Here is a 65,307-nt window from a genome sequence, read left to right on the forward strand (position 1 = left end):
CCTCGAATGACTGGCTCTGACACCTGTCCAAATCTCATTTCCCTCATGGCTCCATCCAACAGATAGCATGTGGTGTGTGTGTGTGTGTGTGTGTGTGTGTGGGAGACAGACAGAGAGAGAGAGAGAGAGAGAGAGAGATAGAGAGAGAGAGGGAGCTACATTGGTTTATTTAACTTGTCTGGTCGTGTGTTCTGCCCTCACATTGATCTTTCTCTCCGCATCCCCTCCCATCGCTTTCCATCACATCACATCTGGATTCCCACACCGGTCATGGAATTCCTGGAATATCATGGAATTGTAAGGGGTTGTTTTCCAAACGGGAAAGTCAGGGAACATCAGGGAGATGGGTCACTTTTTTTCACACATTTATTGCATTGCATGGAATGAAATGGATGGAATTAGATGGAAGCCAGACCGTTTTCATCCCGTTTGCCTTTGTCTGTCTGTCCAATTCAAAGTTAATTCATTGGCATGTCTGTCAACACAATGAACAATACCGCCTAAGGGGGTTGCAAAATTTGATAATACATATTGATCATGAGGAATAGTTTGATTCCCCAGAAACTGCCCCAGTTAGAGTTAAATCAACAACAAATATCTTCTCATATGGGTTCAGGAGACTAAATCTGAATAAATGGGGGTCTGTAGTTTAGTCTCTTTGGGGGTCCAAGACATGAAAGCGTTTGAGAAGCCCCGGTCTGGACTACTCATTTTGTTCTAATTAACAGTCATTTGTATGCCTCTCTGTGTGTCAGGTGGTGCGTGACCAGATAACCCACTGTACCATGAAGCTGCGCCAGACCACCGGCATGATGGAGTACTGTCTGGAGGTCATCAAAGAGAACGACCCCAGTGGATTCCTCCAGGTATCTGACTGTCTGCGTGTGTCTGTGTGTGTGTGTGTGGGGGTGTGTGTATGATATGTACGCTCACTGTTAATTTCATTGGGAGTGACATTGTTTTGGCGAGGGAAAGAGAAATCTGATTTTAAAGTGTATATCGATGATGCATTTTAATGTCATATCTAGACACACTCCAGATACAAGCCGCATGTTAATGGTTTTTACTCTGGTTATATTTCACATGTGAAGGTTTACTGAAGGTTACTTTACTGAGAACAACAGTCTTAAGGCAGTTTATAACAAGTTCTACCATTTTGTAAGAATAGGTACCACATCTTTTTTTTTCAAATAGTGTCAATTCCTTTCATTTTGGAATGAATCTCCTCATTATGGAAGCCCATTTCCACCAGTGTGATGAAAAAAACGGTCCTGTAAGTCATTATAATGAGAAACTTTCTCAAAATAATGAGAAACTTTCTCAAAATAATGAGAAACATTCTCAGTATTTTGACTTAGTATCTCAAAACAAACAAGTCATTATTTTGAGAAAGTTTCTCATTATGTTGAGAAAGTTTCTCATTATGTTGAGATACTAAGTCATTATTTTGAGATACAAAGTCATTATTTTGAGATACTAAGTCATTATTTTGAGATACAAAGTCATTATTTTGAGATACTAAGTCATTATTTTGAGATACAAAGTCATTATTTTGAGATACTAAGTCATTATTTTGAGAAAGTTTCTCATTATGTTGAGATACTAACTCATTATTTTGAGAAAGTTTCTCATTATGTTGAGATACTAAGTCATTATTTTGAGATACTAACTCATTATTTTGAGATACTAACTCATTATTTTGAGAAAGTTTCTCATTATTCTGAGATACTAAGTCATTATTTTGAGATACTAAGTCATTTTGAGATACTAAGTCATTATTTTGAGAAAGTTTCTCATTATTCTGAGATACTAACTCATTATTTTGAGATACTAACTCATTATTTTGAGAAAGTTTCTCATTATTCTGAGATCCTAACTCATTATTTTGAGATACTAACTCATTATTTTGAGAAAGTTTCTCATTATTTTGAGATACTAACTCATTATTTTGAGAAAGTTTCTCATTATTCTGAGATCCTAACTCATTATTTTGAGATACTAACTCATTATTTTGAGAAAGTTTCTCATTATTCTGAGATACTAACTCATTATTTTGAGATACTAACTCATTATTTTGAGGAAGTTTCTCATTATAATGACTTACAGGATCTTTTTTTTTCATCACACTGGCAGAAATGGGCTTCCATACCTCATAGAGAGAAAGTGCAGCGATGAAATGTGATCCTTTTGATTTGGACTGGAGAGGCAACACATGCTATCGCTGGAAAAAGTGTGAATTAGCAAGCTGATCATTACAGCTGTGACGCTTAAAATGTGGCTTTAATATATATATATATAGGTTTGATCCTATTAAGAGTTTTATGTTTCATTGTTTTATTTATCTTATGGTTCACGGTGGGGCAGTAAACCAAAATCCACTGGCTTTCACATCTCAACTTATCGATTGAACTAAAGGCTACCAATTTGTTAGACAAGACCCATATTTTATCTATTTAATTAGCTATTTTTTTTACACTGAAACTTCCATTTGACACACAACACTTTATTCAAGCATTGAAAATGAGCAAGTTATGATTTAAATATCTGGGATCGCATATGGGGGGGGGGGGGGCACGGTACAGTACGGGGTCTTAAAAAAAAATGAAAAAAATCAAACGGAACTTTTCTGAAGTATTTACAACCCAAAATGTAAATGTGGCAGTTGAAACGGAAGGAGGGGATGCGGAGAAATTAGCTCCTTTGAGCCTGAGAGGAGAAATAAGCTTTCCGGGGCGCCTCTGATGTTTCTAGAGCCAGCACAGTTGGAAATGCTGCACAGTCAATGGATGCAACCTCTACCACTGACATGTGTGAATAACAAGCTACACACACACACACACACACACACACACACATTCCCACCCACGCACACCAGCGCAGCATGTGGCCGATTTCGCTGTTACTAACTTTGGAGCTGATCTATTTTTTAATTGACCCGACATGTTTGGCTATCGGCAGCCTCAGATGATCAATAGAGGATCGATACGTATTGATCCGTGCGTGTTTAGGTCAAACAGAGAGAGGTCAAATCTGAAATGTGCATCCGCCGAGAAGACAAGAAACAAGAAACCGTAGGAAGGAATGGCAAAAGACGTAGAAATGTATTCTCATTAGAGAGAGAGTGGCTTTGTCTTCCTGATTCAAAAAGAAAGTAAAAAAAAAAAATCAAGAACATATGAAAAAAAAAAAATGTCTTTTCTACTCCGCCACCCCGTAACAAGTCCCCAGCTCTTTAGATTCACTCAGCTCATATCACCGTTTCTATTGAAGTCAATGGAAAAGCGGAGGAGATGATGATTCTCTGTCTGGGCTCTGGGAGAGAGAGAGAGAGAGAGAGAGAGAGAGTCTGAGAGAGAAAGGTGAGAGGGAGAGATGAAATACAGATCAAAGACGCTCCTGAGGGACACACACACACACACACACACACACACACACTCCTGCTCTTCCATTTCATCTGAATATTTTGTGATGTATTGATTAGGCGATTCTTTACGGTTGCCAACACCTAAATCCTACCTAAAGGCTAATAAGGAATCAAAGGTATATTTTACATCTGTAAATTCAGCCATTAATTTTGAACGAGTGCCTTAAAAGTGGGGAAGGATGAAGGATGAATTTTCAAAATCCCGGCCCTTCTCTCCCCTTGGAAAGGCAAAGATAGCGATCATATTTTTTTTTTTTTGCAGCCGACTGTAGTTGAATCTAATGCGTTCACTTAGCTTTTTTTTTTTTTTTTATTTTCCCGGGGCGTTGTAGCTCTTGCCAGCAGACGAAGGGTCTAAATCCTCTCCTTAAATATTTGAACTGCGCTAATGTGTGCCTCATTTCACTTGTCAGGCACAATGTAATGAAGCCGGGCTAATGGAACTGATCCAGGAGCAGACACTCCACTCTGTATGCGAGGGGAAGCAGCGGAGCCTAGCGAGCGTATTTGAATATAGATATTGGCCGCAGCTGCTCCCATTTCCCTTGTGTGTGTGTGTGTGTGTGTGTGTGTGTGTGTGTGAGAGAGAGTTTTCCTGCCTCTCTACATGTGTATGTGCTTTCCCTGTGTGCGTTGAACCTGCCCTACATGTGTATGTGTGTGTGTGTGTGTGTGTGTGTGTGTGTGCGTAGATCTCGGACGCCCTGATCAAGCGGGTGACATCGTCCCAGGACCAGTGGGTGAAAGGGGCCCTGGAGCCGAAGGTGGGCCCCGAGTTCGACCTCACCCTCAACACCGACTCCTTGCTCCAGACCATCCTGCAGCTGGACTTCACCCAGAGCAAAGGTGAACGCCCACACACACACACACACATTTGCACACACACACACACACGGCTGCCTATTGAGGCTTCTTCCACTTGTGTGTTACAGTATAAGAAGCTATTTTATTATTCATTGGTCGATTCTACCCAGCAACCAGTTAGCATGCATGGGTAAACAATGCCTCCATTGTATGTATATTCATTGAGATTACCCAGATGCATTGTTAATGTACACTAAATATGTAAGATGGTAATTAGCATTTTGCACGTCTTATTTCCATACCGCTCTACTGAGGCAGAAAAGATACTGCTGTTTCCTTTACAGATATGGATTCAGGCTGATTACTTTGAGAAAAAAAAAAAATATATATATAGATATTTATGTTTACATTTTCAGCAATCAATCAATTTTACACTACTTTACATAGGATATTTTGTTTGTTCAATGAATTGCAATGCAGTGTGATCTGCAATGGAAATGAAGAAACCAGCACAGGACCAGTCCACTGGGTTTATATTATAAACCCATTAAAAGCATAGATGCAGTACAATATACTGGTCAGACAATAATGGTATTCATTTTAATAGCATGTCATTAACTCTACAGTTACCCCATGAAATATTCAACCCCGTATTTTTTGCACATTGCGTTTATTTTATCATGCTTTAATTATATTTATCAAGCACTCACAATGTGCTTTTAACATGCTTATGATGCCATATGAGCACCTCTTCAAGTAAAGTGTCACACGTTCAAGAAATTTTCCCCTTCAAGACCACAGAATCCATCAAAAGTGTGGACCCGAAGCACTCAGAAACAAACTCAAGACTACAGTTAGATCTGATCCAGATCTGCAGGGCCATAGCTCAGGTTGTGTTGTGCAAGAAGGTTTCCTCTAATTTGAGCTCCAGTCAAGCAAATCCCCCCCCCCCCCCCCAAAAAAAAAAAAAAAAAGCTCAGAGACTCAGAAGAAGGCAAGAAGAGGCCTTTGATCGTCTTTACTTTGTTCTTTTGAGGCCGGGACAAGCGGCGGTGACATGGAAACTCGCTGTACGTTTCTCCACCTTCACATCTCGCTGAACATCCAGAACAAAGCGCCGAGAGTTAAAAGATAGGCCACTCGATTCTCATCTTTGAATTTAGACGCTGACATCCCGAGCAACGGCACAGTGTAGGAGGCGCCGCGGCTCGGAAGTAGCCCGACTTTATTCTTCTTCATTAAAACTTCTCATTCGCCATCAAAGCCTGAATGTGTTCCTCTGGTTTGAATTTTTTGAAAAGGGTTTCATGAATTTCTATTGTATCATTTTCAGCTTATTTGTGAAAATCGCAAAAGACAAATAACAGCAACCTTATGCAATTGTTCTTAGGGCTTGAAAAAGTATTTGCTGAATTCCTTTTGTTAGATGAAACTTGAGGAACATTACGAAACAGCTAGAGATATGCTTTTATTCTGATGGTGATGATGGCTATTCTGATGCTGATGTTTTGGGCCTCTAAAGATAACCTTGATAGCCTCCAAGAATGTTTTATAGATCTAGTTAGTGTAGCTTAACTTTCATTGTACACTCTTAGAAATCAGGGTTCCAGAAGAGTTCGGGGAGGGGTAAGGATCTGCCTTTTTGTTCAAAAGGTTCCTCAAGGGCTCTTTACTAGACAAATACTTATATAAAGAACTCTTTTATTTTTAAGAACCCTTTTTGGAAGAAGTAGTTGTTCAGGAATCCTTGGAGGGTGATCAGTAATCCAACAACAAGGCACTTGTTGAGGGACATACTGTATGTACCTTCTGACACTCTTGTGAATATCTACCACCAGCAAGCAAATAACCCCCTTCATCACCAATTGCTTTAGGTGTAACATTAGTCCACCAAGACTGGTACCTTTGCACCCTCAAGCCCCTTTATAATTGCAGCATTCTCTGATCTGACCTGAGATTTAGAGGATGGAAAACCCTCTCCTTTGCGTCCAGACATGGTGACAATGCTGTCTCTTGCAGCAACGACATCCAGAATGGCTAAACTCATTTTTCGCAAAGTCTTTAATCACCTTTGTCTTAGGATCTCTCCTCTTCAGATCTTAGGATCTTATATGGGGGGGGTTGGTATGCGAAGTCTTGGGCGCAATCTCGATTTGCATGATCTCACCTTCAAATAAATACTATGTGGGACGAGATTTACATGTAATTTACATACGTGTGATCCTGACACAGAGAGCACAAAGAGTCTTGCGTTTTTGACCAGCGCTATCAGGCAGCTTCCCACCCATCGCACACGGTTAGCGGATAGCGTAGCATTCCGATTTGGTCACTGCACTCACTAGTGAATCTTGAGTGTTTCCATCAAGTTTCTAATGTATTCATTCATCCAAATTCATCTCCTCTGGTCTCACCTGACGCGACGTCGTATTTCCAGATGTGCAGGAGACTCCATTATTGAAACAAGTGCAGGCAGCAGGTGGTGAGGCTGAGATCGAGGCAGAGGGGGAGAGTCCGGGAGGTATTTCAGAGACACTACTTCTCACAATAAACCTCTGTTTGTTTTTTTTTACCCTCCTTCAATTTATTTTGTCACTCCTTCCTCTTCCCTTGGTCCTCGTAGCCCTCACGGCCATTCCGGTTGGAAACTCACCGGTTCGAACAGTCTCTGCCCTGTGTGGTCTCTTTCCTTTGCATGGTTTACTCGGTTTTCCAGCTCCTCTCCAATGAATGGTACCTCCACACAATAGTGCCGCCTTCCAAATACCGTTAACGCAAAGTTCCCGAACTTCTACCGAACTAAAGACGTTTGTAGCCTAAAGTACTTCTCTGTTTCTCACAAATTTCTCAGATTGTTTAACTACTTTTTGTCTTGGCGATGTGCAGGAAACAAAGAGTACTTCGGCTACAAAGGTTGCGAGAAATCTATCGAAATCCTCAACTCTGATCCTACCATTCTGTTCCCTCTTTAGGTTCCTCTTGAATCCTTGTCCCTTAACTTCATCTCTCCACCTTCTTCCTGAAGCCCCCCCCCCCCCCCCCCACGACTGCTGCCTTTCCTCTTTCTATCCAGTACTCTTGTCTGTCTTTTTCACTCGAAAGATCAGATCTTTGTCAACATGATGGGTTGTGCTCAATCTGTGCTCAACAAAATCTCCCCCACTTTTTTGTGTTATGTGATGATTTTTGTCCTGTTTTTGTTGATTGTAAGTGTCTGTATTTGGAATGCAATTTTGTCCTATTTGTCTGTAAACGATTACCACGACAACCACTAGGGTTAGACCGATAGATTTGGTTTGCTGATGTATCAGGCCGATACTGGTATTATATATAAAAATATGAGCAAGTCCACCTAAACCAGCTTCTGGGGTGTCTGTAAAACCTGCAGTGAAACCTGCCTCAACCTGCCTCACCCTAAAGGAGCTGCGAACCCACCTGAAAAAACGTCATCAGTTTGGCTTTCAGTGGAGAGTTTTAGTGTCCCATGATGGTTTAAAGGCTTTTCCACCCTGACAAGAACACAATTCTGGGAGAAAACACTGAATACTTTAAATTTTGGGGATTTTTCGGGGCAAGAAATTGGTCAAATATCGCCAGCTTCAACCCAAACGCGTCCGTATCGGCCTTCAAAACCCCATATCGGTCTAGCCCTACCTCCGCCACTAGTGTGGGTATAATATCCTCACTTAAGCCTCCACTGATTCCCAGCTGTTGCCCTCCAAATGCACCCAGAGTTCTTTCACCTTTAAGGCTCTCCGCTCCTTTTTTTTTTTTTTTTTTTTTTTTGATCTCCCGCTAGATCCACATAAAAAACTCCTATTTATCTCCCTTTAGTCCGCTTTAAAGACCGCCAGCCCTGCTAACCGCATTCCTCTCTTGTCTTTCTCTGTTGCTCCATCTCTTCCCGCCCCATCCCCCCCCCCCCCCCCTTTCTCGATTTTCCTCTAATCTTTCTCTCTCTCGCTCTCCCCCCCCTCCTCCTTTCCGCTTTCTCCATCTCGACCTCGCCGTCTCTCTCCCCCCCGGCCGCCTCTCTTAATCTCTCCCCCCCCCCTCCTTCCATCCTTCCATCCTTCCATCCGTCACACAGTGGAGTCGGGCCCCTCGGTGCCGGCGGCCCCGCTCCTGCAGCTGGAGAAGTGCTGCACCAGGAACAACAGCGCCACCCTGGCCTGGAGGGTGACCGCGGCCCCCCCCGTCAGCCCCATCGAGGGCTACGTCCTGGAGCTGGACGACGGCAACGGAGGGCAGTACCGGGTCGGTGGCACACACACACACACACACACACACACACAGAGTCAGATTACATACCACATGTAAAACACACAAGGTTTGACACTAACATAACTGTAATCTAATCCTGTATGCGGTTAACTTTGTCATACGAGCTCTCCCACAGAGAAACACTGTAGCTCTCCCTATCCTTTTATTATTCATAATCCATATGCCGCACAACTCTAACTAACGCCAGATGGCCCTGTGTGTGTGTGTGTGTGTTACATGCGTGTAGGGACATATACGTGTCGAGTCCTTGACCCAAATTGTCTTCGTTAATGTCTTCGTTTAAATATACTACTTATGCGTTTTTAGCGGTGAACGTATAAGCACTTGACCTGCATTTGCCACGATGCTGCTTAAAAATGTATGTGTTCCTGTGTGTGTGTGTGTGTGTGTGCGTGTCCCAGGAGGTGTACGTGGGGAAGGAGACGGTGTGCACGGTGGACGGCCTCCATTTTAACAGCTCCTACAACGCCCGGGTGAAGGCCTACAACTCCCTCGGCGTGGGGCCGTACAGCAAGACCGTGGTGCTGAAGACCTCCGACGGTAGGCCTGTGTGTGTGTGTGTGTGTGTGAGAGAGAGAGAGAGAGAGAGAGAGAGAGAGAGGAGAGTATGAGCATAAGAAGATGCCATTGTATTGTAGTCGTATAGACGTTATAGAGGAGAAGCGGTGTGTGTGTGTGTGTGTGTGTGTGTGTGTGTGTGTGATCTGGCTTTGCCTCTAGCTTGCCAGATTGGTGCTCAGTGGCTCCAGCCAGAGAACACAGTCTGTCTTGCTTTGGAATTGCCTCTTTTGTCTTCATTTGCATAGATTTTAGGGATTGTTTTGGCTGTGATTAACTTTGTAAAAAAAAGCGTTTTATGCTGTAAATTAAATTGGACTAAATAGCATCGGATTGAGAGGCTTCTTAGAGAAGAGACAAGAGGCTTGTTTGATAAAAGGAAGGAGAATAGAAAGAAAATACATTCCCGGAGACAGACATGGAGGAGTGATGGATGGGAGGGAGGGAGGGAGGGGGGAACAGAGAAGAGAATGGATGCGAGGGGAAAGGAAAGGCAAGGAAAGCAAAGAGGAAGGAAGGGGAAGAAGGAGAGCAGAGGGAGAAGAAGAGAAGAGAATAGATGAGAGGAGAGGAAACAAGAGGAAAGGAAAGGAAAGGAAAGGAAAGGAAAGGTAAGGAAAGAAGGAGATCGGGGAGAAGAAGAAAAGAGAATAGATGAGAGGAAAGGAAACAAGAGGAAAGGAAAGGAAAGGAAAGGAAAGGAAAGGAAAGGAAAGGAAAGGTAAGGAAAGAAGGAGATCGGGGGAGATGAAGAGAAGAGAATAGATGAGAGGAGAGGAAACAAGAGGAAAGGAAAGGAAAGAAGGAGATCAGGGGGAGACGAAGAGAAGAGAATAGATGAGAGGAAAGGAAACAGGAAAGGAAAGGAAAGGAAAGAAAAGGAAAGGACAGGTAAGGAAAGAAGGAGATCGGGGAGAAGAAGAGAAGAGAATAGATGAGAGGAGAGGAAACAAGAGGAAAGGAAAGGAAAGGAAAGGAAAGGAAAGGTAAGGAAAGAAGGAGATCGGGGAGAAGAAGAGAAGAGAATAGATGAGAGGAAAGGAAACAAGAGGAAAGGAAAGGAAAAGAAAGAAGATCGGGGGAGAAAAAGAAGAGAATAGATGAGAGGAGAGGAAACAAGAGGAAAGGAAAAGAAAGGAAAGGAAAGGAAAGGAAAGGAAAGGAAAGAAGGACATCGGGGGAGAAGAAGAGAAGAGAATAGATGAGAGGAGAGGAAACAAGAGGAAAGGAAAAGAAAGGAAAGGAAAGAAGGAGACAGAGGCGGGGAAAGGAGGAGGAGAGGAGACAGAAGGACAATCACAAAATCTTCCGTAACAGCGGATGAGGGCGGAGAGTTTACCCTAAACCCATAGACGTGCACACACACACACACACACACACACACACACACACACACCCTCCCTCCCTCTCTCTCTCTCTCTCTCTCTTTGCCAGCTACAATAACAATGGGCAGCAGAGTCTGTTTTCTGACTGATAACTGTTCATCCCTCCCGCCCTCTCTCTGTTTCTCTCTTTCTTCCTCCCTTCCTCTCACCCCTCCTCCCCCTCTTTCCTTGAGGATTGCAGCGCTTTGCAGTCACACAGAGAAAGAAAGAAATTATGGGATGTGACTCTTGTCAGCGCTAGGTTGCTCGCCACAAATAATAAAAAAAAAAAAGCAAGCTACCAAAGCTGCAGCTGCAAAACAAACATTGCTTTTGACATACAGTTAGAACGTTATAGAAAGGATCAATAGACATTATTTACAGTATGGAAAGTAGATTATAGTAAATGCAAAAATAAAATGTGAATTAGGTGTGTTTCCATCAGCTGGGTTGAAGAGAATAAATCAGCAACACAACACATTCATTAGAAGAATGGAAAGAGTCTTTGATTGATTAGTAATGGGCAAGTTGTTCTTGTTCAGTGTCAGCTAATGTTGGTCATATTTCATGCTGTCAGAGGACGGAAACTAATAAATGTGCTTAGTGATATTCTAATGCAACAGCTAATGGGCATTTAACCACGAATGGAGACTTATAGATGGGGGAGATAGCAGCCAGGATGTTTCTGGGGGTTGTGGTGGACGGATACTTTACAGATGATTCAGAATAGTGATTTTTTTTCAACTGTTGTACACTGAGACTGAACCGTGACTTTGTTGGGCCGATCATGCCAAGCCTATGCCATTATTTATCTGACAAATGTGTGTCTATCGCTTTCTATCATTTGTATCGATTTCTTGATTGACCAAAAAATGTTTACACTTCAAAAAAAACAAAAAAAAACAATGCTTTGCTATATTGAGGAAAGTATTGAGTTGATGTTTGCTGTTTCTCTTTACCTTTTCTAATTCGATATATCATAATTTGCCTAAAGGTAATTGGATGGAAACCCAGCCCGTGACTGCATGGGTTCCAGCTCACACTTTTCCGTCTCACCTAATGATTCTCTGTCCAAAATAAATAATAAAATTATAAATCTGGGTTATCTGAAAGTAGAATAGAATATTGGCAGCCAGCCGGAACATCGTGATTGACTGTTGTGTCCTTCCTCCAGTGGCCTGGTTCACCTTTGACCCCACCTCTGCCCACCGGGACATCGTTCTGACCAATGAGAACCAGACGGTCAGCTGTAACAGCTACGATGACCGCGTGGTGCTGGGGACCGCCGCTTTCTCAAAGGTAAACACAACAACAAATGTGTGTGTGTGTGTTTTCCAGGTTTTCCAGTTTATGAAGAACTCAAGATAATTCAGTAAAGGAACCATGTAGCCTGTAGTTTTGTCGTCAGATTTATAGTTTTCTGCATTTGTAAGAATATCAAATCTGAGGTGTGATTTTTTTTTTTTTTTTGAAGAATCAGGCTTTTTAGACTCAAAACTGCCACTCATTTTATTGTAAATTAGTTTGATGGTCTTTTCTTTATTATTGTGCTGCTTCTCTCCTGCCTTATTCATATTCCAATTGTAGGTCTTGTTTGTGACTGTAGACAGCAGGCCTGCATCTGCATCTACTGGGTTCCCAAGCATTAGCACCTGTCCCCATTTTTCATGACTCAAAATATGATCCCAGACCTGAAAGAATTCCACTGTATTATCATGTAAATTTGCTATCATCAATTCAAAGGAAGCATGAGATTAATCCACTCAGTATAAACAGGCTTGGTTCGACTCTTCCAGGAACAGAGAATAATTCTAGCTCCACTAATGAAACTTGCTAACATCAGACTGAACTTTCTGGTGGTAATAAAGATTTATCACAATAGAGGGGATTCAGGTAAAGATTTTTCTAATCACGCTCCTAGTTTTACAGTAATTTCTCGACAGAAGGGGTGAATGGAACGGCAGTCCCACAACGCATGAAAGACCTCATTTATACCTGGTATTAAAATGCCATCCGGATATGCTATTTGGATAATGAACAATCTGATCACGGCCTTGCATTTACATGGTATTTATATGCGTTCTCATTGTCTGCACTTTGTGCCACCTACCCACGTTGATGATGTTGATGATCCACGTTGATGTTTCTATCCACGTTGATGATGTTTCTATCCACGTTGATGATGTTTCTACCTACGTTGATGATGTTTCTACCCACAATGATGTTTCTATCCACGTTGATGTTTCTACCTACGTTGATGATGTTTCTACCTACGTTGATGATGTTTCTACCCACAATGATGTTTCTATCCACGTTGATGTTTCTACCTACGTTGATGATGTTTCTACCTACGTTGATGATGTTTCTATCCACGTTGATGATGTTTCTATCCACGTTGATGTTTCTACCTACGTTGATGATGTTTCTACCTACGTTGATGATGTTTCTATCCACGTTGATGATGTTTCTACCTACGTTGATGATGTTTCTACCTACGTTGATGATGTTTCTACCTACGTTGATGATGTTTCTACCCACATTGATGTTTCTATCCACGTTGATGATGTTTCTAACCACATTGTTTCTATCCACATTGATGTTTCTACCCACATTGATGTTTCTATCCACGTTGATGATGTTTCTAACCACATTGTTTCTATCCACATTGATGATGTTTCTACCCACATTGATGTTTCTATCCATGTTGATCATGTTTCTACCTACGTTGATGATGTTTCTATCCACAGTGATGATGTTTCTATCCACAGTGATGATGTTACTATCATGAGTGTTCTCATGATAGTACTTTCTCACTATACTTACTCACTAACGCGATCACACTGTACAGATTACATTCCCACCTGGCTTACTCTGGCAGATCCTATCACATTCCCATTGCAATGTAGTGCATTTACACCTTGCATTTACATGTGTTTTTCCTCATCCAGATATCCAGATACAGATTTGTATTTTAATACCAGGTGTAAAAAATGTGAATGTAGGCCCTTGTTAATTTGGGCCTCTCCTGTGCGTCTCTCTTGAACCTCAGGGCATCCACTACTGGGAGGTCAGCATCGATCGCTATGACAACCACCCGGACCCGGCATTCGGCGTGGCAAGGATCAACACCATGAAGGACATGATGCTGGGGAAGGACGACAAGGCCTGGGCCATGTATGTGGACAACAACCGCTCCTGGTTCATGCACAACAACTCCCACACCAACCGGTAAGTAACACACATATACAGTACATTTATGCAGATGCAAAGATGCATGTGTGCATGCTAGATTTAAACTTATATGGGTTTTTGAAGGCCTTGGATTGAAACTGCCAATAGTTAATATTTTGTGCTGGTCACATGTATATGCACACACGCACACACACACACACTCACAGTCTCATTTGAGACTCATTTCCTTTGTGCATCACTTGAAGTAGTTCAGGAACAGCATTCGTATGTCAAAGGGCACAGCAAGCACTCTTCAGGAGACAGAGACTTTGTATAGCGGTACTCTTCATCCCCTCTCATCATTATGTCTTCGGCTTTAGATCTCCCACTGCAAAGGCATGCACACGCACATACACACACACACAGCATAATGACACGTACAGAGGGTGACAGAGGGACCCCCGGGGATCATACACTACCAAACTAACAAACTCACCAGGGAGCAGTAGAAGCTGCAGAAGACATCAAAACATCTCTCCCCGGCATCTCTCTCAATGTCACATTGCGGCAGGAGAAGCTATCAAACTCTCATTAAACATTTATTCACAAGAAAATGTCTATTCTTCACAGAAAAGGAGCCTATATACTCTCTACAGGAATACGCAAAGCATCTCGCTTTTCTCTCCACCTCAGCCCATCAGAATACAGATTTATTCCCAGTCACTCGCCGCGCCATTTGGTTTCATGTAGGTAATCATCCCATGTTTGTGTTTCATGTTGTTGTTTACCTCCATCTCGCTCAGATATGATAACGGAGCCACCCCTGTCTCTCTCGTTCAGCGCAGTCCTAAAAGGTATCGTGTGTTTGTTTGTGCACATAGGATAGAGAAACGTGCCCAGATGCAAGGTAGACTTGCAAACCCAAATGGGAGAAAAATACTTCTCAAACTGAGATGTTTAAAAAAGCAAAATCACTGATCATGAGAAAACTTGAAAACGTTTTACACTTTTTCACCTGAGCACATGACACTTTTGTTGTCACTTGTGTAATAAAATGGAAACTTTGCATTTAGACATTTGTTTTTTTTCTTCCATTTGTGAGCGTGAGTTCCATTTGCATCTCGTCTTCCCTGGATATTGGGCTGACGTGTTTTTACAGTACAATAGGCGTAAATTTAGCATCCCCGGACCACTTATAAACTCATAAAGATGCCGGTCTCCTGGTTTTATATCTTTTGACAGTTTTTTTCCACACACATTCCATTGTGTTGTCAGTGTTGGCATCCATTCTCCTCAGTTTGGACAGATGCAGAGGCTGAGCAAATGCTTCATGTGTATTTCACAGTGGGTTGGATAAAATGTTGCAATCTTTTTGCAACTGGTCCACTGACAACGGGACTTCATATTCATTTTAAAATCTCACTCAAAACCTCCTTTGCACTCAAAACCTGCTTCAATCTAGAGGTTTCCTGTGGGCTAGATGCCGTATAATAGACCCTGTCTCTCTCTCACTGTCAATATAGTGGACCACAAACTGACCTTCTTCATGCCCCTGTGTGTGTATGTGTGTGTGTGTGTGTGTGTGCGTAGGGCTGAGGGAGGCATCACTAAGGGCTCGACGGTGGGCGTCCTGCTGGATCTGACCAAACACACTCTGACCTTCTACATCAACAAGGAGCAGCATGGGCCGACCGCCTTCGAGAACCTGGACGGGGTCTTCATGCCCGCAGTCAGCCTCAACAGAAACGTACAGGTACCGAATCCGTTTTCTTATCATTTCTGACCAAAAGCACTCGAATGCAGCGACAGGCCCTATTTACGACTTCCGAACTCGGAGGTAGGCGTTTAGGAATTTAGAGGGAGCACTTGAAGGCAGCATCAATCCCCTCTCCAGCACTTAGCAATGACTTCACACCATAACTCAAGAAAGCAGCTGTTGGAAGTCCATTACATTTCTATGACCAGAGAAAAGATCTTCCAGAGCCAGTAATGTACAAGTGTTATCATTACAGCACCACTTTGCACCACTGCTGACAATCAGTTAGCTCAAGCAGCCGTTGAGAACCAGCATGCCGATGTGGTTTTGATGCAAAGAGCACATTATCTCTCCGTCTCTCTAAAGCCGGGGACACACCACGCGACTTTTAGGCGGATTATAACTGACTTTCAAGATTAGAATGAGTCGTACATATGATCCAGTGAGGACCATCCCCATTTGTTCAAACATGTTTGATTTTTGTTACTTGAATCGAGTCTTGATGTCCTCCTGTCGTGTGAGTTGGTCAGCGAATCAAATCCGAACAGAGATCAGCAATAGCCAATGAAAGTTGAGCACCAAAGAATGAAACAAATAAAGAAATATAGGAAGACAAATGCACAATCTCCATGATTGTACATTGGTTTTGTGTTGCAGCAGCACAACAGTTTGTGTTTTCAAAAGATTGTGGGATTGTATGGTGTTAGAACTTGTTTAATGAGAATCCAACTGGTCTTCAAGTGTGTGTTCCCTAAATCCAACTCATTGTCGAGTGTGTTCCCTAAATCCAGTTGATCGTCAAGTGCGTGTTCCTTAAATCCAACTGGTTGTCAAGTCTGTGTTCTCTAAATCCAACTGGTCGTTAAGTGTGTGTGACTCTGCAAATCTGCAAAAGCCAGTGGTTAAGTGTCTGATGTCCAATCTTTTCACCGTCTGTTCAGTGGTGTAGTGTGTCCTCAGCCTAAGTGATCTCATCTGTGCTCTGTTTGTCCACTGCAGGTCACCTTACTGACGGGCCTGGAGGTGCCAAAGAATATTAAGCAGTAGGAGCCCCTTCCTCCCTCCGAAGGTGCCCTGGACGCACACCAACAATGTCATATGGAGCCTCGCCTCACTCCCAAGATGGACCCGATCCAATAATGTCAGATGGGATCCCACTTCACCCCTCTCCCAGCCTCCTCAAGGTGCCCTTGGTCTTGGATACCCTTCAATGCGAAAACCGCGCTTGATCATTTGGGACGAAGGACGGATTGTTTTTAGCAGTAAATCTCAATGCGGAGCTTAATCTTGCAAGAGATCTAGGCTGTACATGCCATGATTGAAGCTTAAGATGTGGATGTCACTTCAGAAATGAATGGTATCCGTCTCGCTGTAGATTGCCAGAATTCGCTCACATCCCAAGCCCTTACTGTTCTTGCCCTGTGACCTCCAGGATGGACACATCCCAACAGAAAAAGGACCACCCTTCTCGCCGGTCTATGTTATTAATCCAGCTGGTACCATTCCAATACCGTCAACAAGGAGGGCAGTACGGCCTACCCTTCCCTCCTCCCTCCTCTCCGATGCGCCCTCCAGGCCTGCCGTCAAACTAATCCGCCCTCAAACTTGGACGGAATCCACAGCGAAGACTCCCACACTGTGTGCTGTGAAATGATATTCTGCTAGAAAATCACGTTTGCTTTTCATTTTACCGTAGGTAGATTATTTTTTACTATTTATTGATCGGATTTCAGTAGGTAGCATCAGAAAATAGCTGCAACAAGGTGCTTTGAGGAAGTGGAAAAAACAAGGAATGATTCAGCAACGGTTATTCTTAGTCTGCTACTCTCTCAGGTGTGTTTACAGCTAAAAAGGGTAAAACAAGAAGACAGTGTTCTGTGGAAGCAAAGTGGTGCCGTGGGTCGTTTCACCCATGAAATATGAAACAAGATAAACTAGACCATAAAACTGTCCCAGCTGTGACTCCACACAGCACTGTCTTCTCTTGTTTTTTTTCCTTCGAGGTTTATAGAGAAACAACTTCCCGCCCCCACCCCGGGTAGGAATCTCACAGCCATTTTAGGTCAACCGAGCTCCCCTCATGATCAAATCTCTATCTCATGCAAAGTGACAAAAAGATTGTTTGGGGCTGCTGTCAAAGTTTACACAGGCTTACCATATGAGAGCAAGCTGGGAGGGCTAGGGTTTCATTCCATTTCATTTCTGAATAACATAACAGACAAGTCTACCGAGCCTGGGAGTGACCGCCCTAGGAAGCATCTGTGAGATACTCGTCCTTTTTATTCTACCGCCGTCTTTGGTGCTCAGCGCTCATCGCTGTGGCGTTTCTGCACCGCACTTGCCGGAGATCACCTGTCAATCAAACAGTGTGGGCGGAGCTTGGATTTTCTGTTGATGACGTTTGTTGATTCCAAACAAACCGGAAACATAAAACGCATCACTTCCTGTGCGCCAGAGGATTTGTCCCAGGAAAGAGCTACCAGACTCTGGGTGTTTAGAACAGCAAATGGAAAAGCTTTCATGAACTGGATACAGATTGAATCACTATTGGGTTATATCAATCAGTGGTATAACACTATAGTAAAATGGACACTCAACTAAATAGATCTTTAGTCAACAAAATTTCAGGCTAACTAAATAAATCAATGCAGTCAACTAAATCTCACTTTAAAAAAACGGGGGCAGATTTATTTAATTCACGTTAATTTCGGTCGCACAAATTAATTCCACAAACTGTAAATTAATTCCACAAACTGTGGAATTAATTTACATGCAAGCGATTTGCACACGCACCGGCATCAATCAAAATGAGGAAACGGTCTTTCTCATTTGCATGCAGTAGCATCTCCTGCCCTCGATTCGGTAAATCACGGCCTCGACATAGACCTTTTTTTTTTTTTTTTTTCCCGCCGCCACTCCCAGCCTCAGTACAGATTGTCTCACTAAGAAACGTATTCACCTTGAGAGTTGAATGAGAGAGAATGTTAAAAAGACGCTGAAAGGAAATGGAATGGAACCCAACCTTATATTTTTGGGGTGGCATCACCAATATAGTTAGTATAATGTATCAGAGAAGTAGAATGTCTCATGGTAATTTTATGGCAGACTCATTTCTCAGTCTCTCAGTAGACTCTCAGACTCTACCAGGCACCTTTAATCCCTCGTACCGAACGATCTCGCAAAGTCATGTCAGGTAAAGCCACATTACGAGTAAGCAGCCTTCACCAACACACTCCTCATCAGGGAATACGGCAGCCTGTAGAGGACATAAGCTTACAAACGTCAACCAGACCACTGTGACTAAGCATATAAGATACTAATAGTGTTTAACATTCCCATGTATATTTTATCAAGCCACTTATCTAAATACAGCAGAGAATGGACGCTTTTTTTTATCAACGTAATCCTATTTAATCTTATCGTTTAACACATTGAATTTTATTACACTATTTAAATATTTCTATTCCCTATAAAAGGTGAAGGTGTGTGTGTGTGTGTGTGTGAGAGAAAAGCAGTAAGTATAAACAGGCCTGTCATACGAGAAGGTCGCGCGTGCATGATGATGTCGATCCACGAGCTGTAGATACTGATATGCGAGTTATGATTATGACGTGTGATATTAAGCATGGATTAAGCATCGAACAAGTTTACGACCTATCTGAAGCTGTATTGTAAATAGCGTGCTGTGCTGTTGTCCTTGCAATGAGTGATAGTGTCAAAAGTGAAAAAGCCAACCGCTACCACAGCGCGCCCCCTGCTGTCTGAATGTGGGCTCAACAGGATAAATACATTTCATACCTACATACCTTTTTTTTTACCCCCCATCCACTATCTTGTGATATTCAAACATTTAATCAGGGGGTACAATTTTTTCAGTCATCACTTACATCTTACGTACCATGCTTATTCTTCTTCATTCTCAGTTCAGTGTAAACTTTGATTGAATAGAAATCAAATAGCAAAGTATTTCTTTTTGGAATTTCCCTTTCCCCAAAACGATGACAGAGATATTGTGGATTTTGATGGCCTATGATTTCTTATTTCAAGAGAATGAAGCAAATTCTGTATAGACTAAGGACATATGTTTAAATTTAGTTTTGTTCTACCTCTCTTGTTTTGGTTTCTTTTTTAAGAAGGGACGAGGGGCATATTCTATATTTATATCTAATTTGTTTTAACCTAGACTGTGAAATCCTGGAATCTGAATCTATACTACAATATACTGCAACAAGCCCCAGCTGGCTTTCCTCACCTAATGCTGCATTCATGTCATCTGGGAATAACCGTCAGAACGACTTAATGGTTAAAAGCAAACAGCTCGTCAAGATGCCAAGATTGACGGTTTTCTGTAGACTTTGGTTGTTCCTTACACACAGGAATTTAGTGATGATACGTCCATAACCATAAACAAAGATATCCAGCAGGTAGTTGCGTCCTGCCATGGCATTTTAAGAGCTGTGATCGCAAAATGACTTGAAAATACCATTCCCTATACTTGACTACAGGTAATTCCTTAGAATTCAGGAAGTCAAAGAATTCGCGGTGTGTTCCCAAGTACTATGTACCGCCTGAAAACTGACATGAATGGTACTTGTATCTACCATCTTTCCCATACGGCATGAATGCAGCATTGGTGTAAAAGCCAGGACTTGAACCCGTTTCTCACCGACCCAGAAACCAAACATCTAACTACCGGGCCAAAGGGGAATTTCTGACAGCGCCCCCCAACCCCCAGCTACCACCTGAGGGGGAAACATTTCCATCTTGTACGGCTTTCCGGCTGCTCCGCTCCGCTCACCCTCCTCTGACACCGCTGTAACCAGGAATAGATCCGAGCCCGCGAGCAAAGAGAGACATCTATCACTTAACCACAGGGGAACCACCCCGGGCTGTCTGGATTATTTAGGCTGACGAAACAACGCCGAAACGGCACCGAGAAAACCTTTGTTCACTTGAGAGAATATGTCGGCACCAGGGAACATACCTACCGTATGTTCCCTGGTGTTCCAACGCTTTTCAGGAAGCGGTGCGTCAGGTTAAACCGCGGGGTTACGACTTTTCTTTGGCGTGAACCCGGAAAACAAACCGCCTCTGAGAATTACTGTCAAAACCAATGCTCCTCAACACGGCCAATACAGACAATACTATAATATATTCTTGATAGTGACCCACATAGACGTCACTCCTGTCCAGCTGTGACATAGTGAGAGTTGTTTGGCATGTCCCTTTCCCCCACACTTACCCACCCATGAATGTGAGATATCTTGACAATTTAAGTTATGAGCAGTGCTGGAAAACAAGCATGTCACTGCTTCCAGCTATTTGATTTAAAGATAGCATCGAATAATTTATTGGTAATTTATTTACTCACAAAGAATATGTAAATATATTTAATAAAATATTTTTGTTCAGTTTATTGCCCTCCCCAATTTCATAGATTTAAGGTCAAATGCCTACTGGTATTTATGGTTGATAGCCATGGGTTGTAGGTAAAAAGAGGCTACAAAATCTTCCCAATATATATATATATATAACAGAGTACTTGTTCACACCGCTTGCAACACGCGCAAAGTGCTGCATATGCATGTCTTCATGTTGTTTTTTGAGATTTATATACGAAAACTGGAAAAACTGGTGTGAGAATCTGTGACCTTGACCCAGCCGCACACTGCCAGATCACGGGTCTTTGCCGCTTCAAATACGCGAACCTTTATTCCTTCCCTTTGTCAAATCGGAAAGAAAGAACTGGTTTCCTTTAGAGTCTGCAATGTTTACATCTAGAAGACAGTCGGAGATCCATGGAGCAACGAAGGACATTTGAGGGAGAAACGCTTTACCGATTCTACGCCCCCAATCCTGCAGCGCTTTCCCATGGTTCCTTCGGAGTGTTTATGTGTTTCTCAATGAAAACGTCTCATTTTTGCAACGGTCAGCACTTTTCCGGCGTGTGTTTGTTCGATTTTTTTTTTTTTAAATCATCCTGTTAAGACCCCATTGCTCCCGTCCCTACCTGCCGAAATGTAAATGTTTTGTACGACTACGTGGTTTGTATATGAAAAATGCATCGTAACTGCGTAATTTGAAGAAACACAAAAAAATGCAAATGTCTTTTTTTTTTTTTTGGGTTCATTTCTAAAACAAAATAAATAAACTGTGATGGAATATGATTTGACAGAGTCTCTGGTTTCTTGCGTTGACGATCCTGGCAATGGAGATTCAGAAGAAGTCGATGGAAGAATTCTTGAATTCTTGACTCAGGTCTTTCACAAGTAACACCGTTCCATAATCTTCACGAATTTGTCAATTTTTCTCCGATGTCTCGATACAAACCAAGTCTTTGCAGTGTGTTAAGTCACTGACCGAGTCTTGGACACGGATTGTTCTCTTTCATCTGTTCTGTTGTCACTTCTCTTTCTTCTGGTCTGTTTTCCGATCCTGAAAGATTTAATTGCACAAACATTTTCATTACGATGGGGAGGACATTTATTCCGTAAGCCCCTAACCCTCATCACCACATATCTAACCTTTACCTGAACAGAATTCTAATCTTAACCCTAAACCCAAGTCCTAATCCTTAACTAGCCCCTTGTCCATTCTTCTGAGATCATCTGGTAGAAGTTCGAGAACATGCCCAGACACGCACGCACCTATTTGCTGCCCCTGGAGCCTTTGATCTTCTGGATCTCCTTGGAGCTGAGGACCAGCATGCCGTTCTTGAAGCGTCCCACCTGACCCGAGGGAGCCGAGCCGGAACCAGAGGACGGCTTCTTGTCCCTGGTGGAAAAGGCAGCATTGGGACAGAATGGAAAAGGAGAGGAGACAACAGTCAGGACAAACTCAGCCAGTCTGCATAACATGCTGACACAAGAGTCTTTGGATTGAAAAAAATACTAAAATAGGTGGGAACTCGAGTCTCATGACTTGGAACTCGAGTCAGACTGAAGTCCCAATTTTAATTGCTTGAGACTTGACTTGAGGCATGAAGAGAAGACTTGAGACTTGGGTTCTGGTGACTTGGTGCTTGACTCTGACTTGTACTCTGATGACTTGAAAAGGTTTCTAAAGTCTTGACTTGAGATCTTGTGTTTGTGTAAATGACTTAGATTGAAAGTGATGGGATTTGTTCCAGCAGACGACTGAATTTAAATTCTGTTTTCTGAATTTGTATGGAATGATTGAATTTATTGAAGTTGAAACTGATTATAGAAATCAAACTCATGATGCTCTTACCAAGTTTTTACCCTATTAAAACCATATTGCATTGAAAAGACCTAGATATTTAGTTTTCTTTAAGATATTAAATTGATACTGGACTCTTGACTTGGTGTTCTACATTTAGACTTGGGACTTGACTTGAGACAGACTGGCTTGGGTCTCAACAAAGTTGACTTGGTCACACCTCTGATTCCTATTACATTTCTTGGACAAAGTAAAGCCCAGAGTTTCTGTTTTGACCAGATTTTCAAGACTGAGGACCTGCAAGAAAGCGTCAGAGAACTCTTAATGTCAGATTTTTACTGTAAAGCTCAACTCAAAAATGTCTGTGTTGGGCTTGGTTTCTCATAATGAAGTCTTAGTCGGGCTAGTAGGGATTCAGTGTCTTGTTTAAGGACACTTCAGCAGGGTGGATGCTTGCCAAGGGTTTGAACCCGGGTCCTCCAGTTGAATGGCAGCTTACCTACTCAATAAACCACCGTGCCACCCAGTGATCCTTAAAACATCTTCAATTACACTAAATCCCAGAGGAAAACGTCTGCAGAGATATCCACTAATGACTGCCTCACCCACCTTGGCTTATTCTGCTTCTTCTTTTTCTTCAGGTCCTAGAGAGCGGGGATATGGGCGAGATTCAGTCAGAATAGTTAAACTTGGCAACAAACTGAAAGAGATACATAAAGCATGCCTGAACTGATAAACACCATGGGTTTGTAGAGCAACGATACCTTTGGAGCAGTGCGTACTGTGGACTCTCCCTTAGACGGTAAAGACTCTCACTTAGACGGTAATAAGAAACAGTACAGGACTCAGCATCCAAGTATTCCATAATATTGTCTTTAAGCTAGAGACCAAGCAGGGTATCTGCAGGTTTCAAATGTAAGACTTTTTGCGGGTGCGTTCACTCGTTTAGTTCGTTTGGCCAGGTGAGAACGATGCCATTTGAAATCTGGTGGCACCAAACAATGACACTGAGACGCTTGAAAAAGCGAGTCTCAGTCCTCTAGCAAGAGAACTGTGGTGTGGCTCGTTAGGAGTGAGAACGGAATCTGAACAAACTAGAGGAAACGACCCCAAAACACAAGGGTTTATGGGTATAAGGAGACGGATGTTGACATGTGAAGGTTAGGGTTAGGCAGATAAAAGAACTTGGTAAAGGTTTGGTTTATGTTTAAGCACATACAAACAAAAGGGTTAGGGTTAGGATAGCATGAAAACTGACTCATGAAACCGGTTGATTAGCAGTTGAGCTGTCTCTTATAGTCTGATAATGGTTGGTTGAATACATGTTTGTAAATGGTAAAGCAGTAGACAAATGAATTGTGAAATGGAAAATGAATAGGAAAACACATTAGTAAATGGAATAGCAAAAGGTAAAAATGAAATGTTTTTTTTTTTTAAGTTTTGCATATCGATCATATCATAAATTCAGTCATGTATGCATTGATTAAAGACATTACAAAATGTAATTATAATTCATTTAATTACCATTTATTAATTGGTTATTTGAACAGTTTTATGTATTGACTCATTTAAATGTCATTTTAATTAATCACTTTACAGATGGAAAAGTATATATTTTAGTTTATCTGGTGCAGGACTTACCGGCTGAACCTCCTCCTTCACTTTCTGCTTCTTGTCTTTGATCTGCTGCTGCAGCACCTTGTAGTTGACGTACTCCTTCTTAGGGGGCTGCGATCAGAGAGAATCATTTAGTCAATAACTTGGTCGTTCACCTGGTAAAAAACAACTGTTGCAAGAGGATATGTTGTGTGACTATTCACTTTCAATATTTCATTTCAAAATGCCTATCAGGTTATATTTTGCAGGAATTATTAAACAAGGTTATCACTGCTAACGAATAGGAAGCCAAGCGAGGAACTGGAATAGCTCGGCCAAAGCAACATTTGGCGGTGCATGCTTTTTCTTTCCAAGTTTTCTTCAGGCTCCAAGATGGACAGTCAGAGTGCACGCATCACTTTGCCTCAAACAGAACATTTGATTTCTGGTTTCTGAGCCCGTCTAGCTGTGGAGGAAAGCAGGAAAGTTCTCCTCACCCTGGCTCCCAGCATGATCGCCCTCTCCTGTTCAAAAACCCGCTGCTGCTCCTTTTTATATCCGGTGATTCCAAACCGATGGACCTCCAGACGAGCCTGACCCACACACAAACACAGAATAAGGCCCCACATATAGAAGGAAACTTGGCAACAGGTAGTTATATTAATTGGGGATACACCGATCTATTGGCCACCAAGCATAATCAGACGATCGACCTTTGCTGCTTCAATAAAAACCTTTATTATCAAGCATATGTTTGGATCAGGGCCTAAAACACCTGATCAGTGCGTCCCCAATATCAATGTTGCTGTTACTGTGTAAGAGAAGATATTTTGGAAACGTTCTAAAAAAAACTGTCACCTTTTCCAAAGTGAGTTCTTCTGGCTGCTCCCGGTGCTTTTTCTCCTTTGTCTCGACGGCCTTGAAGTGAGTCGGGGAAAGCGAGGGAAGATGACAAGTGAAGAGGAGAGGAACGTGAAGAGAATCGACAGTGACAGCCGGGAACGGAAACAGAAGAGGCCAACCGGAGGTCAGACCAGAGCACGGCATTTCAGTTTTAGAATGTCGGTCCAAACACAGGCTTCCAGGAAGGAAAGAGCACTCGCTGTTTTCACATGCCGGAAAAAGCTTCAAGGTGCCACGTGCGTTTTTAAAACATCAATATATCATTGTCAAATGAGTTGTGAAACCTTGGTGTAATTACTGTAAACAAATGAAAGCATGGTGGAGATGACTGCTAGCTTCTACCTCACACCAGTGGTATTGTTAGTGCTAAGTGTTTCTCCAAATTTAGACCGCAATAATGTCTCAAAAATGATGCAGCAACAAGGAAAACAAAAATAGCCCCGACAAACAACATTCTGTCTCGTACAGTGAAAACATAACTTCAGACTCCATTAACAAATCTGGCAGTTTAATGTTGCTTTGCTTATTTACCCTTAAAATCGGCATATAACTGATCCACAAGCAGCACTTAATTACAATAAAATCTGTATGTTAGTGGAGGAAGATTGTGGGAACAACAGGCGAAGTTGAGATGTCATGGCAATAAAGTGCTGCTTCGTGGATCATCTATATGCCGAATATAACAGAAGACAGTAAGGTTTGTAAAAGGTCTTAAATCATGTTCTCCCAGGTGTGTATCTTCGCCAATAACCATGGCAACATTAAACTGCCAGATTTTCGAATGGAGTTTGGCGTGACACTCTCTGTAGAAAGGGCCCTAAATTAGATTTCAAGTGAAGAATTTTTGCGTATTTATCCGCTAAAAGCCGTTTCACAGAGCGAGGGAAGAAAGAGCAGAAGCCTACAGTCGTGTTATCAGGGGCCGGCGTCTGCTTGGTCTTGGCTTTCTTGGCGGGGTCCTGGAACGTCACCACCTCCACCTGGGATATCTGTCGGATGGCTGGACCTGAACAGGGGAATAAACATCTTTTTTTTAAATAAGTGCTGCATGGTGGATTTATGTGTATACTGAACACATGAGCTGCCTACCTGTCCTTGGTTGGTCCTGCTGTAGTGAGACACCGAGACGCTCTGCTCGGCCGTCTTCACCGTCACTGCGGGCGTCTTCAGCGGCGACGGCCTCTTCCTCCTCCTCCTCCTCTTCCTCACACCTCTTACGTTTTTTCCTCTTCTGAGACTTGAGCTTCTTTTTGGAGGATGCTCCATCACCTGTGCCAACAAGATACGACATGGTTACAGTAAGCGTGAGCCGTGTTTTGTGTGGGACTCTAATAGCGGGAACAGGTAGACACCTACAGTAGCAGCTGGCTAATGCAAGTGACTGTCTTCTATATCTATTCAATTAGTTGTTTGGTCTATAAAATGTCAGAAAACGGTGAAAAATGTGGATCAGTGTTTCCCAAAGCCCAAGATGACGTCCTCAAATGTCTTGTTTTGTCCACAACCCAAAGATATTCAGTTTACTGTCATAGAGGAGGAAAGAAACCAGAAAATATTCACATTTAAGAAGCTGGAATCAGAGAATTTTGACTTATTTTTCTTAAAAAATTACTCAAACCGATTAATCGATTATCAAAATAGTTGGTAATTAATTTAATAGTTGACAACTAATCGATTAATCGTTGCAGCTCTACATTCAATATCTATTATAAGACAAATTTTGTGTACAAACTAACTCGGACTATTGGACTATTTTCTGATTTCAAATTTAACAGTATAAAGAGTCAGGGTGCGATCACACCTGTAGTTTGTTTTCTTTGGTCTGAATTATAATGGAAAAGCTTACTTGGTTGCATTTTTGTATTTGGTTTCTTTGGATTCCCACTGCCTAATTACAAGCAAACCAGGGCTTGTAAACAAAAGTCACATGGACTCACAAGCAGCTTGCTTATTGGACAGAGATTTGGTGACCTGTCAACCTGCCCAGGTTAAGAGATTTTGGCATGCAAGGTGTCCAAACAAATCTGATTCCAGTCATGTTAACTTTACTTAAGCATGATGGATGTGTCTCTGCTCTTCTTCTGTGGTGTTCATACCCATAAGAACACATGAAGAAATAGCTGACTATAGGCATCAGTCCAGAATCATCAACACTTGTGTTTTGATGTTGTTTCCTGTAGATTTGTACAGTTACATACTCCTTATGAACCATGATGACCATGTTCCTGAAACCCTATCCTTATATAACTTCCAACAGTTTGATAGTACTTACTATGATAATAGGCCACTATGAATTGACTTAACAGCACACATTAACTGCCCTGGTTTGGCCATTTTACTAGATAACTAAATCAAACATGTTTTAGGTGCTTTGTGTTGTAATGCCAAAGGTATGCTTTCATTTATCTGTATTTTTTCTGTAGCACTGGTCTACTTTCTGTTAGTAGTTTTCTGTGTTGTTTCTGTTTTGTATAAACCCACCTGTATACACTGACTATCACATTATAAGAGCTTATTTAGCATGCTTTTGTCTGCGCACACTAACAACATTAAACCTAAAAAATATGCTTTATGGTTAGCTTGCAGAGCGTTAGCCTGGTAAGCTAACTAGCTGTGCTTACCAAAGTCATACAGCTTGTCCAGTATTTGGTCAAGAAAGAAATGATCTTCGTCTGCGTTTCCGTTGGCGTCGGGGTTCATTTTAACAGAAAGGTACACGCTGGTTAACAAAAAACAAGAGAGCAAAACGCTATGCTAACTTCTACCGAGCTACCGACTCGACGTTAACAGAATGACAACAAACTGTGAATCCACGTGGGGCGCAAGGTGCGGCCAGAGTTTGGTCCTTCCCGGCCATCGTAGGTTACTGTGAAAACACGGAAGTGCCATTTTGACACCGCCCATGTGAAGTACAGATGCTGTTATCTTCGAAAAGTATTATATCAAGTCGTTGGAGCGGAAGGAATATTTTGCACTGATATCTCCATTGAACGCAGCGTCTATGTTGTTATAAATTGTACTGAAGAATGGCATCCAAATCTCCTTATTCGGTAGGTGCTTTACTAGCCAGGCGGCTAAGCTAACTTCGCTCAGCACAGCTGTCCTGCCCACCAACATTTGACAGTTGACATTTCAATGAAACATTTGAATACCTAATTCATAGTCAGCTATGGTAGACCATGCATAATAGTATAGAAATTGTAGATAACGTTTTCCAATACGTGCCGTTCTCTCTCCTGTACCAAGTATGGCGCCAAACTTCATTCAATAATCTGGCAATTTAATGTTTAATGATTATCGGCAAAGGCACGTGCTTCCTACAACATGACTCAAGAGCTTTTCAAAATCAATAGGAGCCATTCTTCATTTCGGCATGCCTACAATCCACTAAGCAGCACTTTATTTCAACAAAATATCAACTTGTATAGCAAATTGGTTTGCTCGCTACTGCTTCGCGGGTGTATGTGGAAGAAGGTTGTGGCAACAGGCGAGTCACTTCTAAAAGTCCAAATTTGGCTGAAATATGTGCTGTTTGATGAATTATATGTAAGCCGAATTGAGCAGTGGTTCGTCTCGAGTTATAATATTCGTTGAGTCATATTTCATGAGATAGGTACTTCTGCCAACAAGCAAAACCACATTTAATTGCGAGAGTTATGAATGGACTTCGTCATAGCTGTGCCTTCATACAAGAGAATGGCACGTATTGGGGCTAGTGAAGTAGATAACGATGAACTCAAAGTGCGCAGGAGTTCCCTGTCTGTGTTTTCGTGTTTGTGACCATGCCATCTTTATGTAGTTTTGTTATGATTTCTTTTAAGTGACTGTTTGAAATGTAACCCAGTCAATTTATTCAACACTGGCTTCCTTCTTGTAGCATAGGGACCCTATGCTGAAGAAAAGAGATGACTTTGAGGACATATTAGAGGAGAGGAGGAACTCCAGCGACTTGAGATATGCCCTCAGATGCTATGCCCCGGTCCTTTACAAAGGAGTGACTCCCTGCAAAGCCAGCTTGCTGAAGACCATGGTGCTGCAGTCCGATCAGCTGCACTATGTCATCGATCAGGTAAAATCAATAGCTGATGGATTACAGTTTGACTTGTGACAGGTGACACTCAACAGATGGCAGATTAGTAGGTAAATTTGTGCACTTTCTAATGTTGGTCAAGTTCATCATGATTCAGAAAAAAAATAACTCAAATCTCTCAGTCTTTCAGTGGAATCATATCGTGATGATATGAAGATATTTTGATATCGTGACACACATTTCTGCTGTCTGAACTGATGATGACAAGCAAATTTGACTGAAAAACTCATAAAATGAGGTATGGTAGGAATATTATTTGAATATTTCTGTTTTGTTTGACATCACACCTAACATCACCATTCAGTTCAATGAGATTCACATCAATTTGATTGTTTAACGTGATTTTGAATACATGAACCATATCGTGATATATATTGATATCGAGAAAAATCCTTATGATTATCGTATTGATTTCAACCATATCGCCCAGCCCTAGTCTCACTCTAATTTCTTTCTCTCTACATGACTGATATACTGATATTCCTTCAATTTACATAGAAACAATTTTGTAGTTTCTATGGTAAGTTTGATAAAACCCTGCCATAATTCCTAGAAAGTACACAATTAAAATGAGGTTATTGCAAATATAAACAGTGCAGACAACATATTTTTCCTCTGTACATTTATAATATCAGAAAACACAATTTATATACAGGAGGGTTAGAAAAATTACGTGTTCAACTGTGTTATGCTCTAGTTTTTCTCACCAGAGTGGAAACTTTAAAACGTAATTGCTTTCAGAAATCCTCTATATTGTGTCTACTGTAAGGATAACATTTTTAATTTTTTTTTTTTTAATTTTCGAGGTTTCCAAGGAGACGGGCGAGGCCGCGGACGTCGTCCAGGAGGAGGCGGCGGCCATCCTGGAGGAGATGGCTCACCGCCAGCAGCTCAGCACCGTCCGCTTCTTCGCCTTCACGCTCAGCAAGGCCTTCAAAGCCCTGTTCAGGAGCATCTGTGTCAATGAGGAGGGCATCCAGAGAGTGAGTGTACACACATGGAACAGACACACACACACACTCAATGCTCTCTCAATACTGTTTACTGAGACCTGGCACATTGAGGCTTCCTTGACCCCGTCTGACGTTATAACCCATTTATCCACAAGGGGGCAGCAAAGCCACTAGTCTGAAGCCAGTGACCTTAAGTGCGGTATTTAAAAATTGGCTACAGTGTCTACTTTTATACACAAATCCGGGGAGGTACAGGGTTCCTACTCAGGTCTGGAAAAGTCTGGAAAGGTATTAAAAATGAATTTGATAATTTCCAGGTCTTGAATAGTTTGGGAATTTGAGAAAATGTCTGGAAAATGTTGCGGTTCAGGTCCGATACACACATAATTCTAGCTTTTATGTTGTTGTAGAGCCACTTTGAGTCCACAGTTTTTGTCGATGTGAAGAATAATGTTCAGATAGAGGGACGCTCTTATTACCCAGCCGCTGTCAGCATGCATTATATCAAATACCCACCAAAATCAAATCCAGTCAAGAACATAGGGTCTGGGAAAAATATGGAATTTTAAAATGGAAACCGTGTAGGAAGTAAACCGTTACTGCAGTGGCATCTCACTACTAAACCTGTGTAATAACATTGTTTTGTATGCAAACTCTCCTGAAGATTTTACACTTACTTACCTTTTTTCTATACAACTTTGACAAAAAAAAAAACAATGTCTAGTAGAGCTGCAACGATTAATCGATTAGTTGTCAACTATTAAATTAATCGCCAACTATTTTGATAATCGATTAATCGGTTTGAGTAATTTCTTAAGAAAAATAAGTCAAAATTCTCTGATTCCAGCTTCTTAAATGTGAATATTTTCTGGATCCTGTACTCCTCTATGACAGTAAACTGAATATCTTTTGGGTTGTGGACAAAACAAGACATTTGAGGATGTCATCTTGGACTTTGGGAAACACTGATCCACATTTTTCACCATTTTCTGACATTTTATAGACCAAACAACTAATCGATTAATCGAGAAAATAATCGACAGATTAATCGACAATGAAAATAATCGTTAGTTGCAGCCCTAATGTCTAGGACATCAGGTAGAGCGATGTGCTCTTCTCAGCTGCTCCAACAGTAGTGGCAAACTTCAACTTTGGAAAAAAAACAAATGAAATCCACAAGCCTTTACTGCATGGAGACTGCACACATCTCAGTTGCTGCCAAAAGAAATAGTTTAAAAGGAGATGGTATGTAAATAGGTGAAGGGGCATTTCCAATATGAGCTTTGCATTGTTGCGTGACCATGTAAATGTCCTAACCGTCACCACTACATGCCTAAGCTTAACCTATACCCTCACCTAATTCTAACCTTAACCTTAAACCCAAGCTCTGACCCTAAACTAACCCTGACCTCAGCCCTTACCTCAACCTAAATATCCGTTCTTCAGCTCCAGCAGGCCATTCAGGAGCACCCCGTGGTGCTGCTGCCCAGCCACCGCAGTTACATGGACTTCCTGCTGATGTCGTACATCCTGTACACCTACGACCTGTCTCTGCCCGTCATCGCCGCCGGCATGGGTGAGCTCCGGCCAGAACAATAGCATTTGTATTGTATATTTTAGCCATTTAGTAGCTTTTTTGTGTATTTGCACTTTTTTGAGTGTATTACTTAAGTGTATTTTGACTTAAGTATTGTACATTTTAAATTGCATGCAATACAGAGTACAGATTCTGTGGACTCTCCATTAGTATTGCACCAGAATCACATTCAAACCACCTTCCCAGCCCTCCTCTATGGTCTTGGTCCATTTAGATTTACTGCTCTCGGGTCAGTCTGTACAGAAACCATCACTAATATATCCCCAAATTATTGTCGATTTATGCTTTACTTTGTTCGAACTCGGTCCTCTCGTCCTTTTTTTGCATTACATGTGAAATATCATGTGTATTAACATTGTTTTTTTTTAAGTAACTCTGTAACTTTAAGTACATTTGTGCTCCTTTTTACCTTTTCTTAAGTAGTTTTTTTTACACCACCAATTTGACTTAAGATTCAAGTAACAGATCTATTACTGGAGTAGGATATTTTGGTTCTCTTTCCAATCCTGGTCAAATCCACAGTGCCCAGTCAATAGCAAATATTCCTTACTTTTTTATTATTTATGTTAACAGAGAAGTTCAGAAATTCCATGTCTTTTATATGGTCATGTGATCAGATCAGTGACGCTAGACCAGTGCGTATTTTCTTGCCAGATCTCTATGAAAACACTTCTTTTTTTTTTTTTGCTTTTTCCCCAAACAATATTAGATTAGATGGAACTTTTCATTGCAGCAGCGCAGTAACAGGATCCAGATCATACGTTCCCTGTGTTTATGAATCTTGACATATCTGCATACCAAATGACCCGCTGCCTCCCTGCAGATTTCATGGCGATGAAGTTTGTCGGGGAGATGCTGCGCATGTCCGGAGCGTTCTTCATCCGCCGCTCCTTTGGCGGAGACAAGCTGTACTGGGCCGTCTTCTCCGAGTACGTCCAGACCATGCTCAGGGTAAACACGCTGTTTTCCTTTTACATGTCTCACTCTTTTGATATGGGAGTGAGAATTTTTTTTTTTTTTTTGCCTCATGGACTGACAAGCACCCTAGTCAAGATGTTGTTTCATATAATAAACCTACTTATGATATTCATGAGAGGTAATCATGATTGTGTGGCTGAACTCGTGGGATATACATTATCCTTTTTGTTTTGTAGATGTAAATGGAAGAAGAGATAAGTCAGTATTTATGATTTTCTGTCTCTTGGTTTTTCACTCCAGAATGGATTTGCACCAATTGAATTTTTCCTAGAGGGGACGAGAAGCCGAACCTGCAAGTCTTTGACTCCTAAGTTAGGTAAGGCGACAAGAACATAAACAACAGCCACGCGCTTTCCATGAAAAAAAATCATAATCCATAAATCACCGGTCAAAAGCCTACAGTTAGAAAAAGAGGTTTTCTGCAATATTCCGTGAAAAAAAACAAGCTAAAATACAAATTTTCATGAAATGCCAAAATAACAGTCACCTTAAGTTATGTATTTCTTTATTTCTGTATTTAGTTATGTATTCTTTCACTAAAGTTAAACTCGTGCTGTTAACTTTTGAAAGCAGTTTTTCTGCTGCAATAAACTATTTTTACACATAACCAACTTGTTGCTTAATGAATAAAATAATCAAAATCAAAAAAATAAATAAAAAAACTACCATAGGATCTCTCTCCCACGAGCAACATAGTATCAGCATCACTCTTGATGCGTTTATACTTCTCAGCAGCTGAATTAAAGGACCCCTAATATAGGAATTCATTTTTTTCTGTATCTATATAAATATGATTAAAGGTGTTTAATGATGCATTTGTTAAAATCTGATTTTGTTTGAGTGGTTAAATTTAAAGTTATAGCATTTCAAAAAATGTTTACAGGTGGTTTCACACTAGCTCCAGTAAACGCATCACACCTGGACTTGGTCTTGATTGGCTCCCCTCACTAAACAACTGAAATCCTTCCAGTCAGGCCAGTTTGCAGCATTTGAACTGGAAAGCGTCCACTCAGCAGGTTTACCTCATTTGAATTAGAGGAGCTGCTGCTGTCGACCAATCAGGGTCCAGTATGAGCCTGTTCTGCCTGTAACTAAGTGAACTTTGAACTTAACTACATTTATTTGCAAAATACATCATGGACATTATTCTTATCCTGAGCCATAGTATATCAGAAAAAAAGTCATGAAAACTGAATAGTATGGGACCTTTAAACTATAGTCTTTAACAGTAATATGGATTGGCTTGTGGCTTAAAAAGAAAAAGACTTTCCTTTCGATTTTTGACATGAATTTCATGAATACTGTTAATGTTTTCTCTCTGTTTGATGTTGTCTTTTCATTAAATAGTAAGATTTTCCTTACTGTCATTCTTATCTTTCTCTCTTGATCCAGGTCTTTTTAATATAGTGATGGACCCATTCTTCAAAGGGGAGGTGTTTGACGTCAACCTGGTCCCAGTGAGTATCAGTTATGAGAGGATCTTGGAGGAGACGCTCTATGCCAGGGAGCTACTGGGCGTACCCAAACCCAAGGAGTCCACCTCGGTGAGTCACTAAACTTCAAATCAGCTGTTAAACAAAAATTGTAATATGTGAACCGACACCAATGGATACTGGTAATGGCACAGCCATGGAAGCCTGTTAGCACTATTCCAATAGCTGAGGTTAGTGGCTTCTTGGAGTCCTAAACTCTTCATATGCACTGTATATTACTCAGAGCTGGGGACTCGAGTCACATGACTTGGACTCAAGTCAAACTCGAGTCACAAAAGATCTTGTGTTTGTATAAATGACTTAGATTGAAAGTGATGAGATTTGTACCATCAGAAGAATTGAGTTTATTGAAGCTGAAACTGATTCTAGAAATCAAACTCATGATGCTCTTACCAAGTTTTTATCCTATTGAAACCATATTGCATTGAAAAGTCCTAGATATTTAGTTTTCTTTAAGATATTAAATTGATGCTGGACTGGACTTGAGACTTGACATTAATGACATGGACTTGACTTGGTAATCTACATTTAGACTTAAGACTTGACTTGAGACTTGAGCCTCAAGACTTGAGACTGACCTGGGACTCGAGCAAAATTGACTTGGTCACACTACATCTGCTCTGCTTGTCCCTCTCTCCTTTTCTAGGGTCTGTTTAAAGCCAGAAAGGTCTTTAGCGAAGACTACGGCAGTATCCACGTGTACTTCGGCCAGCCCGTGTCGGTCAGAAGTTTAGCCCAGGGCAGGGTCAACCGCCGCCAGTTCAACCTGATGCCAAGGTACGCCTCTCCAGCATTACACTGTCTCCTACCTGTGCAGTCTACCCGTGCAGCTTGGTTGATGATGGATTCTGATTGATTATGGGAGGTGCAAGAGGCTGTGAGTGCATATATGTAGTGGTCTGCAGCTACAGTTTTGAACAGGTAAATCATGTATTTTTCTTGCTTTACCTTCCATAATGTCACATAGTTGACATGAGTTGACATGAGTTCACATCGCTAACTGGAAAGCATTAACTAGGTAGCATTAATCAAAACTAAACTTTCAAGCAAACCATCAACGCCAATGATGGATGCAGCCATTCTGCAAGCATCACGTTTGTGTTTTTTCTTCCTGTAGTCTTTCAAATACAATTTCTAGAGAACTGGGAAGCTTTGAATGGCTGGAATCGACTTCTCGTCCGTTTTGCACTTGCCAGGCATGAATACTTCATACAGCATGAGTAGTGCTCGATTGAACTTCTTTTCCAAGTGATGCTGTGCACCATTGAAGCTGTTACAGTGTCTGGGAAGATGAGTCAAGTGTTCCCTTAGCTAGTTGGAATATTTTCCGGAGCCAAATTCAGACCAGTTTGCATGATGCTGCAGAAGGTAGAGCAACATAAGGAAACAGAAAAAATACAGTAGGGATAAAGTAGAGAGTGGGAAGACTGTTTACACGGACACATTCATTCGCAAAACTTTTCTTAAATTCCTCTTAGTTTTGATCTTGAGAAAAGTGCCAACAAAAAAAAAAAAAAGGGGGAAAAAATGATGAATGCCACCAAATTCATGGAAACATACGTACACTTATCCGATCCAAGCTCTGCATCGGTCTCCTCTCCCGTGTATCCCTTAATCTTAAAATGTTTTTTAATCTCCATCTCCTCTCTTTCCAGTCATTTATCTCTTAAGGGCCTCATTACAAATATGGGTCCTCACTGTGCTGTCCTTGATCGCTACAAGCTGCACATGCGTCTCGTATCCAGATTGCGTCTAGACATGATTTTAGCTGGATTACATTTATGCCCGTCGTTAAAATGCATCTCCGGCATACACTTAAAAATGTATAATCCTCTCATAATGTTTACCTCCTTTAGAATTGGCAGTAAACCTCTTGTCTCGCCTGTTCCCCATCCACTAGTATACTGATAAGGATGTTATCCAGGCTGCCTGTTTGATTTGCGTGAGCTTCCTGGTTGGATGTGCACTAGACTTTATTTGTTGTTGAAGACTCATTGCACTTACACTTTGTTGTTCTTGTGGGAAAATACATCTCTGAACCCCTGGATGTGGTTTGGGTGCATTTACTCCACGGTTGAATGTGTTTTTACTCATCACGCATGTTAATACTAGGTGGAAAGGAGGTCATGATCTTCATAATCTAAGCATCATGTCTTCACAACTTCCCATTTCCAGACACATCCCCAAGAGGGCCAGCGAGGAGACCCAGGGCTTCGTGAACGACTCGGCCTACAGGCTGGTGCGGGCCCAAGAGGAGAACATGGTCCTGAAGCCCTGGGTTCTTCTAGTCTCCCTGCTGCTCCAGAACCACCACCGGAGCCAGGCGGCGGGGCAGGAGCCGGGCATGGCGCTGGAAGAGCTGGCCGAACAAGCTGTCTGGCTCAGGGGCCTGGCCCGGGAATACGGGGCCTTCCTCCACTGGCCCGGTATGGCTCTTCCCTCTCGACCAGATTCAGTGGTCAAGCATGCTGAATCATTTTAATATGTGGGTGGTGGTGTTAATGGGGCATTAAAGGATAGGAGGAAAGGATAGGAAGGAAAGGAGACAAATTGTATATAGGTAAACTTATCCTTTAAGTCAGTGGTTCTCAACGTGGGTTCCGGGGACCACCAGGGGTCCTTGAGGGGGTTCCAGGGTGTCCCCAGCAAATTGATAAATTGTTAAACTTCACCATTATTTCATTTACATCAAGTTAACACCATTAGAGAATGTAGAAGAATGACTGTTCTGATCATAGTTTCTTTGTTATCTCTCTACCTACAATACAGATAGTCATGGAATTCTAGACAAAATCATATCTAACAATAAAGATATTCTCAGATTTGGGTCCAAGAGACAAAATCTCATCAAATGGGGGTCCATGGCTCTAATGTGGACTAAAATCCTTGATATGAAAAAGGTTGAGAATCACTGCTTTAAGTAATGTATGACCTTTATCGCCCCCTGTCAGCGACCAGTAGGAACTGCCACAACATTCATAGAACCGAACTCCTGCCAGTGGACTTCAGTGGCAGACGATAAAACCAAGAAATCACAATCAGTCTTTATCTTAAGGAAGTAAATTCTGAGCCTTACAGGGTTGTTTTATATTTTTGCATGCACAAAACAGAAATTAACACAGAGCACACTTCAAAAAAATGAAAATATACTGACAATATATGAGATGAGGTGGTAACTGGAGTGAGTTAATTTAATTCGTTTAGTAGTTAAGGGCAGGCATGGAATTAACTGATTCTTGTGAACACAATAACTCAAGAGCAATACATGATAGAAACTTCTGATGATCTGATTACCTTTCTGCATACATTTGCATATTGGATGTTTGTTATGTTTGAATTATCATGGTGATTATGGCAGGAGATTAGGCAGCTCAACCGCCTCTTGTTTTACATGCATTTGTCTATTTGTCTTCCTGATCACATCCTTGATTTATAGTCTTGAAGTATTTCTTTGTAGGATCGGTTGGTTAGGCATGCCGTGAATGCAGCTTCCTCATCTCTCTTCTTCTTCTTCTTTAATTCCCTCCTGCAACTCACCTCTCGATCCTCTTTCTCTTCATCCCGTCTTCCTTTCTCTCTTCTTCAACGCCCCCCCGCCCTCCTCCTTTCGTCCCCTCGCCCCTCCGATTTCTCTTCATTGCTCCCTCGTCGCTCCTCCTCTGGATCTTCCCTACCTCCTTCACCTCATCCCCCCTTCCCTCATCATCCGACTCCATCTCTGATTGTGTTTTTCTCTGTCCCTCCTCCAGACCACATGCCTCCGTCTGAGGTGGTTTCCTCCAGTCTTTCCCTGCATCAAGGTCTAGTGAGGGTCTCTGACGGCCGGGTCCGGCTGGCACTGGGAGAACAAGGTGTGTATTTATTATGTGTAATATGTTTTTTGTTGTTGTTTTTGTTTTTTTGTCCTTTTGTAAAGCATTTTGTAACTGTGTCTGTGTCTGCTATTGGCTGGTCTTTGAGCCAGGTGATGTCACCTATAGAGTACAACAGGTGTTGACATCACCTGGCACAAAGACCAGCCAATAGCAGAAGGCCAGTGCAGTACCCTACTTTTCACCATTAGGTGTCAGGCTTCACCACAAATTTGGGTTTGGGGTTTAGATACTCTTTAAGAAATGAGTTTTGACTTTTAAAATAAATCCTTACTCATTGACTGCTTCACTCATTTAAGAGCTTCCATCTGTCTTTTGCCCTCCACTGACTTTAAACCTCGATTCAGAAGCAGGAGGACCAGCGGGGCCAGGGGAGCTTCGCGGCACCGGCACCCCAGAGGAGGAGCTCCTGAGCCAGGCGGTCATCGTGCTCTCCTGCGCCTCCTACAGGAACCAGGTGCTGCACGTCTTCCTGCGGCCGGCACTGCTGGCCTCAGCCATCCACACCGCCTCCTCCACCAAGAAAGGTGAGACTGAGACTGCTGTTGAACATTCAGGCAATATGGTTAAGGAAATAGGGCGATATAAGGGTGATATCCAAAATGAAATGTCCTGATGCTTTTTGCTGCGTTTACTATCCTACCGCTAGTAGATTATTGGTTTATAAGTTTGCACAATTGTGATCTAAGCAACACATGGTGCTGGAGGGAAATATTGCGATATTCATGAAATATCGCGATATTCGATATTATCAAATATCGCCACAAGCCTAATATGGTTGCTTTATGGTGGAATGGGAAAAAAATGACTGATAATGCACCCTCTGGACTTTTATATGCAGTGATGCAAGGATGATAGTTTTCTTTAAAATTAAATGCCATCCATACCATTGTTGTCAGGTGAAAACCTCCTGATTGAGATTCAGTTGAAGGATGAGTTGAGAAGACTCTACAACCCTTTGGGCTTTTGAAAGCCTTTCAGAACCCACTGGGTAAACTCAGACATGCATAGTTGTCAAGCTAAAAGCAAGGCCATATTTCTTAGTCCCTGGAAAAAAGTGCCATTTTGGAAATACAGTACAAGGTTTTCAGCTGACAGTGACGATAAGTAACAGAGGTAACACTGAGCTCCAGTATTCTGAAGCAGAAAACCCTACAACTTAAAATCCCATTAAGATGTATTGATGTATTCTTAGCAACAAAGGTAAAATTAGAGCAATTTTGAAAAGAAAATGCATTCAAAGTGTCTTACTCTTACCTAAAGATGTGAAATGTATAATATATATAGACCAAAAATCCCAAGTAAATGTATTTTGAACTAATTCTGTAGCACAAGACAAAAAGTCAAGAGGGGTGAATACGTTTCATAGCCGCTTTGTACTGGATGTGAAAATGTGGAACTCTTAGCTAAATGGTTTTGTGTCTCCAGAGGAAGTCTACAACAGTTTCAGCTTCCTGAGAAACATGTTCTCCAACGAGTTCATCCTCTGTCCCGGAGCGACTGTGCAGGTGAGGAGCAGAGAGTTTGTACAGAATTGTGCTGGAAATAAACCTTTTTAAAATGTTGTCATGCAAAGTCTGAGAGTTCTGGATGAAACGACGCAAAACAAAAATCAAAAGGATAACAGATTGGAGAGTGGAGTTTGGAGTTAATGTGTCATCCACCTCTGATATGATGGATATGATGCAGTTTGATTGATTACACATTTATTGTAGAATAGAATAAAAATACTATGGTTGTCTATAGGAAGACCTTAACCTGAACGGATTCTAATGAGACATTTTGATCCGATTCCACACAAGCAGGCATGAATATGTTTCTCACTATCCCGGGCTTCAGTGGAGAGTTTTAGTGTCTCACCAGAGCTTTGAGGAGGCTTTTCACACACACACACACACACATTAATATGCCACCCTCGTTGTCTGTCTTCCATAGGATTTCGAGGAGGCGTGCTACCTGCTGGTAAAGACTGGAGTGCTGCAGGTTTCCCAGCAGGAGGTGCTGGTGACCGACAGAGGACACAAAACACTGGCCTTCCTCACCGCTATCCTAGATCCCTTCCTACAGGGATACCAGGTTAGACACACACACACACACACACACACACACACGCTTTCACACAGGCAGATACTTGTGCGTGCATATACATGGGAATAGAAGTACATGGGCATCCATCACACTTGTTGGATCAGCAAGTCATGTCATAGCATCAGTTATTGAGATTGTGTAGGAAAAAGTGTGTGCGCACTTTACAGCAGATGTCCACCAGAGGGCGCAGTTAACACATCATTAATCTGTCAGATAGCCATCCACAGTGAGGGTTTTACCTCACTCTGTGTGTGTGTGTGTGTGTGTATGTGTGTGTGTGTCCAGGTGGTGTGTCGGTACCTGTGTGAGGAGGCCACCGAGGCTTTGACAGAAAAAGATTTTATCCCTGCTGTCCGGAAATTCATGGTCAAGCTCATTCTAGCAGGTCTTTTCTCTACTATTTTGTCTTTTTTTTTATTATATCTGCCAGGATTTTCACCTCATCCTTTTACAGAATGGGCTAATTGTGTGTGTGTGTGTGTGTTGTGACCCAGGCAGCCTAAGGTACTGCGAGGTGTTGTCGTCAGACCTCCAGAAGAACGCTCTGGCCGCTCTGCTGAGACTCGGCGCCGTACGGAAAACCAAAGGGTACGTTGGTTTTCATCATCCTTGCGCCCCTGACCCCGGTCGGGTTGGCCGGAGCTAAAGCCAAACAAGGCTGAATTGAAAACAAACACGGACTGAAAATCCAACCGAACACGCCAGACATGCCAAAAAAAAAAGTAATTTAGGACGACTTTCAAAAACAAAGTCTGGGAATATTTCCAATCGAAAGCCAGCGATACCAGCAGAGTGAAACCCCTGCAGAACAGAAAGGCCTCTACAGCAGCATTACACCGACATTTACAACAGAAGTGTCCTCGAGCCATTTTGCATCCTTTTTGCCGCCAGTGAGCATGAACATGAACGCCCACTTGTGCTTGTGCTGAAAATAACGGTGCGCTTCAATCTTTTCATTCCAGAGCGGCCCAAGTGACTTTGAAAGTGAACAAGGTGATGGCGAACTCGTTGGAAGACACTCTGGGTAAGAAAGCAGTAAACTGAAACTTTTTTTTTATAAATAATTCCATCTCTCCCACCAGCTACCCCTTACCTTTTTGACTGTGCAATAGTAGGTTACCTCTAATACATGAGAAAGAAATGATGATCCCAGTAGTAATCTGTGCCATGTTGGTACTCCTAACAAATAATCTAATGTTACAGGAAATTATACTTTTCATCAAAAGTGACCATCAGAATGAAGCCATAATGCTGAGTCTGAGTTTGACATGACGTAAACTAAGAGTGAGAGCAGTAAGATGTTTCCATGCCCACAGTAACCTGTTTAATATGAGAGGTAGCCAAGCATCTTAAAGGAGAAGTCCAGTGATTTTGGACCTATATATAATTTGTCTTCTGCATACCTGTAGCACTTGGACCCACAGAGAGTATTGGCTCCAGAGTCAGCTCTCAGTTGAAACTGCTAGTCCAAATGGGGTTTGTCAAAATATATGCAAAGAGCTGACTCAGGAGTCAATATTGTCTGTGGGTCCAAGTACTACAGGTATGTAAGAGGTCCAAAATCACCTAACTTATCCTTTAAACGGATTTCATCAGACTATGAGCTTACCCAGGTATAACTCAGTGATATCGTCCACATGCGTCGACCCCAAACTAGGGTTAAGAAGGGAATTTCCCGCCAATGACGCCCATCCACAACTCTCTGTCCGTCTCTTTCTCTAGGAGGGAAACTCCCCACTCAAAAAGCCGTTCTCGCTCGCCTCTAATTGCCCGGCGGCGGCGGCCAAAGGGAACTCAGGAGAGTCAGGCTCTTTCCGGCGTATCGAGGCCTCGGCACGGTACGGCACGACTCGGCTCGGCTCATTACAAAGGCGGTCCGTCTTAAGTGCTTTCTACAAGGGACTGAGCAGAGGAGTTGCCATCTTTTTTTTTTTTTCCTTCTCATTCTTTTGTTCCATGCCTTTCTCTTCACCTATCTTTTCAATTTGTCTCTACTTTTCACATCTCTTCTATTAAACACGAAAGCTCTTTTCTGTTTTGTTTTTTTTTATATATATATAACCAAATAATGAACAAGGCCTTAGAAGGTGTATTGCTTAGCTCTTTGGCTCGCTCTGAATAATTGACCTTTTGAAATGAGCAACCTTTTGAAAGCTTCTGAATGTGCCAACTCCATTTAGGACAGTGGCCATTCTCCATTAATGCATTTGATATGTTTTCTCTAACACTCTGGCATGGACCCACCGTGGCTTTTCTTTCTGTTGTTCTCCGTCTGCTCTCTCATATGAGCTTCAATCTGTCTCCTTGTTAGTTTTGCCTTTTTTCTTTTCTTTTGGCACTTTCCTGTATTTATTTATACAATGTGGTGTGGCCCTATCTCTTAACTCTCTTTTGACACGTTGCCTTCTCATAGTTTTATTTTTCGTGGAGGCAAAAGTTGCTAAAATGGGTCGCATCGTTTTCGTTGTGAATCCAAAGATGATCATATATTGTAACACTAGGTAAAAACAGAGTTTATTTTCTATTATATGAAGAGCTTGTCAAAAAACTAAGGAGTCTATATTTGAGTTGAACTTGCCACAGACCCAAGGCCATTTTTGTACCAGAATGAGGAGAAAGAAGGAAATTCTCTTTCAAATTGTTACGTCACCTGCTAACAGAATGGCAGAGGTCCTTGTGCTGCAAACACTTACACTAGTCCTGAGTCCACTCCAAGATTCAACAAGATTCAAAGATTCTGTCCAAAATTATCATCCTGTCATTATTGTCATCCTTGCTAATTTTTGATATCAAGAAAAACTCTGATGGTTGGATGACTTAGTTGTGTCTAAACCTTGTGAAATCCTGTACTGTGCACCCACCCTCAGTCTGTTTGCCAATACTCCAAGCTAAATGGTCTAGCAGCACATTCTACGTTTACATCTGTTTGCCTACAAGGGAGTTAACGCTATGAGTCCAATGTCAATGTTGCACATTTGCCAAACTACAGAACAAATTGCCATGTGTAATACTGAAGCATTACTAGCTATACTCTTACTCACAAGAGATGTATAGATATAGATGTATACTCATGTTTTCAGCTCTACCAAGGTTACTGAAGTTTCTTCAGTTAGTGTTTTTTTTTCTAAATAAGCTTGATACCAGGCCAGTGGATCAAGCTAGGATTACCAAGTTAACTGATACATAGGTCAATAGCGTGTTTCTTCTCAAATTTTCCAAAGTAAAACTAGACTTGAAAATTATTTAAAAGAATCATTAATTGATCAATCAATTGATCTTGAAATCCCACCTCAGTGTCAGATTGGAGTAGTATTATGCAGGAGGCTACAAGCGTTTCTCAGAGGCAGAAATAATCTGATTGGTTGAGGTAAACCTCAGTGGGCGGAGCCAAAGCACCCCAGTGAAAAAGGGGGTAAAAAAAAAAAAGTTGATTACATTTTAACCAGAGTTCCTTCTTTGTTATTCAGGTTTGCCAGTTAGCTAAGTTCCATTCAGAAACACTAGTTATTTCTGCCTCTAAAAAATGTTTGTACAACTAAAACTCCAATCTGCGTGCCACCTCATGTCCAAAGTACAGGTCTACAGTGCGAGTGCCGTCTGTGAGTGCTTTTGTGGTTCAATTGTTTTTTCTAACATTAGTAACTGCTTTTATATAATGTCTAAATATTTGTGTGTGTGTATGTGAGGTGCCCGCGTGTGCGCGTGCATGCATATGTGTTCAGGTGCGTGTGTGTTGGATATAGTGATCAGTGTGAAGCCTTTTACTACTGAAAGTAGTGGCTGATGAAATATATGATCATGTCAATAAAGTTTTTTGAAATACAAATTGATGCCTACAATGTGTGTGTTTTCTGGGTAAAGTGGGGTCAGATCATGTCCAATGCTTGGGAATCCCGGGAATCACATTTAGTCAGACAAATTAACTTCAAAATAGTGTTTCTAAACCTTGAAACTGGCATGGAAAGTTCCTCCCTCCAGGTCGACTTTTAGGAGCTCTCCCCTGTGCCAGTGTTGAGGTATTGATCGCTTGAGATATTAATACTCAAGGTTCCCACTAGTCATGAAATTCCTGGTATATCATTGGGTTTTGAAATGTATTCCAGACAGGAAACGTCAGGGAATTTGATCAATTCTCTGGGTAAGTCAGGGAATATCAAGGTCACTTAACAGGAATATACCCGAATTTATTTTCCACATACATTTGTTGCGTTAGACAGTGTTTTCGGCTGTTTTCCCCCCACAGCAGCCCAACTGTAGTGGAAACCAGACTGGTTTTCTGAGCTGAAAAACAACACCAATGGATCAAAAATAATCTTGAGAGGTCCCCTTTTGAACTGGGGTTAGCAGACTTGACTAAGAATGACTAAGAAGTCAATGAGTTCTATTCAGAGTACCGAGTAGTTTTGGTTCTACGTTTGGAACAGGCACATTTTGACCCTTTCGGAAAAAGCTTGAAATGCTCAGAACTTGAAGACGCATTCCAAGACAACTTGGAAATGGAGAGTTTCATTACTGGTACCTGAATTATGGGTGAGCAAATGTGCCATACAAAATTCCAGTGCTTCAGCGGTGTTTTCTCCTCCTTTCCAAGTAGGAGTTGGAAGAATCCCATTTTGAAGACTTCAAAACACAGAAATCATGCACCTAAATGTCTTCTTAGAGTCTGGTGGAGGTGGTGAAGAGGTTCAGCCATTGTTGATGAGTCCAGTTTCCTCTGTGCAGAGTGCTTGCTTATTGCTGTCTAGGGGGCACTTAGGTGTTTCACTCTTAAGTTTCATTTCCTGACACCGTAGTAAGAAGAATGATTTGGGCGAGTAGTGTTAACCTTTGGCGTCTCAATTAGCAGGAATGGGATGCTCTTCTCTGTTGCAGTTCCACACTTTGATTTAGGCTGATAAGATGGGCCTAGTGCAGCTTTAATGATAATGCAATACTTTATTGATCCCAGTAGGAAAATGCTCTTTTCACTTGTCCCCTCTGAAGGGATAGTAGAGCTGTATAATGGTCTTGAACATAGCGTAAGAACAGTATTATTTAGAAAATTTGGAATGAACGAACAGATGGAGACTGATCCATAACAAGCAATAAAATGTCAGACATGCATTAAATCAGGGTTATATAAAGAATGCTACAAGAAGAATAAAACATGTAGAAACAGATTATTTGGAAGGCTGTATGTAAAAATGTTTCAAAGCTGATAGCAAAGGCCTGGTCACCTTCAGCCTAGACTTAAGAATAGCCAGGAGCTTAATGGAGTTGGGTGGGCTAAAATAATCATTGCTAGATTTATTATTAAGTTGCACAAGGTTTTGTGATATCCAGGACTGGTTCATTAATCATTAAAGGAGAATACCAGTGTCATTTACAGTGTAGTTATATCCCAATTACTACTGTCGTTTACATTTCCCCAATCATTTTGCATTTATTAGATTGTTTAATATGTACCTGTCAAACATAGTTTGAAATGAACTGCTGTCCCTAAATAAAGACATGGATGTGACAGTAAAGTTTGCGAGGCGACACGTTTTTTGAAGGATTATTTCCTGGTGGAGACTTCCACTTCTTCCTCTGGGTGTCAGGTGATTGACAGGAAGCAGAGCGTAACGTAATACAGCGTTGATATGGAAACACTCAGCTCAGCACAATGACCCAACGATAAAACAGAGACTCTGACAAAAGCAAATGAAGACTTCTTGTTTACTGTGATGGATTAGCTCGCTCTGTGGAAGTAGTTGTTCATACTGGACAAGAATGAATGGCAGCAAATGGCTTCTTCTGAAGGGAGAACGAGCCTTGATATCCCTGACTATGCTGACTGTGTGCAGATGACCCAGGAAGAGTGCAAAGGAGAGGGGCAACCTAGTCCATTGGCACTAACTTAAAACCAAAACACCTTTACGATAGTTTAAGCTGCTGGTCTCACTGTCTTTCATATTTCATATAGCTGGGTGTCGTCTTCATAACAATGGGAATTCATGTTTGCAAATGATGTGACCAAGTGGGGGTATATACCATAATCAAAAACAGCATGGGGACTAAAATTGACCTGTGGGGAACGCCACATGTGAGCTACATTGGAGAGGATGAGGCATTCCCTTAAACAGCAGAAAATAGGGATGATATATAAAAAATTCAATATGTTGCAATACAAAAATGTGACAATACGTATCGTGGGGCAGAAAAATTAATCGTGATATTAGCTCCATTTATTCTGCTGTAGTAATCACAAATGAGACGGCTTGACCATCACAGTTTCACAAGGGCATCTGTGCTATGAAGTCCTCCAAGACCTGACTGATTCTCAAAGATGTTTTCTGAAAGATGCAGTTATTATTAATAAACAATAACAGCTTTGGGGAAAAAAAAGAAAGTGTAAAAAACGAAGTGTGATGACAGTTACGGAATGAAATGAAATTACTGAAAGAGGGATGAAAATGAGTTTTCCTCAACAGTGGGTGAACTAGAGCTGAGATCCAAGGGATTTGCTGGTATTTGTGGAAACTTGTAAGAGAGTTTTGTGACTCTGTCTTGTAGTGTAGTTTTCTGTAAACCAGAGGTGGGGACTCGAGTCACAATTTGAATTGCTTGAGACTTGACTTCATGCATGAAGAGAAGACTTGAGACTTGACTTGACTTGGGTTCTGGTGACTTGGGACTTGACTTGTACTTTGATGACTTGAAAAGGTTTCCAAAGTCTTGACTTGAGATCTTGTGTTTGTGTAAATGACTCAGATTGAAAGTGATGAGATTTGTTCCAGCAGACGACTGAATTTAAATTCTGTTTTCTGAATTTGTATGGAATGATTTAATTTATTGAAGCTGAAACTGATTATAGAAATCAAACTCACGATGCTCTTACCAAGTTTTTACCCTATTAAAACCATATTGCATTGAAAAGACCTAGATATTTAGTTTTCTTTAAGATATTAAATTGATACTGGACTCTTGATTTGACTTGCTGTTCTACATTTAGACTTGAGACTTGACATTAATGACATGGACTTGACTTGAACTTGACTTGGTGTTCTACATTTAGACTTGAGACTTGACTTGAGACTTGTCCCTCAAGACTTGAGACTGACTTGGGACTCGAGCAAGTTGACTTGGTCACACCTCTGCTGTAAACTAATGACATTCGGCTTAACATCACCATAATAATATTGTAATACCTTTTAGTGACTCTTTTCTTATGGAGGCTTGGTCCTCTGATTCTCTCTACTCACTTTGTCATCCTCTTACTCAATGGGGGCCCAAATTATAATGACTGATTGATAATTGATCATATGGTATGGAGAACATAATATGGCTTATATGGCAACAAACATCACATACATTATGGCCCCACTGCTAGTCTCATCTGCTGGCTTTGCAGGGAGAGAAACTATGTCTGTAACCTGCCTCTAGGTGTCAGACTTGCCTCTCTGTGAGCCTCCAATTCATGGCAAACTGTTGAGGTGTGTGGACGCACACACACACACACACACACACACACACACACACACACACACATCCTATCACAGCAGCATTTTTCATCATGTTTTGTGGCTATGCTGCTGAGTAAGAGACTGCTGCCAGCAAATCCACCGCTTTCCATCCATATTGCCCTTTCTCTCACTCTCCCTCGCTCTCTGACAAATTATAGGTTCATCAAAAGTTGCCACACCAGCTTGACTATATACACACTCCGGTCTGTCTATCCATCCATCCATCCATCCATGCATCCATCCATCCATCCACCCCCTCCTTCTCTTTCCCCTCCATCCATATGCTTCTCCCTGGTGGCGCGGTATAATACTGTCAGCCACAGCCATATCAGCACTTTATCTGCTACATTATGACAAGTTATATGGAAGAGAGGGGCACACACACACACACACAAGAGGGTACCACCTTAATAAACTGTTTCCTGACCCGCAGCAGCCACTGGGAAACAAAAGAACCAGGCAGCTATTGGTTTACGACCAGAAGTGCGCTTTTTTTTTTTCTTTTTTTTTTTTCTCAGTGTTGTTCCTTTAAGTTTGGTCTATGTCTTTCCCTTCACTTTGTGTGTGTATGCTTCTGTGTGCATGCATAGGTGTGATTCTTTTTACACCCCGGCTAATAGAGTGTGAGCTGGGCTGGTGTTGTGCCCACAGGGGTTTTGCGGAGGTCTATATGTTGGGAATTGATTGATAGAAAAGGGACCCTAGGGTGTTATGTCTCAGCAGTTAACCCTGGGTAATGGTAGGGTGATGGATACAGTTCATTTGCTTCAGCAGATCCTGTTTATCAGCACCCTTGCCAGAGGCTGAGATATGGACAAACTGTAGGGGTAGCAGCTCTCAAAGTAGTTTCAGGGGACAACCAGTTATCCCTAAGGAGATTCCAGGGGATCCCAATTAGTTAACATTGGTTATTATTTAATTCACCAATCTGAATGATAAAGTTTCTTGATCGGTTTAGTACGGTGGCCCTGAGGGTCAAAACACAACGACATTTCAGAAAACACAACGACATTTCAGAAAACACAACATTTCACAAAACACAACATTTCACAAAACACATTTCACAAAACATGACATTTCACAAAACACAACATTTCACAAAACACAACGACATTTCACAAAACACAACAACATTTCACAAAACACGACATTTCACAAAACACATTTCACAAAACACGACATTTCAGAAAACACAACATTTCTCAAAACACGACATTTCACAAAACACGACATTTCAGAAAACAAAACAACATTTCAGAAAACACGACATTTCAGAAAACACGACATTTCAGAAAGAAAAGTTGTTGTGTTTTGTGAAATGATGTTGTGTTTTGACCCCCAGGGCCACCGTAGTTTAGCTATTGCAAGATCATTGGCTGATCTGCTTGGGGGTTCTCAGCATGAAAAAGATCCCTGCTGCTTCACAACACCCTATATAAAAGTGTATAGGGTGCACTTTTCACTGTTTTATTTCAGTGCAATTTCTTCATTGATTTCCACAGTGAAATTAGAGAAGAGACTGTTCTCTCTGATCCACCTTCTGTACTTTTGAATATGGATGGAATAATGTTTTTAATGAAGTGACTGGAATCAAATGCCGTCCATAAGTGACATAGGTTTTCAACACAAACTACACTCTACACACCCTAAAATCCCACTAAGATGCATTGAAGGGACCCGGTTTGAGACTTCCGAGCAAGAAAGGCAAAATTAGAGCAATTTGGAAAAGGAAATGTATTCAAAATGTCTTATTATTGCCAAATGTGAAGCATGACTGCAGATGTTATAAAGCCTTCTTTTTGCCAGTGAGACATTTTAGCTCAATTCGGTAAGTGCTTTTTTGTTGCTGGAATTTTATACTGTCACATACATTTCCTGAATTTCCACTCCGATTTGACAGAAAAAGAGTACTTTAGGTAGATTTCAGACAAAAAATCCCAAATACATGCAATTTGAACAAATTCTGTAGCACAAGAAAAAGTCAAAGGGGGAGTTGGTGTGGGGTGAATACTTTTACTTTACTCACAGAAGTATACTGATGCATTTTGCATTGTGAACATGATCTGAACAGCTTAAAATAAGAGAAGCAGGACACTAAATCTGCAATGTCAAACTAAAGTACAACCTGGACCTGTTCACTTGATATGAAGTTGTACAATATTGCCTGAACTTAGACTGGAGTGCTATCAGTTCTATACCAAAACTATAGGATTTGGATCGTGATTCTGAGGATCTTAGGCTGCACAATCAGTATCATATTTTAAATCACTTGTTAAAACTTATTTTAATAGACTGGTTTTCTAGATTGGTTTTCTTATGTTTTTGTATTTATGAATATTTTATTTTTATTTAGATTTTTCTTTCATTTAACGTCTTATTTTATGATTAAAGGCTTAGCTGACGAAGTCTGTGATATACAGTTGGTTTGACTACTGTTGACAAAATGCACTTAACTGTAAGTGACTTTGGACAAAAGCATCTGCTAAATGATGTAATGTAATGTATCTGCTGACACTATTTTTTCCCCCGTTTTGTGATGGAAACAAAACAAGGCAATATGAGGTTCTTCATTTGTGGAGAAGAAAGCAGGAGAAGAAGAATAGGAACATCTAATGTTGATATCCTCAAGAAAATACAAAAACAATGACTCCATGGATGATAAAGGTTACTTTATAATTAAAAAAAAAACGTTTTTGTGAGCTCCATATCAAAGCTAGAATAATGATTACAACTGATTACAACATTTAGTGAGCATGCATTTCATCCATTGATGAGTGTCATTCAATAACATATCCTATATGGTAACAAGACTGGTTAATATCAATTGCAGTTTTATTTTTATATTTAGTGTTGTGCACAGCCGGACTTCTCTCATCAACTTGCTTCCCTCTGTTTTAGGGTTATATCTGTTTGACTCTGTCTGAACAATCTTCCCACCACAGCCAGGAGTGCAGAGTCACTCCCCATCTTGTACAGATTGAAAAACCCACAACCTCTAGCTACAGTTCACCCTCACATCTAGTTCCTACATCCACTCTGATGCCAAAAAACGATCTATTCCACTGCCTCCTTGCTTTTAGCTCTGTCTTGTTGTGGCTTGTTGTTTATTTCTTTATTACTGGTCAAACTGACTGTGGAATGTGAATGCTTAAGTATTGTTTTCACTATTGGACGTTGCTCCAGCTCAGTGGTTCTTAATCATGTGCCATTGTGACCCAAGAGTCTGCAGGCTTTTATCCCAACCAATCACTACAGCAGCTGCTTTCACTCATTAGTACACCTTCAGGGAGGAGGAACTAATCACTCAAATCAGCTAATGCAGTGTTTGGTTGGGATAAAAACCTGCAGATTCTTGGGACTTGATGGCACATGATTGAGAACCACTGCTCTAGATAATATTCTAAGCTGCTGTGAAGCTACATGCCTGTGCAAATAATAATGTAGCCCTTCAAATGTACTTCAAATGTATAGACAGCATGAAAATCAGAAGTGCTGTTGACATATGTTTCAGGACGCATTGTGATAGAAACTTGGCAGCAGTTCTACAGCCTCCTCAACCACCACTTTCCCACTTGTGGTTACTTGAACCTCAAGTCCTCCTAACGTAGCTCTCCATCCTTCTCTGTCTCTCCACATGGGTTTTGGTGGTTTAAGATGGTCTTGGCGTCTTTGTCTTTGAGAGGACCAGAGAGTCAAATGGAGAAGACGGCTCAGCTCTTCCTTTCAGATCCTCAGGAATCACATTTCCCCCATCCCATGTATCCAGAATCAAATCTTCGTGTTGGCCGTTACGTCTGAACCACACCACCCGCTAAGGCCCTGTCCACACGTATACGGATATTTTTGAAAACCCATTTTTTCCTCCTCTGTTTCCAAAAAAATTCCTGTCCACACCAGCAGTGTTTTAGAAAATCTCTCCGTCCACACGAGAACCCAAAAACGATTAAAAAACGCCTCTGCAGAGTTCACGTTGCGGAGTGGTTTCCGCTCAAATGCCATTATTTCCTATGGCAGGGCGCGGATTCCGCACTCACCGAGGCTTACGCGGTGGATCACAGATTTTTCCCCCTGTGGTTGGTCGCGCAAAGAGTGGAAAATAGTTCAACTAGGGCGGAAAAGATCCACGCTCACAACAAACTGAGCGTTCCGCTTCGTTTCTGCCACTTTTTTTCAAAAGTGAGGCGGATCGTGGATTTCGAGCAGAAGAGTAAAGTAAGAGAAATTCGGCAAGATTGACTTATAAACACGTGATTAAACCTAACAGTACTGACTACACGTAAGGTAGTAGGCTCGTAGGTTCCTGACACATGCTCAATACAAATAAAACAATCGCCATTTGCAAATTGAGGTTATGTCAGCGTTTTCCAAAAGCTCAGTTTTCAGTGACCTACAACAGCATTTTCGTGAGGACGGGAGGCCAAAACGCAGAGAAAATACTACGTTTTCAAAAATATCCGCGTACATGTGGACAGGGCCTAAGACTGACCCCTTCTCCGTCTGTCCCAACTGGGCTAACCGGCACCTACCTTTCCAACAGAAAACAGGCCAACTCCGTGTCGCTCTTCATCCCAATCCTCTCCTTCAATACTCTCCAATGGGTGAAAGCCAACAGATTCACTCTCGTTTTGGAACGAGCCTCGTCTGCTTGGCGTTTTGCCTCGCTGTATTTTTTTTTTTACAGGTTTTTACAGTTTTTTACCGTTCTGGCAAACACAGGGTGGAGGGGCCAACTTTGAAAGTTGTATTTACAAGCCACAGGCAGCAAAAGCCTACTCAGTAAGCCTTTGGGAGCGTATGTATGTTCCCAGGGTCCTATGTTCCCCAGATTTATATGGCACATAATGGGAACATGACAAAGGGTCCTATGTTCCCAGGATCCTAACCCTAACCTAACCAACCTAACCCTAAACCTAACTAACCATATTAAGCGAATACAGAGCTGGGGAACATCTTTTTCAGGTTCCCATTATGTGCTATATAGAGCTGGGGAACATAGGACCCTGGGAACATTGGACCTTGGGAACATAGGACCCTGGGAACATAGGACCTTGGGAACATAGGACCCTGGGAACATTGGACCTTGGGAACTTAGGACCCTGGGAACATAGGAATGACTCCCTGCCCTTTAAGAAGTTTGATTTTATTTAATTGCAAAAAAATTTAAGAACATTGCAAACTTTATTATCTATTTTATTATTAGTAGTATTATGCTTGCCACTACTTTCTTAGTGGAGCTGTACATCAGTGTTACATCAGAGATTACTATGTGACAAACAGGAAAAAGTAGGCTACTATGTTCACCAATACAGTTTGAACTTTATTTGGGCATAGAAAGGATATATTTGAAAACTAAAATTCTCTGTAATTCCACATTGAACACCTTCATTAGTGGTCAAAACACTTATAAGATAATGTAAATCAAACCACTCAGCATGTCTTTTTTTTTCTCAAGTATTCAAAATGAATTCACCTGCCATTTTGCCCAGCTAACTGGTCACTGAAGCTCCCTCACAGTTAACTGCATCAGTCCCCAGAGTAACCACTTCTCATTTAAAATGTTACTTTGAGAGGACAGGGTTTTCACTGAAGACTTGTGTTAAGTGGTGCAATGACAGCTCTAGGAGGTGGATTATGTGTGAAAGGGGATGGAGAGTCGAAGAGCTGTGCACTGTGGCTTTAATGGGGAAATAAATATGGAAATCTATTTTTTTATTGTCCCATAGCAACAAATGAAATCTGTGGGGGGTTTGATAGGGTTGTTGATCAATACCAGTGACTCAATGATGAGCCAACTTCTATCAGTGTTGTGGCAATTCCTACTTCTCACCAATAGAGGTTGATTAAGCTCATACTGTAGATCCCTTAATGCCTGTTTAAAATTACATTGACGACAGGTCTCCTGAAGTTGCCGGAGACCTGTCTTCAGTCGTCAAAAAATAACTGAAAATAACCATAAAATGGCTCCATGCAGCTCTTCCAGGATAATCCAAGTATCTTGGAGCCAACAGATCCCAAAGTGACTTGAAAAGACTGACATTTACACTATTATTTAGCTGAAATTGCCACTCTAGCTGTTATTTCAAAATATGTCACGAAACAAGACTTCCGGTTTGGCCGTTTAGCCTTCAAAATAAAAGGGCAAGATTTGAAAATAGGTAGAAATACTGTTTTAACTTTACTTTGTATTAAATTGTCAAATTCAGTAAGTGAGCACCCATATTAATGAGATCCTAAATGACAGAATTACAGTATTGGTTGTCACCAATTATCCTCATTGCTCTCATACTCTTTTTTTTATAACACATCAAATCCTGAGATACAGCATCTCCTAAAACTGATCATTAGCACTGCATGAATGCATTTGCATACTTAACTGCATTTGCATACTTAACTACATTTGCATGAAGTAGACATGCATGAATCTGATGTGGTGTGCTAATGCCTGCTATTAGTCGGAATACGATTTCCCATGCTGAGGGAAGCATTTGCTTCAACTTTCACACTGGAGAGTTCATCCATTAGCGGTGGTTTATGTCTCACACACACACACACACACACACACACATGCACACACACACACACGCACACACACATGCACACACAAGACATACATGTACACACAGAAATGCTTAAAGTGCATAAACATGCACATGCACACATACACACACCTAGTCCTCTCTCAGTCTCTCTGTGGGATTCCAAGAGCTGCCAGTTCTTGACAGCAAAATAAATAATAATCCTCTGATGGATGCGGCCATGAAGTGAAAGCTCAGAGAAGATTTAATAAAATCCAATAGAATCTAATTGAAGTGGTGCTTGTGTGTGTGTGTGTGTGTGTGTGTGTGCGTGCGTGCGTGTGTGTGCACGCATATGTGTGTGTCTGCATGCATGTGCGGGAGAACTCCCTTCGCAGATCCGAGGCTTTTTATTTAAGTCAGGATTTTCTAAGCAACAGGTTTTCATGAGAACAGGTTTTTCGTAAACAAACATGATATTGGGAGTCCTCTGCACATTTCTGTGTGTTTTGTGTGTGTGGTCGGCTATCAATAACAACCTTGCTCACTATTAGAAAAGCCAAAATTGTCTGTGATTGTAATATTCTCATAATAAACAGCTTTTCAGAGGGCCGGGCATTCTTTAATAGTGTGCAGATGTGCTTTGTGCTTTCTGCGCCAGCTGCTTTGGCAGAACATGCAAAACATCCACTCTGTCTCCTATTCATTTACGTCTTTCTCCTTGGATAATGTTGAGCAAGAAATGCAGGCGGGTGCTTGTTGTGATACTCCTTCCCTCTTCTGCCAAAATATGTGAGCGATCACAATGTTTTTAGCTCCACATTGCAGGGAGAGAAAAGACAGACACAAAACCCCACTGGGTTAGAGTTCTACACTGCAGCTAAGACAGCAGCTGAGAAAAGAGAACTAACATCTCCTAAATAGAAAGACACATCCTGGACCACAATGGCTCTTCTTATAGAGCTAAGCTTACTACTGGCTCCTTTCCTCAATTCCCTCAACGCAGATCAAGGGGATTATTTCATCAAGACCAAGGGTGGTATTTGTGAATTTACAATAACTGACGAACCAAACTATTGCTTGATCTCCAAATCTCTCTCTGAAGGAAACTTGCTGCTGTGGAACTCATCCAACCCTTCACCTGAGAACTGTGACGTACCCACCGACATCAGGGATCGCATGGAGGTCATGCAGCGGGTGTCCGGTGGACCCCTTTCTTATCTGCTCCGTAATGTGACGGAGTCGGACTCGGGGTTGTACACGGTGCAATGCTGGACGGACAACAAGGTGTCTCACCGGGACAGCGTGAAAGTGAAAGTCTGCGGTGCTGAAAAACGCTATGAACTCCTGGACGTTCTCTCCAGAGAGACGGTGGAGATGCGGTGTGAGGGAGCAGGAGAGGGGGACCACTTGAAGATCCACTGGTTCAGGAACGTCAAGCATTCCAACGAAGGAGGCACCATTCAAAACACCTACTGGATCCCAATGTTCTTTGGCGACTGTGGGTCCCTCAACCCACTTTTGGAGGACCTGGTGGGCCGGGTGCATATCGCGAACAAAGGCTCGACTCTGCGCATTTCCAACCTCAACCGCAATGACCTTCAAGTCTACACTTGCATCGTGCTGAATGGACAGCGCTGTGTCAGCACACAGTCGGCCAATCTGAGGTATAAGCGTGAGATTGTCTATCACGCCGTGGGAGATGAGGTTGCTCTGCCGTGTTTTGATCCTGGGCAGAAGTGGTCCATGTTCTTGTGGGATATACCTTCTAAGTACGAGCACCCCCTTCTACCATTTAACAGTAGCTTTGATTACCACAGACGCTTTGCCTCCAGTGATCAAGAGCCACAGATGTACACAGCAGAGGAACCAGATGTTGGGAATTACTCCTTGATTTTCCCATCAGCTACTCTTAACAACTCCGGGGAATACGATTGCAAGGCCAAGTACGGTCGAAGCTTTCTGCTGATGGTGTGCCCTCCTGACTCCGAACCGCTCGCAAAGGTCTTCTCAGACGGAGAAGAGGTCAGTCTCAGCTGTGACTCTGTTCCCGGAGAGGCGGGCAGCAGGGTGGTGTGGTTCAGACGTACCGCCCGACGCGAAGGTCTCATTCTGGATGCATGGGATGGGGGAAGAGTGATTCCCGAGGATCTGAAAGGAAGAGCCGAGCCGTCTTCCGCGTTCGACTCTCTGGTCCTCTCAAAGCTGTCGCTGCAGGACAGTGGAGAGTACTGGTGTGCCGTCTATCTAGGAGAAGATGATGTATGCAAGCTAACCGCCAAGACCATCTTAAGCCACCAAAACCCGCATGGAGAAACAGAGAAGGATGGAAAGCTACGTTAGGAGGACTTGAGGTTCAACTAACCACAAGTGGGACAGGAGAGGTTGAGGAGGCTGTACAACTGCTGCCAAGTTTCTTTCACAGAAGGCAACACTACAGCATCTGATTTTATTGATTAGTTCCTAATCTCACTGGTTGAAGGTACTAATCAGTGAAAGCAGCTGCTGTAGTGTTTGGTTGGGATAAAAGCCTGCAGACTCTTGGGTCACGATGGCACATGATTAAGAACCACTGAGCTGGAGCAACGTCCAAAAGTGAAAACAATACTTCAGAATTCACATTCCACTGTCAGTTTAATCAGTAATAAAGAAATAAACAATAAGTCACAACAAGACAGAGGTAAAAGCAAGGAGACAGAGGAATAGATAGTTTTTTGGCATCAGATTGGATGTAGGAACTAGATGTGAGAGTGAACTGTAGCTGTGGGTTTTTCAATCTGTGCAAGATGGGGAGTGACTCTGCACTCCTGGCTGTGGTGGGAAGATTGTTCAGACATAAGATAGTCAGGAGGGAGAAGAGTCAAACAGACAGTGGTGGAAGAAGTACTCTGATCCTTTACTTAAGTAAAAGTACCAATACAGCAATGTAAAAATACCCCATTACAAGTAAAAGTCCTGCATGAAAAATCCTACTTAAGTAAAAGTACATAAGTATTAGCAGCAAAATGTAGTTAAAGTATTAAAGTAAAAGTAGTGGTTTGGTCCCTCTGACTTATATTTTATTATATATGACATCATTAGATTATTAATACTGAAGCATCAGTGTGTAAGCAGCATGTTGTAGCTGCTGGAGGTGGAGCTAGTTTGAACTACTTTATATACAGTTAGCTAGTTTAGTCCAGTGGTTCCCAACCTAGGGGTCGGGCCCCTCCAAAGGGTCATACAAATCAATTACACAAATCTGTTTTCAGTTTTTGGACTTTTTCTCTAATCTTTGATTTTTGCTGAAATATTGGATCATTTGAACATTTATTGAAATGAAACCATGTGAGGTTTAGAGGGAAAAATCACTATTTGGTGGAGCTGTTAACAACTCATAGACATCTGACATGTGACCCGACTACACACTGCTTTTTGTAAGACGTCAAAAGCCCAAAAGGTTGGAAACCACTGGTTTCATCTTTAACAATGTGTTGTATTTTGTTATATTATCCATTGTGTCAAATCTCCATCTGAAAAGTAACTAAAGCTGTCAAATAAATGTAGTGGAGTAGAAAGTACAATATTTCCCTCTGAAATGTAGTGGAGTGGAAGTATAAAGTAGCATCAAATGGAAATACTCAAGTAAAGTACAAATATCTCAAAATTTTACTTAAGTACAGTAGTTGAGTAAATGTACTTAGTTACTTTCCACCACTGCAAACAGATATAGCCCTAAAACTGGGAAGCAAGTTGATGAGAGAAGTCTGGCTATGCGCAACACTAATATAAAAATAGGAAATCTGCATTGATATTAACCAATCATGTTACCATATAGGATATGTTATTGTATAAACCTGATCAATAGAGGAAATATATGCTCTCTAAATTGGAGTTGTCATCCATGGAGTCATTGTTTTTTTATTTTCTTGAGGACATTGGGCTTTACACTTCTCAACTGCTCTGCTCTCTTTGATCGAGTTAAAAGTAAAAAAAAAAAAAAGAAATCTGTGCTATTTCTGGCTGAGGCACTAGAAAGAAAAATAAAACAAAACCACATGATTGGGGTTCCATTGCAGATGGTTACGTTTTTGTGTAATCTTTCTATTTCTGTAATATTTTATTTATGAAAGAGCTGTGAGCCACAGAGAGGAAATTACTTCTCCTGATCTTCGCATATCAGGAATTGTTTTCCCGACAGCTTCAATAACTTGGCATTATTAACTGGGTTGTTTTTTTTCATGTGACTCTTGTGTGACTTAGTTTTTCATTCCTCTTTTCAAAACACAATTTCACTGTTCTTTGCCTTTATCTTTCAGGTTTATGTTTTATTGTCCTGCTATTTTCTCAACTAACTATTAACGTGAAGAGAATCTCATCAGGATAAACTGGTTAGGTAAAGGGTAAAGGTAAAGACTGATATTATTGATTCTACAATGCGTTGACCTCTTAACAAAATTGAACTTCTCATTATCTCCATTCATATTCTATATTTAGTAGCAGGGGAATAATTCCCCTTCAATTTATTAACCTCTCCTCATTATGAGATGATTAAAAGGCTGTTAAGCTTGGCATTCAATTTAGTATATTTAATTTGAATCCACAAGATGAATAAAAATAGTAAAAACAACCTCCGTCAACTGCATAAATTATAATAATACATTGTGCTATTACATCTGTTATAATGTTATTATACTGTGAATCTGGGGCTAAATCCAGAACGGCTGAACGGCTCAGCTGTAAGATTACAAGCTTAAGGGGGAAACCAGTAAGAAACCTCTTGCTGAGCATACCTGCTTTTCCCAGCCAAGATCCTGTCTGTTAGCAAACTCCGGCTGAGGCTCGAAAACAATTAACAAAATCCAGTTCTCAGGCTGTGAAAGGCAAATCTGGCTCTAATTGAAATGACAGGATAGGTAAACTTCCCCACTTGCCATATTGTGAGTGCGCTCTGCGGCCAGAATAGCTTTCATAATTACAATTACATTGATCGTTGGCTCTCCCTCTCTGAGGAGAGGCTATGAAGACGAGTGTGGGGATACAAGAGTATGTGAATGTAATGTACTGTGAAGAGAGTGCCAGTGGGTAGTCTACTCTTATTGAGTAGTTTATTAGTTTTCCAGGCGGTGCAATGCAGATAGGCTGGACAGTAAAGGGAAATTTGCTTTAGAGCAGAAGGCAAGACACCACGGATGAAAAGGATGATTCTGGCAATTTTGATTTATGTTAAAATTGTGCCTCTAACCTCTGTAGTGTCATAAAATATATAAAACAACCAGCAAAAACAGGTATAAGGAGGTAATTCATAATTTTTTATACGGGCTGTCACTAAGCACACAATTAGCTAAAAAAACTAAGGGTTTTTTTTAACCCTTAATTGCCATTTTCTCAAAATTACGTATTCCTGTAGGTGAATCACTTTTTTTTTCAACTATGAATGTATATGACCACCAAATGAATACGCTGCTTCTTAACAAAATAACTGGTAATTTATAAAGGCTTTTTAAAATCATCTTTTGTCAATTTTATGGGGTATTTTACATGCAAAAATAGTAAAAAAAATAAATAAAAAAAAATCGTTTGAGAAATACATCTGTTGCCAACTAGTTATCAGAATGAAACAGCTTAATGCACTCTGACTTTATCCACCTAGAAAAAATGTGTTAATATGCAAATGTGCACATTTTTTGTGTTAATTTGTTAACTTTATGGAGGTTCATGTGATTCATTTTGCAATAATAAAACGGCAGTCTTGTCCTTGTACCTCCATTAGCTGTCTTTATCAATCTGTCATTGCAAATTCAGTGATGCTTTTGTGGAGAGAAATGACTTCTGTGTTCCCTCAGCTAATAACTTTAATTACTGGCAGTGAATTTCTGGACAATAATAATAGAAAATCTCTCTCTATATAGATATTTTACCAAAGCACTATGCCACAGAGTTTATCAAGACCGCTTCATGTCTTCCTACTTGATGCTGAAAATGAACTCTTAATTTGTGAGACCTTACTCTAAATCATAGAGGCAATGAGAAATGGCTTATGAATAACATAATATAGGATGAAGGAAATGAATAGGACACATTATAGCGTTTTTTTCTTTTTTGGTGCCACATCAGAGGTACAACATCTCACCTCAGTAGGAGCAAAGTGATGGTGTGGCATCTCATCAGGCGCACTATAGGATCTCTCTGAGGGTTAGTGAGTCACAGTGAGGCCGGCTTTCATCTAGCCGCTGTCAGCCTCCTGCAGAGACAGCATCGCCAGGACCGGCTAGTCGAGAGGAGACGACCGCAGCTTCGCTCTTATTCCTGTGGATCCGATCCAGGGACTTGCCAATGAACGCTATTCCTATCCGTGCGTGAGAAAGAAGTGAAAGCTCTGCACACGCTACCATTAAAACTGCTTATTGGTAGAATTTGAAACGTGATGACTTTGGCGACACCTAGAGCCCCTCAGTGGTAGTGTTTTACGTCACTTGTTTCCCCCCCCCTCTGCAGACTGTGTAAAAGCCCTGAAAATATATCAACAAGTCAAGTCATGCATGTAATGAATTTTGATTTTCAGTTACAAACAAATACAAAAAGTAGTGAATATACTAAATAACAACACTACATATACAAATTTCCTGAGTTCTGTTTCAAATCTGTATGTTTGCAACCAATGCAACATTTTACCTTATTAATCTGCTTCCATTCAAAATACACTCACTAGTGAAATAGTTGTTCAAAGTGCAATAAAGTATCAGTTATATTCCCATTTAACCATTAGTAACAATACTTTCTTTCATTACAGTGACTATTAGTTCTAACAGGCAAAGCGGCTGCATGCACATGTCTCTTTCCCTACATTGCTGCGATGTCGCAAGCTAGTGCCGTTAGCAACTTGTTCGGTAAAATAACAAATAACTCAACATTTTTAAAGGGAAACATTTCCTAAACTAGAAGGGCACTCGGAGAGCGCAGACCTCCGCCAAGGTTCGTGCTATCATTGCTTGTTCGTGAGTCGGATCCGGATCCGCTCCAAAATTTCATGGGTTCTTCCTTGGCCCATGCTACACCCTTCCACCAAGTTTCATGAAAATCGGGCCAGTAGTTTTTCCGTAATCCTGCTAACAGACAAACAAACAGACAAACAAACAAACTAGAAGGGCACTCGGAGAGCGCAGACCTCCGCCAAGGCCAATAGCCCAGTCTGCTATGATATGCAAATTTCGTGAGTCGGATCCGCTCCAAAATTTAATGGGTTCTTCTTTGGCCCGTGCTTCACCCTTCCACCAAGTTTCATGAAAATCGGCCCAGTAGTTTTTACGTAATCCTGCTAACAGACAAACAAACGGCACTGAAAACATAACCCCTCCTTGGCGGAGGTAATAAGTGCATAACATGTTTCAACAACCGCATAACTATACCTGAAAAGGGGATATATTAGGTGAAGAAATTCACAAACACAAGCTCTCTCCAAGTCATGTGTAATGAATGAAGGAAAAGAGCAGCGTGCGCCCCCTAGCGAAGCTCCAAGACATAGCGACCAATCTCACTAGAGAGCAAATTAAGATACTGTAGGCTTAACATTATCAAATGCAGAGATTATCATCTGAATACTAAAACAGGACAATTACTGCTTAGTTGTTTCTGCATTACACCGAATATTTCCATTAAGCATATACTTTCAGTCAAATATATATAATCAAATATGTATATAGAAAAGGTGACATGAAACTTCTACCATAATGCAAACTGAATAATGGAATTTGAATAAAAAAGTGAAGCTCACTCAGTGTTAATACCACAATGTGCCTTTGTAACTGCAGTGGCTAATCTATGTATGACCAAAACTATATTTGCTGGCGTATATTTTACGCCAGCAAATACTGTTACAACTAGTTTTCTTACAGTTAACCTACCGGAGTTTGGTTTGTTTAAGTAGAGCAATTCAAAATGAGTCCTAACTTTCTATTTTGGTTGAGGCTCTATCTAGCAATACATAGAATTAACCAATTTTCACCGCGATGGTCTCATTTTTCCGCAGCCATTACACAAAGCTATCAAAATTAATTTGAGTATGATATATTGAGGTAAATATTCTACATGTATCCAGTTCATGAAAGCTTTTACATTTGCGGCAGCAGTAGCCTGATGGCTGGATCAGCTGTGCCCACTTTTATGTATTTATTGACGTCTCCTTGTCCGTCTGTCTGCTTTCCTTCCCTTTCACTCGTCTATTTCGTACAACCCTCCTTTCTCGCTCGCTCCCTGCCTGTGCCGGAGGACGGAAAGAGGCGGAATGAAGAAGAGTGATGGGAAAATAATCATAAAAGAAATTGGTACAATCCAGAACAGAAATGATGACTGGGCCTGTTTTTGCTCCATTGCCCTGGCATGAAGTGTACAGGTAGTTTATTAGAAGTACAAGGCTTGCGCCATGATACATCACTCCACATGCACACACACACACACACACACACACCTCAACAACGGATGTGCCGTAGCGTGGAAGAATGGGACTTTGCGAGAATAGAGAAGCGCCCTGCCATGCGGAGAGCGAGCGAAAGAAAGAACGCGACTGGGAAAGAGAGAGGAATGATAGACAAGAGCAGTCGCTAATGCATTCCTGTGATCTGTGGCCTAGAAACAGACAAGTGACACCAGGGAAAGAGAGAGAGAGAGAGAGAGAGAAACAGAGAGACGCACTAATACACAGAAAGGATGAAAGAGATAGAACGCAATCAGTGTGGGGGGGAAAAAAGAAAGGGAAAGGAGAGAGGGAGGGAGGGAGGGAGCGCACCGGGCGAGGCTGACACTTTGTCAGAGGCAGAGCTAGTTGTCAGATGGGCTAATGCCGCCGTGGTTCGAGTCCCTCTTAAAGACGTCAGATCACACAGGCAGATTGCCCGTGGAGGATTTGAGGCAGGCGCCCGCCCGGGGGGGGGGGGGGGGGGGGAGCTGGGAAAATTGCATTTGCTGCCTGCTACAAGATCCTGATAAGAGCAGATTTGTTCTAAGAACGCAATGACAGGGCAAGGTTATCACAAAGCCTGCCCGCCCTGCCTATACTGCACAGGAGAGGGGGGGGGGGGGGGGGGGGGAGGAGGGGGGGGGAGAGAACAGGAGGAAACAAGAGGAGGTGAAGGGGTTGGGGGAGGTGTTGAGCGAGGCGGTCTAAAGTTGGGAGTCCTAAAACCCAGAAGTGAGTTAGCGTTTTTTGAGCCATGGGTTCCCCCGGCTGAAAAGGTATGGAAGCCCATTTCCGCCAATGTGATGAAAAAAAAAAACCTGTAAGTCATTATAATGAGAAACTTTCTCAAAATAATGACTTAGTATCGCAAAATAATGAGAAACATTACTTTGAGATACTAACTCATTGTTTTGAGATACAAGTCATTATTTTGAGATAGTTTCTCATTATTTTGAGATACTAACTCATTATTTTGAGATACTAACTCATTATTTTGATACAGTTTCTCATTATAATGACTTACAGGATCTTTTTTTTTTCCATCACACTGGCGGAAATGGGCTTCCATACAAAAGTGATTAGGATTTGAATGGGGTTTTGGTTAAAAGCCTGAAAATAAGGTCTGTAGTTAAGACAGGCTTTCACGTTTTGTTCTGTGAGATAAAATAAACCATTAAACATCTCATTTGTGAATTTTGAAGCTTTTATGCACCCTAATAAAGTAAGTTGCTAACAACTGGCTAACTGTCTTAGAAATTGAACAATTGTCGCACAATAACACGGTGTTAAACAGAATAGTCCGCCATAAAGCCTCTGAACTGTAGTACACACGCTCAATTCAATTTAGATTGTATATTTACTGATTTATAGTTTTTTCCAATTGTAGTTTTTTAAACTGTAGGTTTTTGAATTTGCTTGCCTGAAGCTGAAGCTTTGAGTGTTCGTGATGCTGAGGAATGCAACCTCACAGGTTAGCCTAGCGTTAGCTTTTTAGCTTTTTAGCTAATATGGATTACAATTATGCTTTAAAATTCATGAAAGCAGTGTTAATTTGTCAAAATTATCTCATATAGCAAAATGTATGAATATCACAAGCCTGTGTTAAACACAGAGCTTATTTTCAGCATCCGTCCAAAACTATATTCAAAAACCCATCGAAGTTATAGTGGAGCTGTGGCCGACGAGCCATGGCAGTGTGTTAGCTGCTGACTCAGAATGCATCAGAATGAAGTGTGTGTACATGCAGAAGTAGTTTGGAACTACAACTGGAAAGTTATAACCGTGTTTAAAAACAGTCTGAATATGAAAAAAAAGAATCCTGACTTTCTTTACGTTATCCTTCCCTTCCCCCACCTCAGACTGATGCTGATCACTGAGCTGATTTATCTCTCTGTCCTTTCTCTCTGACCCGCAATGTGGCTACTGGGATTTCTTAAGCGGAGAAAGTGTCATTAAAAACAAATTGGCCCATTTGCCTGACGTTACCCATTTTTTTTTGCTTCGTCATACTTCGAACTGTAGCAGACATGAAAAGTTCTCTCCAGTACTCTGGAGATAGTGTCACCTCTGCCATCCTGCAGCAGACTGTGGAGAATAAACTGTCAGGTGTGCATGTGTGTGTGTTTTGTGTGTGTGTGTGTGTGTGTGTTTGTCAGTCAGGTGTTTCCAGTTGCAGGGAGATGCAAAGCCCCATCACTTGGCCTTGGTTTCCCCAGTGGAAGTTTCCGCAGAGTGGCATTGTTGAGTGATTGCGTCTGGAGTCGAGACAGGCTGATGACAGGCAAAGGTGACAGAGCGCTTGGGGAGGTGTGTGTGTGTGTGTGTGTGTGTGTGTGTGTCTGTGTGTGTGCGTGTGCACGTGTGTGAAGCCAAACTCCAGATACTGTAGTTGTCAGAGCTGTCTGTTGTTGCATGAAGCTCAGAACTGGGGAGCAGAGAGAGTGCAGTTTGTGTGTGTGTGTGTGTGTGTCTATATACTTATGAGGACCAACTGTCTTCACAATGATAGAAAGATGAGGAAAATCCTCCAAAGTGAGGACATTTTGGCTCGTCCTCACAAGGCACTAGTTTAGGATTAGGATTTGGGTTTATGGTTAAGATTAGAATTAGGATTAGATAATGCTTAAGGTTAGTTTTATGGGTTACGCTTTACACACAAATTCTAATGCATATATTTGATGTACGTCATTGTTGACACAAGGACAAACTCCAGATTGGTGAATAGTCACAACAGAGTCCAACAGTCCAGTAAAAATAAGTAAATAGA

At 41.5% G+C, this 65,307-nt stretch overlaps 3 protein-coding genes across 3 annotated transcripts in view; 2 read left to right on the plus strand and 1 right to left on the minus strand.

Moving 5' to 3' along the window:
• LOC139653751 (tripartite motif-containing protein 67-like) overlaps positions 1-16,405 on the plus strand; it is a 24,914-nt gene extending 8,509 nt beyond the window's left edge. Inside the window, exons 4-12 of the mRNA XM_071530711.1 lie at positions 756-866; positions 4,117-4,270; positions 6,663-6,746; positions 8,316-8,482; positions 8,911-9,049; positions 11,606-11,730; positions 13,481-13,659; positions 15,193-15,355; positions 16,358-16,405. Coding sequence (XP_071386812.1) covers positions 756-866; positions 4,117-4,270; positions 6,663-6,746; positions 8,316-8,482; positions 8,911-9,049; positions 11,606-11,730; positions 13,481-13,659; positions 15,193-15,355; positions 16,358-16,405 — 1,170 coding nt within the window. The remainder of the gene's footprint in view (positions 1-755; positions 867-4,116; positions 4,271-6,662; positions 6,747-8,315; positions 8,483-8,910; positions 9,050-11,605; positions 11,731-13,480; positions 13,660-15,192; positions 15,356-16,357) is intronic.
• A 4,593-nt stretch (positions 16,406-20,998) lies between these two features.
• Positions 20,999-27,847, minus strand: fsaf1 (40S small subunit processome assembly factor 1). Its single transcript, XM_071530710.1, has 9 exons — positions 27,658-27,847; positions 26,126-26,305; positions 25,942-26,042; positions 24,992-25,051; positions 24,631-24,726; positions 24,179-24,265; positions 23,147-23,181; positions 22,006-22,132; positions 20,999-21,793 (listed from the first exon to the last, which is right to left on the minus strand). Exons 1-8 carry the CDS (start codon positions 27,734-27,736, stop codon positions 22,006-22,008), a joined length of 765 nt encoding a protein of 254 aa, XP_071386811.1. The 5' UTR covers positions 27,737-27,847; the 3' UTR covers positions 20,999-21,793.
• An 85-nt stretch (positions 27,848-27,932) lies between these two features.
• Positions 27,933-43,925, plus strand: gnpat (glyceronephosphate O-acyltransferase). The gene is made up of 17 exons (XM_071530709.1): positions 27,933-28,086; positions 28,914-29,105; positions 29,933-30,109; positions 31,526-31,655; positions 32,500-32,627; positions 32,895-32,970; positions 34,047-34,198; positions 34,794-34,924; positions 36,323-36,573; positions 37,897-37,998; positions 38,367-38,546; positions 39,448-39,527; positions 39,955-40,095; positions 40,393-40,492; positions 40,602-40,695; positions 41,070-41,131; positions 41,830-43,925. Exons 1-17 carry the CDS (start codon positions 28,063-28,065, stop codon positions 41,871-41,873), a joined length of 2,064 nt encoding a protein of 687 aa, XP_071386810.1. The 5' UTR covers positions 27,933-28,062; the 3' UTR covers positions 41,874-43,925.
• Positions 43,926-65,307: the final 21,382 nt, after the last annotated feature.

The sequence above is a fragment of the Centroberyx affinis genome, unplaced genomic scaffold (assembly GCF_046629955.1).
Source record: "Centroberyx affinis isolate AG114_WGS23_722 - 3 ecotype Tasmania unplaced genomic scaffold, CSIRO-AGI_Caff_v1 ptg001957l_1, whole genome shotgun sequence".
Taxonomy (NCBI): Eukaryota; Metazoa; Chordata; class Actinopteri; order Beryciformes; family Berycidae; genus Centroberyx; species Centroberyx affinis.

Coding starts and splice junctions, on each gene's coding strand:
- fsaf1 (XM_071530710.1), bottom strand. CDS start 27,736: ATGAACCCCGACGCCAACGGAAACGCAGACGAAGATCATTTCTTTCTT. Junction 26,043..26,125: donor GCAGGACCAACCAAGGACAG/GTAGGCAGCTCA, acceptor TCCCCTGTTCAG/GTCCAGCCATCCGACAGATA. Junction 23,182..24,178: donor TGAAGGAGGAGGTTCAGCCG/GTAAGTCCTGCA, acceptor CCCGCTCTCTAG/GACCTGAAGAAAAAGAAGAA.
- gnpat (XM_071530709.1), top strand. CDS start 28,063: ATGGCATCCAAATCTCCTTATTCG. Junction 28,087..28,913: donor CATCCAAATCTCCTTATTCG/GTAGGTGCTTTA, acceptor TCCTTCTTGTAG/CATAGGGACCCTATGCTGAA. Junction 36,574..37,896: donor GGCCTTCCTCCACTGGCCCG/GTATGGCTCTTC, acceptor TCCCTCCTCCAG/ACCACATGCCTCCGTCTGAG.